Source organism: Lathyrus oleraceus, chromosome 6 (assembly GCF_024323335.1).
Source record: "Lathyrus oleraceus cultivar Zhongwan6 chromosome 6, CAAS_Psat_ZW6_1.0, whole genome shotgun sequence".
Lineage (NCBI taxonomy): Eukaryota > Viridiplantae > Streptophyta > Magnoliopsida > Fabales > Fabaceae > Lathyrus > Lathyrus oleraceus.
In genome coordinates, this window is record NC_066584.1 from 20,827,180 (window position 1) to 20,899,268 (window position 72,089).

Sequence of the window (72,089 nt, forward strand, 5' to 3'; positions counted from 1 at the left end):
GCACAGATGGCGCTGTCCTGGCCTCACTTGAGTTAGACTTTTGGCCCCGTCCTTGCCTCCAGGATCAATTGTTGTGGTGGTTGCCATTTAAATGCTCGTTCGCTTGTGATAACAACCATTCAATCAACTGTACTCTGTATGTATTATCTACCAGATGGGTGGTGTTCAAACTTATGATATCAAAATCCACTGTAAATGGAAGAGCATAAACTTTTAACAGCAACAATAAGAGTATAATGTCAGGTTGATAACCTGGCAGTTATGACGTGGTAGTTCTTGTCAGATGTGTAATTGTTGTGGCCCAATAATGAGAGACGATTGGTCGATTTTCTTTAACTCTGACAGCTAATAATTATTGGCTGCCTGGTGGGCACTAGAGATGCAAGAAATAGGACGAGTCTGTCCTCTTTATTAGTAAGGAGGGTAGATTAAAATGAGGTACCAGATCCACATATTTCGCAAAGATTAGAAACGTGAATGGATAGGTTTATCTCCTCTTCCGAATCGTGTCTGCTTAGATGTATTGTTTTCCTTACCATTATGAACCTTGATAAAGTCCAAAACTAAACTGGTCAATTCATCTTGATGAGAAGTATATTCATGATCAGCCCCTTCTATCAGGCGTAGTTCATGATTCGATATGAACTTAGCAAACTCTAACGCATCTTCTACGGGTACAGTTTCATCCATGGACCCATGAATTGTCAACACCCTGTTTTAATACTGATCAAGTAATTAGTAACAGTAAAGCATGAAGAAGCGTTTGATATAAAATTTTATGAGGAAGAGAAAGATTGGTATGTTATTAGATGTAATCACAAACCTTACCTGCAACTTTCGGGGATTGATAGGCAGGCAAGATGGGTTATAGTATTTAGACGGTCCATTAAACTTTCTTCAGTTACACGATACACAATCTTCCCTACCACAAGAAAAGCAACATATTGTTGAGAGGTGTAACATTCAACAACAATAGAGATTAACAGAAACGTGAGAGTATACAATTCTCCCTTTTTAAATTTTAAACATAAAGTCAAAATGTTCATGGCAGCAACAGAATAAAGAAGCGAGAAAAAGTCTATCAAGACATGCTGACTTGACCCACAAATGATAGATGAATAGATGATAGACCAATATTTACATTTCATATCTCACCTCTTTTATTTTTAACATCGATAAATCCATCTTTTTTGATCCTTTGTATAAAATTTTCTCCCAAGCGACTCTCCATGCCTCTTGCAAGGTTAAACCGCCCAGATATATTGACAACAGTATGAATATCCTTATATTTTGAGGCATATAACAGAACCACATTACCCCCTGCAGAAACCATTCCATTGAGTGTGAATAACACAAAAAAATGAGGATTGTGAGAGACTTGTATAGGGAAAACTCTAACACAATCACAGAGAACTTCAGTTCAGTCCAGTACAAAATTCAGTTTCAAATAATAAGTGCATAACAGTTGTCTGACCTTTACTATGACCAACAATTGCAGTAATTACATATTTCTCCTCACGGAAGTGTTCGACTATAGCTCGCAGATCTTCAACTTCTCTGTAGTAGTTACCATACTGAAATGAACCTTCACTTTCCCTAGAAGACGGTATAACGAGTTATTAGCAGAAAAAAAAAATAGTTCAATATTAAATTATTTTTGTTCAATTTTAGAACAATAGGTATACCCTTATACTCCAAGTTAGAATTGTTTATATATTCAACTTTGCAAAAGAATGTTCATTTTGTTCTAAACGTGGCTTCGTCTGTTTCATTCCTAGTTTATTAACATAGAATGAAACCATGAATGGAACAATATACTATTTGCAATCTATGCCACTAAAGGAGGTTTTTTGACACAAACTGAATTTGGAAAGAATATGGCATTCAGGTTCTGCTGGGAATAAAGCAAGTAGCCTAGTCAAGAGGGTTTCCCTAACAGATAATTATTGAGGGATTAGAATGCTTCACTTCATTGAAGTTTGCTTCTGTTTATTGTTGTTTTAGTTTGCTAGAGATGTACCTTCAATTAACTTCCTAAGCTTTTAGGAGACTTAGTCTATGACAAAGTTTTCTTTTTAAGAAGGATCTCTTAGGTAACGTTGCCACGCAGACAAAATGGGAGAGAAAAAACTGTTGTTCTCTTAAACAATTTTAACTTTTTGTCCGGCTTTCTTCTACCATTATGTTTGGTTCGGTTCTAACTTATCTACCAAACATTATCTTATCCTCTATAATCATATTATCTTATCCTCCAAACTCATTGTAAGCTAACTTCTGATCTATGTTTTGTTGAATAAACATTTCCAATATTCATATAATATGCATATAAACGCATACACAAAAACATTGCAATCTTAGATACTGATTATTCTTGGAGTTCATGCCACCGCGAAAATCTAAAAAATAAACAACCGATAATGAAAAGAGATATCTTTTTAAACAAATTAAACTACTCAAGAAGAAATGTTCATATTTCTTCCCTGGATAAATTAGTAATTCATTCATTAACACTCTTTTTTCCTTTGCAGAGGAGCTTACCCGTTTCCGGCGAAGTCAAAGCGAAAAGCACTGATTCCATTTTTTTCCAGAGCACCAGCAAGGTTCACCATGGGGATCCTTTCCTAGAGATTATTCAACTGACTCAGACACTGATCAATTATGACTATGTTTGGATAAACACTTTAATTTAACTCTTATAACATGTGATAACACCATATAAGTGCTTATGCATAAGTTATTTTGATATAAAAAATGAAATTAAGTATTCTGGAGAGCTTATGAAAATAATCTGAAAAGAGTTATACTAAGCTAAATCTATAGAGAAGATCGATGTTAAAACATAATGATTTAGATAACAGTGAAATCACGAATTTACATAAAACGATTCTGCAATGCAATAATGGAGATTTGTGAAATTAGGTTAAGATAAAAAAAAAAAGGGAAGAGCGTGATGAGAACCTTGGATGATTGAAAACCATGGCAAACGATAACAAGTGCAGCGGAAGGCGCATCGTGTAATACTCCGACGAGATTTTCACCGTGGTGGTTTGTTATGGTGATTCTCCTTTGTGCACCAAAATCACCCATATCAGTTGCAAATCAAGCAAAAGAATTATGGTACTATTCCAACTCAATTGAGAATTTTCATTAAAAAAATTGCTATATATTATTCACCTAGCTATAAGATTTTTTTTTTTTTTTTATGGTTTAAGAAGTACTATTGTTAATCATATTTTCATTTTTTTTCTTCAAATTATTTGGTTAAACAATAAAACATATTTGGTATTGGATGTGCCACTTAGTTTAATTGATTAAATAGGCGTGATTCTCTTAAATATTTTGTATTTTATTTTATTTTTAAATTTTTTTTAAATGGTTTTTTTTAAAATTTGCATTTACACTTTTGATCCATCCCGCTAAAACAATCGCTTAAACCATCCCTAATTCAGTCGTTAAGTTGTAAAAATCGTCGTTAAGTTATAGGAGGAATTAAAAGTGTGAATGAAAAATTTTAGGAGAACAATTCTTTAAAAGAAATCTGTTAAGGGACTAAAAATGAAATATGAGATAGTTAAGAGATCCACAAACATATTTAACCATAATTAGAATTATCTTCACTTAAAAAAATTCATTCATTTTTCTGCACTCGTAGTGTGTGTAAGTGTTCAATCTGTTTTGAGATATATGACACTCCATATTCAAGTGTTTTTTTTCTCAATATATTTGGTTGACTATATTCTCATGTGTGCAACTTTTCTAGTGCGTAGTTCCATAATTTTTGTCCTCTTCGGTCAATGATGTTATTAATGTGATCATAAATCTCAATTATCCAATCTATTTAATAAATGTTTAGTTAGCTCATGTTTGGTTATGTTTACATTTGTTTGACTTGCTATTGATTGAGGTACATTTGACTAACCTAAAATTCGATTATTTGTCCATTTTGGCTTACACTTTTATTATTTTTATGTGTAAGCAAATGTCTTAAGTGGTGCATTATCGGTTAAATTTGATGCACGAGATGATGTGGCATAACTCGTAGTTATTGTGCATGATTAATGATCTTCATTGCACCATAAAACTGAAAGCTAGTCATTATAAACCCTATTTTGGCCTATGAAGAGTCAATTGCCTCATTGACTCTTGATTTAATCATCTAACAGTAATTTCAACCATTATGATTGATTTAACGACCTTTTGCATGATTATTCTTTCTTATCAGATTTCACATTCCACTATCATATTTCTCCTAGCTTCGTATTTTTTTCCTTTCTGATTGTATTCTCTAAACCAGTTCCCCTTTTTTTATTGCTTTCCGACTTTTCCAAGAAAATTATGGCCTCTTTATCTCAAAACTAAAACTTTCCTAGAGTTATTTTCCTTGTGTAGGACAATGTTACTCATTATCCATTTACTGATGATGTGGTATTCAAAGCTTTCTTCCTTGAATGTACTGACTCCATGTTTCCTTTTACTTGTGATTGGGTAAAGCTGAAGGGAAGTCGAGTGAGTTCAGAACATATCATCATCCTTTAGCTAGTTATCTGACTTGGCTTCACAGGGTTGAAGATGCCAAATGATATATTTGGATGAGATATGATATCTATGAGATGATTATGATTTCACGAGAATACATGAGAATTGACATGTAGCATATTTTTGACCTCAATGCGTATTGATCTAGAATTTATATTTCCATAATTTTCCCATTGTGTGTGATGACCCCATTATCCTTGATGTGTCGACCATACTTGGCTTACCCGTGGTTGAGGATCTTGCAACCCATGATAATCATATCCCTTCTTTGTGGTTTCAATTCTCGAGGGATAGTTCCAATTATGTTTCCTTCGTGGAACACATCAATGGAAACAAACAAATTATGGCAAACTAGAGCACAATATATTGAAGTTGTTTTGATTTAGAACATTTTTATTTGCATTAATTTTGTAGCAATCCTTCAAGAATTACAATTATATGTTGCCTTATTGCATTCTAACTAGAACATAGCTTGGTGTTATTTTCTTTTTTCCTCTTTATATATTATTTCTTACTCCCTTTAATATTATCTTGAGTGAGCTAAAGGGGAAATAAGAAGTGAAAATCTATGATTCCTCCGACTTTGGTTCTAATTATACTTCCCAAAGCTTTTGGGATAAAAAATTTGACCCTAACTTGATTCTTAATATGGAATAAGCACTTTGGGAGTATTAATTAGTATATGAGATGGTGATGACTCCACCTCTTGTTGTATGATTTATTTATCTTCATTTACACACTTTTCATGTTATTGGATCTCAATTCTATTAAAAGAAGTTTGACCTTTATTGGATGTTTGATGTAGGAAAGACAACAAAATGACCATTAACGAAAACTTATCAATGATTTTGGTAGTTAGAGACTTGCTTTGTGGTCTCCATCAAATGCAGAGACACCAAAACTTGAGCGGAGTACTATAATCCCTTTGAAACTAGTAAACTGGGTATCTTGCAACACATCCATCTCGGTTACGACTCAACAGTTTTGGGCGTTTAATGCAGTTGAAGTTGGAAGGGTTGGTAAGTTAGGTATATACCATTTTTAATTTTGTAAATTATTTTACCATATTATATCTTTTTCTTACCTTGTTTATTTTCCATTATGTGATGTAAGAAACTAATTGTGGTGGATTTAGATGACGATGTTGAAAATAGCTTTTTGCTTCTAGAAAATGAACCTGATCAAGTGGAATTCATGTCAACGAACCATCTGACCTCATTACGCCTAAAGCAACTAAGAAAATGTCATCAGAGTCGACAATTGCATCAATAAAAAAGAAGAAAATATCTAAGGTACCCTTTGTCATCAAACCTTACATTAATTGATTCTTAAAAAGATTTCTTTGTTATATATTATGTATGCCTTAGAGTGTTATGAATATCCTAACAATATACATTTTTTTTTAATTTTGAATTAAACTTGTTAATTTGTTCCTTAATATTCAAATTATAACAAATACAACCAAATCCATGAAAATATACGTTTCGATCTTGACCAAGGCTCAACCACTTGGCTCTTATAGCATATAAAAACCCACATCAATTAAACTAAATAGGTTGTTAGGTGAAGGTTCACCTAATGGTCTTAAAAGAAAGTTAGGAACGTCAACACACAAGGAATGATGCAATGAACTTGAGGTCCATATAATAACCACGTCCTAGCATCTTATTAAATTAATGTCAACCAAACATCTAAGGACTATTGGATCAAGAAGACATCTGGAAGCACAAATGTCAAAATGTATATGACATGAAATAACAAGGAAGGTTCTAGTTCTTTGTGGTCCTTATATGGACCACCCTATAAGCACACCTGATTAGTAATGATAAGACCCTAAAGATTGTTATATCATACTTTTAGGGATTATGTAACATCTGTCCTTCGAGACACGTGTAGAAAATAAAAGGTTTTATCCTCCTAAAAAAACTTAAGAACATCCTATAAAAGGCATTCATTGAATTAATATGAATTACACACAATTCTAACAAAAAAGTCTCGCACTTATGGTCGTCACTAACTTGAACATCAGAGTGTTTGCATGTACATCCCTCACTATCGTACTGAAATTTATGATCATACCAAAGTTTGTTGTTAGATCTATATTCATTTCCAACACATGAATTAGAAAGTTTCTTCAGTGATAATTTGGTTTTGTCTATGAAAATCTTCCTCCAATGTTTCAACATTTTCACTTATGGTGAACAAAAGAAAGCGAGAAACCACAACCATAATACATTGTTACATTGTTAATGAAATTGTTAGAGTGAATTAATAGCCTAGTGTTGAGAAAATTAGTACAAATGATTTTCACACCAAGACTTTGATGTAAGGAACAAAGAAGAATGACAATAAGACAGATGACTTCAAGCAATAAAAATAATAACAGTCAAGAACATAGGGAGTTTCCAAAGTTGTTACAAGAAACTACATTATACTTCAAAAGTTGTTACAAGAGACGGTTGGAAAAAAAAATTCTACGCATGCGGAAGCATACCCACAAAAAGAAAAAGAGAAAAAAAAATCAAACAAAAAACTCATAAAACTATATTTCAACTTCAAATCTTTAAAAAAAATTACAAACTCTCATTAAATTGTAATTTTTAAGGAGAAATTTGCAAACCCCCCAAACTGCAATTTTTGAACGGAAAAATTACAAACTCTTTCTCAATTATAATTTTTGAATGGAAAAATTGTAAACCCTCTCTTAATTACAATTTTTTGACGAAAAAATTGCAAACCCTCTCAACAAACTATTTTTGAACGGAAAAATAGAAAACCTTCTCTAGACACACAACTACCCAAATCTCCAATACACCCAAAAGACTATATTTTGTTGTTGTTATAGAAAAGTAAAATTAATTATCTTTATTTATATTAATACTTCAATTTATTCTCTTCCTACTATCCGATGTGAGACTTGGATGAATATACTATTTGACACAATAAAGACTACAATATGAGTTACAAGAAAATAGCCTTTGGAGTTCCTAAACAAAACTCTATTTCTACTCAAGTGTTCCCCAATCTCTCAAATCCTCAATATAAGAATCACATAAACCCAATGTGTTTGAAGTGTTTTCCAAATCCCTTTGATAACCCCAAAAGGATGTCTAACCCCAAAATATAAACTTAAGATTTTCTACCTTCTGCAACTTGTTTTACAAAAAATAGAGAAAACCATATTTATAACTCCTAAAACCTTAATGAGCCCAATATATTATCCATTAACAAACAAATTCAAAAACAAGCCCGAAAATATGTTAGTACCGAAATATGTTTTTCTTCCTCTTTTGTCACTTAAAGTTTTAAGTCATATTGATACGCCGCAAGTATATAACAATACCAAAGTAGTAAAAATATTTATCATCCTCAGAGACCAATGATAAATTACTGTTCTCTATCGTATCTATGTTTATCTAAGGTTATGTGAAAACTAGTTAGTTTGTGCAAAACGATAAAATATTTGATTCTCTTAATGATAAAAATAAGAATCCAAGACTATGATTCTCGTCCACCAACTTGACTCATACAAGCAGCGATATCGATTACAACGAGAATTTATCTTTTGTAGAAAATACCTAAACTAGTGGTAATGCTCACTTTCGTTGGTGCACTATCGGACTCTTAACTTGCAATCCATCTACTTTCGCAGCATGACTTGTAAACTTAAATACCATTTATAAAAAAAAAGTAATTCCTCAAATAATTCAGAAATGCTTTCACGATCTCAAGATTAAGTGGTCGGATTTCTAAGTCGGATTTCGTTTATGCCCTTTCGGCACATAAATAATATCTGTGTTCCAACTTTCGTAGCAAACATCTTTCTTTTTAAAACAAAAATTTCAAATCAAAACATTATTCTTGTTACAATTAATACTCAGACAACTTGCAGGATGTCTGTCAGTACAACAGTCCTCACGTCTCAAACTCTAAGCTAAATTACCCAGACATGATTAATGATAAAATGATATAAAAATACAAAGCATACAATGTAAAACCACTGAAAAGAAAACCTGGAATATAATGAATATTGATAATAATAAGAGTTCTCTTGGGGAGACTTTGTTCCAATACAACAATAAATGAAGAAGGCAATAATGAAATAAAGCACATCAGAAAGTAAAGGAAAGCTTGATAACTTACTTAAAACCATGGAAAATTATGAGTAAAATCTAGTATAATAATGCTTTGATCCCCCTTTCCTCAGTTACAATACATTTATATGCATCTTTTTGGCACTAAAATGGTAGTTGAATGCAGTGAAGGTCGTGCAAAACCACTAGAAACCGCCAGGAAAATCAGCTGAAACGTGGGGGTTTGGGAGCCATGATGGGCATCATGGATAATAACGGGCCACCCGTCATGGCTTATGGCATGCTGGTTTTTTGTTTTCTCTTTTTTCCCATGAAGTCCTGGTTCTTGTCTATGACGAGCGTCTTTGGTTGTCATGACGAACGTCATCTCCATGACAGGCCAACCGTCATTCATTTGTATGTTTGCTACTCTTGTGCCTTTTCTTCTCTTTTCCCAATAGTCTGTGCCAAATGTCTTAAATCTGAAACATAGAGAAATTACCCATATTTTGTAATAAAATACAAAGGAAACATATGAAACACATGGAAATAAATCTATTTAAAATAGTAAAAAACACTTATGATCAAACTCCCTCACACTTGAACAATTTCTTGTCTTTAAGAAATATTACTTGCGTTGAAAGAATTTAAGCAAAGCCGACGATTTTCAAAGAAAAGTTCATGACAACAAGATATAGATACTCATACGGGAGTACATGATCAATTCAACCTAAAGTCAATTCGTCCAATACTAGTTAAATCCAAATATTTTGTAGAAACACATTGAAGTCTCCCTCCACGATATTGATTCTAATACAAACTTGAATATAAACCTCTAATCTTGATTTTTTCTCTTTTCAAAAACACGAACAATCACTTTAAGGCATTTCATACCACAAAAGGAAACAAAGCATAGATTGGTCATAACTGGAATATTTTTATTTAAAAAATGATGACGAGCTAACTTTTAGGAAAGGTGGTCTATTTAGGGTATACCTGACTTACTCTGATTAACTATCTTTTATTCGCACATTTGTTTTATTTTTCATATTCTTTTTCTGGGCATTAGGGATCAACCACCGTTGGGCGGATAATCCTGTGAAGGTTACCCAACTTAGTAATTACAATTTCCTTTTAATGCCTTACTGTTATGTTTTTATTTTTCTTCTCAGCCAGACAATACACATTATGCGAAACAAAATTTTATGTCAGACCATTCATGCTAATTAATAAAAAAAACAAGTACAATTGTAGAGCTTACAAGTCAATTCAAGTTTAATTAGTATCTTATCGAGAGACTATAGACGTTAGGACAAAATAAATTTACTGAATTTTCCTAGCGCCCTTAACCTTAAATCTCTTCTCAAATGCAGTTAACTCTTCGAAAACAAAATGTTTGGGAAAAAATTTATAGTGATAGAACTTGGAAAAATACTAAAAACACACAAAATTAAATTAATAACTAATAAACTAAAAAGCATAAAATGAGTTACTAAAGAAAACTTACTAAAATATCAATCATAGATGTCAAAATTAGGTGGGTGCATGTGGCCTTGTCGGATATGATATGAAAACATTCTTCGGACCATCAAATGAGTTAGCGCATGTCTCGTTTTCCGTTCATCTTCCCGATCATTACGAGTTTGTTGAGCTTATCTCAAATCTTCCACTTCGACTTGTAATGCATTTAACTCATACTCGAGAATACTCTGATAGAGGTTTGCATTACCTTCAAAATTTTCAATTTGTACACGGGGAGGGGTGGAGGTGGATGTGGACTAGAAGGAGGGACTTGCTATCTCTAGTTCATGTTAGTGTTAGTTTCATCCTCAGAATCAACATGGACATCAATATCCACTCTATACAACGAATTACCTTCATCTTGAACATTGGTGATTGTCCAGTTTGGCAAAACCACGTTTCAAATAACCTTGTTTTTAATCATTAGAACAAATGAGTCCAGGCCTATTTTCGTAACCAAACTCTGCATAAAATATGAAGCAATTTTGTTTCCTACGATAGGAACTAACCGTCTAATCACTTCGTTATTTCCTAGGGCTTCGGTTAGGAAGGTAATCAAATCGCACACCACAATATCACCTTTCTTCGCATTAGCGACCTTGTCCATGTGTGCGAGCATGAAACTCACAATGTGAACTCTTTTAGGCTTGAAGATAATAAATTAGGTAAATTTCTTTTAAGTTAGTATTACCGGCACTATTGCCCCTACCAAACACAGTGTGTGCGAGAACTTTTTGAACATACCTAATAACGAGATTATGGATGCAGGAAGACTTTTTCCCCTCCATGTTAGCGGCTCTATTTCCTGTTAAGTGCCTTCAAAGCCCGCAGAAATAAAAGGCAACATGGCCATTCATAGGGTCATTAGACCCTAGCTATGACATGGAGGTGAAACAATTCCCTTATCCCTGTTAAGCTAAACTCATAATCTTGATTAAATAATCAGAAAGTGACTACACCAAAATGGCCTCTCAATATTCTACCATACTCTAATTTAACTGAGCTCAGAAACTCAAGAGTAATTCTTTCAAATGTGGGATATTTGAGAGACAAAAATGCCTCAAACCAAGTTGGTCAAACATCCAATTAACATCAGCCAGTAAACCTAAAGTTTCTAAGCAAGTTTCATCGATATACTAACTCAATACACATGGGGTGTTCTACTGCAGCAACATTCTTTCTCGGCCTATCTCCTATTCATGATGAATATCCTCTAAGGATTTTCATAGAGGATTTCTTTCGGATGACGATGAGCAAAAAGAAAAAAAAAAGGGTTTAAATGATGTTTTTGTTGTGGGTACATTTTTTGTTATAAAGAGGATGGAGGTATGCGTGTTTTTTATTATTATGGAGGTGTTAAATTATGAAGGTTTGGATATGCAGTGTATGGTTTTAGTATTGAAGAATAAGAAAGAGAATGGAGTGGTGGTTGAAAGTAATGAGAGAGAAAAGAGAAGAAGAAGAAGAAAAAAATCAAATTTTGATGGTTTTGAAAGGGATCTTCGGTGGTTGTGATTGGTAGAAGAGAGATGATGGGAAGTTTGTGCAGTTTTTAAGACGTGGGAAGATGTGCATATACGCTGTTGAAAACCACCATCTTGATGACAAGCTACTCATCAGCGCTTCAAGAGTATCATTTTGAAAGGTTTTGGAATTGCAAACAGTGACGGGCGTCATGTATTATGACGGTTCCAGCCGTCATAATATCTATCATTTTCACTGTCTAATTTTCTTCATTTTTACCTCAAGGAAATGATGGTTGTCATCTCTATGAGTGCTTGACCGTCACCCCCACTGTATTTTGCAAAACATTGTATGTTTTAGGGGATATTGAATTACTTTTAGACAAATTTTGTTTAAGTCCAAGCAATGCTTGAACCTTTATCTTGGCAATGATTTGGTGAAAATATTTGTTGGATTCTCTTATGAGGGCACTTTTTGAACTTGAATCTCCTTTGAATCTATCATGCCCCTTATAAAGTGTAAATGAATGTCAATATGTTTTGTCCTCTCATGATAAATTTGATGATTGGCCATGTAAATGGCATTTTGACTATGACGATTTATATTCACACATTCTTGAGTAATCATTAACTTCCTTGACCCCTTAAAAAAGGGCAATGTATTCTTCTTGAGTAGTAGATAACATGACCACTGATATTTGTGTTTTCCTCTATCTTATAGCTATCCAAACAACATAAGTACAAAACTTGATATGGATTTTATAATGTCCATATTACCTGCATAGTTTGAATCTACAAAACCCTCAAAAGCATTTTCCTTTTAAGTTGACCTTGTGTATTTTAAACCACCCTTTAGATAATCATTCAAATACCTCTACACCCACTTAAAAGCTTCCCAATAAATATGACCAAGATTTTCCAAAAAATAACTTACTATGTTGATTACATATGCTATGTATGGTCTATTACAAACCATACCATACATAATGCTTTCAACTCTACTTCCATAGGTAGTACATTCTGCTATCTTATTCACTTACTCAGTTTGAGTACATTATTCAACCGAAAGCTTTGTGTTATGATCCATAGGAGTGTTGACAATTTTAGCATCTTGCGTTATAAAAAGATCCACCACTTTCTTGAAGTAACTAGATTGAGATAAGAAAAATCCAATCTTCTTATGGATTCTCATGATATCCATACCCACAATTCTTTTAGCCTCACTAAGATCTTTTATCTCAAATTCACCATTCAAGATCTCCTTGAGCTTATCAATCTCGTTTATGCTAGAACTTACAATAAAAATATCATCAACATATAGAAGGAGGTAGATAATGACTTTATCATTCATGTTCAATATGTATACGTAATTGTCATAATTACTTCTTACAAAACCATGTTTAAGAATAAATTCATCAAACTGATGATAACACTACCCTGGGATTTGTTTCAACCCATACAAAGATTTCTTCAACCAATATACCTTAACTTCATTTTCTACAAAACCTTAAGGTTGTTCCATATAGATTGTTTCTTCAAGGTCTCCGTGTAAGAAAGTTGTTTTGACGTTCATCTACTCCAACTCAAGATTATATTCATTTATAATTACCATGAGTATACTTGTAGAACAATCTTTTACTACACGTGAACACATTTCATTGTAATGAATCCCTTCCACCTAAGTAAAACATTTCTCTACAAACCTTTCCTCAAACCTTGGTTTTTCAATTCTTGGAATACCTTCCTTCTTCTTGAAGATCCACTTGCATCTAACCACCTTTTTTCTTAGGTAGTCTTACAAGCTCCCAAGTATGTTTCTTCATCACTAAATTCATCTCATCATTTACCACCATCAATCATCTTTGACTATCTTTAAATTTTACTGCTTCTCTAAAGGTCTTTGGTTCTGTGTTTTGTCACCCTTCAGCCACATTCAAAGCATAATAAATAAGATCAACATAACTGTATATTTGAGGTGGTACAATCTCCCTGTTAAATTTATCATGAGCCAACTGATAATTATGAGACACTGTATGTTTCCCTTCAATATTACTTGAAATGGGAGTCTCAACTACCTCCTTATCTCTAGTCTAACTAGTAGAAACTTCCACCTTATACCAAGTATTTTCCACCATAGTTTCTAATTCTTTAACCTATAGGTCTTTGCACTTCATTCCCAAACAGGTCTTATTAAAAGTAACATCCCTACTTATGATAAATTTTGATCCTTTGGGATACTTTGTAACCCTTAACCTCTTTAGGATGACCAATGAAGACACACATCATAACCCTAACATCAAGTTTGTCTTTGTTGATATGAGCAAACACAAAAACACCAAACAAATTTAAATTTGAGCTGTCTATCGATTTACCACTCAAAAATTCCATATGTGTCTTGAAGTTTATTCTTGTGGATGAATATTTATCAATCAAATAAGTTGTTGTAGCAACAACTTCACCAAAAAAAAAATTTGGTAACCCAAATCCCAACAACATGCACCTCACTCTCTCCAAAATGGTTATATTCATGCGTTATAATAAGCCATTTTGTTGAGAACGATTTTATGCCTCTTGATACCATGTTTCCTGCAAAACTCATTAAACTTATCTAAAACAAACTCCAGGCCATTTTTCAATTCTTAATACATTCAATTTAGTTTCCAACTGATTCACTATAAGAGTATACAATTCTTTAAACTTTTCAAATGTGTCACTTTTACTTTTTAGAATGTAGACTCATACTCTTCTATAGAGATCATCAATAATATAATCCATCCCATGAGTTGCCACCCTACTGGCCCCTATAGATATGAGTGAACATACTCAAAAGTCTACTAGAATTAAGCCTGCTACTCTCTAACTTCATCCTATGCTATTTTACTAGAATACAATTATAAAAAATTCTAGTTTATTTAAATTTTCACTCTCTATCAAACCTTATTTAGCAAGTTCAACTAAACCTCTTTCACTGACATATGCCTTAATCTCAAATGCCACAATTTATATTTATCAAGAAGGTCTTGACTAGATACTGATGCATGACCAATAATAGTGGAACAATCCAAATTAAAAAATCTACTCATTTTGGACCCTTTAGCCATTATTAATGCCTCATGCGAAATTTTCAACGCCACACCTTCAATTCTAGTGTAATATCCTATATCATCAAACATGCTTATTTATAACAAATTTCGCTTATGTTTAGGAACATACCTCCCATTGCATAGAATAAACTCACGGTCATCAAACACTTTCAGTTTGTCTGTACCAATACCATGAACTTTGCAAGCCTTATTGTTTCAAAATTGAATGACTCCATCTTCTTTCAGCTATAAAGTATCAAAGTATTCTTTCCTTGTACACATGTGATAAGAGAAAACTGCATCCATAACCCAACTCTTCTTTATTTCCAAACTTGGCACCACTATTGAGCCATATTTTTCATAACCATATTTGTGTGAGGTAATTACAATTTGAACAGGATCACCCTTGTTTCCTCTTTTGGGACAATCCTTTTTGAACTGATTGGTTTTGTGGCAAGTGAAACATTTAAACTTTGACTTATCAAAAACATTGAACTTGGATTTTGACCTATATTTTTTTCTTTCTGGTTTCCTCTAATCCCATTCATTCTTCTTGAGACACTTAAGCCTTCACCAGTATCGTTAACCTTCAAATCTTTCAAATTTGATAACTCATTTGATCTTAGGGTCGCATGAACTTTATCAAAAGTAATAGTTCTTTCCTTTCCATAAATAAGGGCATCCTTAAAGTGATAAAAGGATATGGGTAACGAGCTTAATAAGAGTAGAGCCTTGTACTCATCTTAAAATTTCACATCTATATTTTTCAAATCATCAATGATCTTGTGAAATTATGTTGGCTGATCTACAATAGAATTATTCATCACCATACAGAAAGAATAAAGTTTTTGTTTCAGACGCAATTCGTGAGCCAATGAATTTGTCATATATAATGATTCAAGTTTGACCCACATTCTAGTCACATTCTTCTCCCTCGCAATTCCTCTTGATACTTTATCTATGTGCCACAAGATAATGCCACTTCTGGCCTTATCCATCATCTTAGTCTTCTTAGCTTGTGTAAAATTAACCCATTCGCCACACAGTGGGCGCCACTTGTTAAGAAAACTAGTACAAATGAATTTCATACACCAAAACTTCGATGCGTGGAACAAAGAACAATAACAACAAAAAAATGGCCTCAAGCAATAAAAATAATAATAGGCAAAACATAGGGAAATTACTTACCCAGTTTGATCAAATTGATCTACACATGGACAAGCAATAAAAAGTTTTAAAGATTATCTAGCTTGCTTAAGCTATATGGAGGTGTAGAATGGACACATGTTAGACGCGGTTTCACAACATGAGGTACGCCATTTGTGCCTTGTGCAACATGTCAATATTGTTAGGTTTTGGAAGATTTTCTAGTCAAATATTTGATTAAATTTTATTGCTATTGGTTTAGAAATATGATTAGGTGATTTGTTTTTTACAGTTGAGCGAAGATTGATTCATATTTAATTGAAGATTTACATTTGAATTTAAATTGAAAGAAATTATATCTTGTTGGAGAGATTTATGAAGCAAATTATGTCCAATAAATTCTAAATTGATTCTAGACAAAATCAAATCTCAAATCCATGAAGAAAAACCTAAAATTATTATGCTATATAAGGAGCTCGAAACCTACATTGGAAGTCAATCAATACATTGAAGATTTTAGAGTACTAGAGTTTATTTTGAGTCCTTGTTATTACTGCATGTACACCACTATGTTTTAGCAACTTGGCATAATTAGTTTGTCTAAAATTGAGTGCTAGTAGTCAACATTGATTATTGAATTGGAATCTCCAATCACAGGTTGTGTGATTGAGAAGAAAGTGAGTAGGTTCTCACGTTTAGGGTGAACCCTAAATAGAAAGTCATTAGGTAGTGTTAGGAAGAGGAATTGAACGACATATGGTTTGTTGTTGCTTGTAAGATTAATTATACTAAACTACTAATAGTGAATTTCCTTTTTGGATTGTGCACTCAACCCCCTAGACATAGGTGTGGATTCACCGAACTAGTAAATAATTATCATATTATTTACTACTTTTCTGCTATATCATCTAGTACTTACTATTGTGGTGTTTCTGGTTTAAGTTGTCGAACCTGTTGTTTAGGACATCGTGTTTGACATATGTCCCTTGAGGAATATAATTTCATAAAGTTGTTACAAGAAATTACAATATGACTTACAAGAAAATATACTTTGAAGGTCCCAAACAAAATCCTATTTCTACCCAAGTATTTTCAAATCTCTTCAACTCTCAATATAAGAATTCCACATATCTGAGGTGTTTAAAGCATTTCCCAAATCCCTTTGATAAGCCCAAATGGCTGCCAAACCCCAAGAATATAAACTTTATAAGATTTTATACCTTTTGCTTCTCACTAGGATGTATACCTTATGCATCTTCTGCAACTTATTTTACACCAAATAAGAAAGAAATATATTTATAACTATAAAAAAACCTTAAAGGCCCAAATATATGACACATTAACAAATAGATCCACAAACAAGCCCGAAAATATGTCAGTACCGAAATTTGTTTTTTTAAACTTTTCTCACTTGAAGCTTTAAGGCATATTACAATACATATGCAGGAAACTACATCAACATCATCATCATTATCCCATGGAATACATGTACATCCTTATCCATATGTATATCCTCTAAGAATTGAAGGTCCTATGTTACATCTTATAGTTTCACAACAAAACAAATGTGATCCACTATCACATGGCAAACCTTCACAAGACGAAGAAATCCCTACAACCCCTACAATAAACTATGAAACAAACATTTGCAAGCATATTATCATCGTTCATAAGCACTCCCTTTCAATGGAGAAGCACAATGAGCGCCTGAGATAGGTCTAGATGACCGAGTTTGGCCCTTAGAGACTAATAAGCTTAATTGGCAAGTGTACCAACATTGTTATCAAGTAATAATATTTATAAAATTTTATTTCCACAAGATTATGTTAATTCCTACTAGACAATGCTAAGTTTGCTTATGTTAAATAAAATGTAACAAAAGATAACTATTGGGGGTACACAAAGCGCATGGTTGAAAATAGAGAACAATGTGTATTAAAATGTTTAGGAAAATATGATAAATAAAGGCAATTAGGTAAGACTAACATTTGATTACAAAATTAAAAGATTAAAAAAAAAATCAATAAAAACTAAAAATATATTAACTTTGTTAAGTGTTAGAAACAAAATAGAAAATCAAAACTTTAATTTAGTCTAAGTTGTGTTCATTTTATTTATATATTAAATAATGAGTAAAATTTAAAAGTGACTTTACTGGGGATCGAACCCAGAATCTCTGGTTCCGTAGACCAGCGCCTTAATCATTGGGCCACAAAGTCCATTGGTGCCTTGTGCAACAGGTCAGTATTGTTAGGTTTTGGAAGATTTTCTAGTCAAATATTTAATTAAATTTTATTGCTATTGGTTTATGAAATATGATTAAGTGATTTTTTTTTACAGTTGGGCGAAGATTGATTCATATTTAATTGAAGATTTACATTTGAATTTAAATTGAAACAAATCATATCTTGTTGGAGAGATTTATGAAGCAAATTATGTCCAATAAATTCTACATTGATTCTAGACAAAATCAAATCTCAAATCCATGAAGAAAAACCTAAAATTATTATGCTATATAAGGAGCTCGAAACCTACATTGGAAGTCAATCAATACATTGAAGATTTTAGAGTACTAGAGTTTATTTTGAGTCCTGGTTATTGCTGCATGTACACCACTATGTTTTAGCAACTTGGCATAATTAGTTTGTCTAAAATTGAGTGCTACTAGTCAACATTGATTATTGAGTTGGAATCTCCAATCACAGGTTGTGTGATTGAGAAGAAAGTGAGTAGGTTCTCACGTTTAGGGTGAGGCCTAAATAGAAAGTCATTAGGTAGTGTTAGGAAGAGGAATTGAACGACATATGGTTTGTTGTTGCTTGTAAGATTAATTATACTAAACTCACTACGCCAAAAATGACTTTTAACAGCGCATCTTAGACAGCGCTTTTAAAAGAAAGCGCTGTCTAAGGTTAAAATTAAAATAAAACACGGAAAATGTTCCAAAAAAATAATGAAAGCGCTGTCTAAGGGGGGGTCTTAGACAGCGCTTTCTAAAAGCGCTGTCTAAGACCCCCCCTTAGACAGCGCTTTTAGAAAGCGCTTTTAAATATAGACCTTAGTCAGCGCTTTTGATAAAGCGCTGTCTAAAGTCTTTAAATTATAAAAAAAATTAAAACCAAAAGCGCTGTCCTCTTTCCCTCTTCATTTTTCCTCTACTCATTCTGCTCCCAATTTACACTTCACTGACACACACACAAACACCAATTTCCTCCAATCCAATCAACCCTAAAAACCCCATTTTTCTCAACCAATTCACACCATTGTTGAATCCTTCAAAAAAAACCGCAACAATGTCATCATCAACCAAGCCACCGCACTACGCCACAAGCGGTTTGGTGATAGGTTACGCTCTCTGTTCAAGCTTGTTAGCGATAATCAACAAATACGCCATCACTCAATTCAACTACCCTGGTCTCTTAACCGCTTTACAGTACCTCACTTCAGCTCTCGGCGTTTACCTTTTCGGAAAATTAGGGTTTCTTCATCACGATCCTTTCACCATTCCGATCGCCAAGAAATTCTTCCCTGCCGCACTCGTTTTCTTCCTCGCTATCTTCACCAACACGAATCTACTCCGTCACGCTAACGTTGATACCTTCATTGTTTTCAGATCTCTTACCCCTCTTCTTGTTGCTCTCGCTGATACCGCTTTTCGAGGTCAACCTTCGCCTTCTAACCTTACTTTTTTCTCGCTTGTTGTTATTCTTGCTGGTGCCGTTGGTTATGTTGCTACCGATTCGGGTTTTACTCTTACCGCTTATTCATGGGCTTTTGCTTATTTGGTTACGATTACTACTGAGATGGTTTATATCAAGCATATGGTTATGAGTCTTGGGTTGAATACTTGGGGTTTTGTTCTTTATAACAATGTCTTGTCTTTAATGATTGCTCCTTTCTTTTGGTTTCTAACTGGAGAGAATTTTGAGGTTTCGAATGCGATTAATTCGAGTACCGGGAGTTTGTTTGAGATGAATGCGTTTCTTGCGGTTTCTTTGTCTTGTGTGTTTGGTTTGCTTATCAGTTTCTTTGGATTTGCTGCGAGAAAAGCGGTTTCGGCTACTGCTTTTACGGTTACTGGGGTTGTGAATAAGTTTCTCACGGTGGCTATTAATGTGACGATTTGGGATAAGCATGCTAGTCCTGCTGGTCTGGTTTGTTTGCTTTTTACTATAATTGGGGGAGTTCTTTATCAGCAATCGGTTACTGGGAATTGTTCAATGCTATCAGTATGAAAAAACCCTGTTATTCAAATGATGTGATTCAAACTGTTTGCTGAATTTTATGCAGGAATGTTAAATCTGATCTCTGTACTGAACATGAACATAACATGTGATGTTTTTCATTTTCATAGAAATAGTATCAAAATTCTGCATGTGCTTGATATTATGCTTATAAGTATAAGTAAATGATTACTTCAAGCATTACACACTTGGTTAATGTGATGCAGGAGGATTTTGAGGAGCATGCTGCGAAAGTCAAGACTCTAAAAGAGAGTCCATCAAATGAAAACTTGCTTATCCTTTATGGATTGTACAAGCAAGCCACTCTTGGACCTGTTACCACCGGTGAGTTTTCTTTTATTTAAGAAGTCATTTTCAAATCGATATTTCCACTTTTGAATCCTCACTGTCACCTTCCTGCAATAACGAGTGGAGGGTTAGGGCCGACACAAGCTTAAGGCCGAACAAACCGTTATAAGTTGAAAACAACTTATGGACATGTCATAAGCTATTTCTATAAGATCTTCTAAACAGTTTCGCTAATGTTTATCGCGGTTGCCATGTCATACACTTATCTGATTGGGATTGTGAATTTTCTTCTCATTGCTTAACCCTGATCATGCACTTCGTAATTTAATTAGTTTATTGATTCTTATAGTAGTTTAAAAATTTCCATTAACTATATATGTTATACCATATCACAGTTAGCATTCTCTATTCTCTTTTTTCTTCTATCATAGGATGGTGAAGCTTGTTATCCAAATTTGAAATTTGAAGACTCAATATTTGATTTATTGATTCTATTGAAGTGAGCATGGACGAGACATCAAGAGACTTTTAAAGAGACCCAAGTAGTCGAAGACTTCTATGAGTATATTGCTTTGGTCAGCATTGTAGCCTGATTTTGATGGTATGTTCTGTACTGTAACACTATCTCCATTTGTTCAGGGTTTATCTTCTGGTTGACCACTTTGGAACTGGCTTGACATTGCAGGATTTGTGGCATGGTCTTATTTGCTCATGGCTAGCTGCAAGATCCTGGCTGGTATAATAAGTATCTGTTGGCAGCTTTGCAAGGTAATTCCATAATGCCTTGGCTTATCCATGTGATTGTTGGATTGTCCATAGTGGTTGAGCATGTTGACTAGTTTCATGTTGTGAATGGTTCCAATGTTTACTGACTGGTAGCAGGATTTTGCTTGATGTGCAACTTTGGTTTGCTAGGTCCCATTATGTGCAGGTATGGAGGACAATGCTTCATGGGACTAGGACATGTTGGTCTTAACTCAGTGATTTTTCAGAATGTGTATCCCTAGCTTCATGTAGTTCAGTAAGATCATAGCAGGTCAGTATGCCTTGCAAGGATCTTTCATGATTCTGAATTTTTGTTAAACTCTTGTATTCCACAACCATGATCATGTGTAGTGCAGCTTGTGTATCATATGCTTTGGCTTACAGTACAATATGGTTCTGACTTTGGTTATGCTGCCGAATTTCTTGACCATTTTCTTGCATTTCATATCTTGCTTTGTTTCATTAGGCATTCACTCACATGTTGACTTTACCTTGACATTGTTTCTCACCATTTGTAGGTCATGGCTCCATGGAGAATGATGGTTTAACCAGGGGTGCAATACCGGGGGGAGATTGGTGGGTTGAAATAAGAAGTTTGCTTTTGATTGTCTTATTAGTTAATTGTTATATTTCTTCCTTAATACGTGTTCTTGGATATGTATCCTTCCTAAACCTGGTTCACTTGTTATTGCGAGTTTATGGTTACTATTTTATTTCTTCACTTTTTAGGCCTTGGAGCTGTCTGGAACACTGCAAAAGTTGAGCCAGGGTCAATTGTTGCAATTTTCGGCCTTGGAACTGTTGGTCTTGCTGTAAGTTTCTAAAGTTACAATATCAGATGTTCATGTTTTTCCCTGTTTGTGTGCTACTGTTATGATTCATAATTTGTACTTGACAGGTTGCAGAGGGTGCAAAAAGTGCTGGTGCATCACGGGTTATTGGCATAGATATTGATAGCAACAAGTATGATACAGGTATATATCAAGCTTGGTTTTTCAAAGAATAAGTGCTACAAATCGTTTCTATTCTCCTTTCTCTCAATTTCTTCTTCCACATCATAATTCTTTAGTCTCTGTTTTACTTCAATGTTTACCTCTCTCTTAAACCCTACTTCTCCATAGAAAATTATGAATCCAAAACCCTATTTTTTTACTGTTATTTGATAGATATATAACTTGTGAGATATATTATTGTCAATTGCCAATGATGAGTGAACATGGTTGTAGCTCTATGAATTTTATTGTTTTAGATAAACTGTATTATTTTTTATGGAAATTGATTCTTGATATGAATAATTGTAGAGGATATATTTTTAAATTGGAGGAGGTTTGAGATGATTTGCAGAGAAAATTATGGTTATTTCATTATTTTGAATATTGCAATTGGTTGAACCATGAATACACTGTCTAATGTTCGGTAATTTTGAGTATTTTGATCCTGGTTTAGTCTCTTTTGAGAATTGAACCATGACCATTGAATGATCTACTATAGCTTTTATGTTTTGATATGTGAGCTAAAAGACACGCTAACTAGAATATTGGGTAACTAATGGATGTCATTTTGTTAATTCTGATGATGGTTATCCACGTGTTGGCATAATTTCAGATAACTTGAGTGGTAGTATTGATGAACCTTTGGAGGATGGGGATGCGCTCTTCATTTGACCTGTTTGTACGGCCATTTTGGATGCGCACAGGTTTGTTATTTTGCTCCTTCAATTTTTTTCTCTTTTATTGTTTTGAAACACGTGAATTATTGATCTTGTATAATGAACGGCAGCTTCTACTAGAAAGAGGAGCTGATTTGGAGGCTAAAGATGAGGATGGAGCAATTCCTTTACACGATGCGTGTGCAGGAGGTGGAATTAACTTGAAATCATGTTTTATACGTTGAAATCTCTTTGTATTTTTGGTTGAGATTTGTGATGTTGTTCTACTTTGAATGGCAATATCAGGGTTTTTGGAGATAGTCCAACTTCTACTTAACAGAGCTAATGACGCCGAGCATATAAAAAGGATGTTAGAATCAGTCGATTCTGAGGGTGATACTGTGAGTTTTTTTACCCTTCTTAAAATTTAAGTTTCTATTCATGAGGCTTAAGTCAATCCTACTAATAGTATAATCTACTATAAATATCTGTGTTTCTTTAGGATGGGGTGGGGGAGTCGAATGTCTAGAGATACCGGCTCAATCCCAATTCCTAGTCCTATTTCATCTTTGTTTACTTAATTTCTTCTGATTTGTTTGCCATATTTTGTCACCATTTTTGCAGCCTCTTCATCATGCTGCAAGAGGTGAGCATGCTGATGTAATTAGGTTGTTGCTTTCTAATGGTGCATCAGCCACAAAGGAAAACTTATATGGAAAGGTATATTTGTTGTTTTTAAATAACTATCCATTCCTTGCTCTTAAAGGAGTTTAATAACAATTAATTCCTTGCTTGTAATTTTTGGCAGACCCCTGCAGAGTTACCTGAACACGGCACAGATGCTAGGAGGCTGCTTGAAGCTGCTACTACTGCCATGGCAACCTAATAATAGGCATTAACATGGTGATTAGTACAAATATTTAGTTTAATTTTGATAAAGCTCAATGTTTGTTCATAAATTTGTGTAATTAATGTGTACATTTGTAGTATATGTTATGACTTGTAAATGTGTACATAAATTTGTATATATTTTGATACATTTAAGGCAAAATTGGTTTGAATTGGTATATATATATATTTGTTAGCCAAAAATTGGTAGAAAAAAGGCCAAAATGGCATATATAAAATGTGATAGTCTGTCAAAATCTGGTTGAAAACAGGTAGAAATTCTGGTTTATAAACCTGGAAAAAATGTGGTTTAAAACAAAAGCTTCAAAAATTTTCGTATACCTTAGACAGCGCTTTTGTAAAAAGCGCTATCTAAGGGGGGGATTAGAAAGCGCTTTAGGCAAAAGCGCTGTCTAAGGTATACCTAAAAAAATTAAAATAGGAGGGTCTTAGAAAGCGCTTTTGGCCAAAGCGCTGTCTAAGGGGGTGGGGTTTAGACAGCGCTTTTCAAAAGCGCTGTCTAAGGTATACCTAAAAAATTTAAAATAAGAGGGTCTTATAAAGCGCTTTTGGCCAAAGCGCTGTCTAAGGGGGGGGGGGGGGGGGCTTAGACAGCGCTTTTAAGATTTAAAAAAGCGCTGTCTAAACCTTTAGCAGCGGAGGTTTAGACAGCGCTTTAAAGCGCTGTCTAAGGCTAAAAAAAGCGCTGTCTAAGGTCTTGTTTGTTGTAGTGACTACTAATAGTGAATTTCCTTTTTGGATTGTGCACTCAACCCCTTAGACGTAGGTGTGGATTCACCGAACTAGTAAATAATTATCATATTATTTACTACTTTTCTGCTATATCATCTAGTACTTACTATTATGGTGTTTCTGGTTTAACTTGTCGAACCAGTTGTTTAGGACATCGTGTTTGACATATGTCCCTTGAGGAATATAATTTCATAAAGTTGTTACAAGAAATTACAATATGAGTTACAAGAAAATATTCTTTGGAGGTCCCAAACAAAATCCTATTTCTACCCAAGTATTTTCAAATCTCTTCAACTCTCAATATAAGAATTCCACATATCTGAGGTGTTTAAAGTGTTTCCCAAATCCCTTTGATAAGCCCAAATGGCTGCCAAACCCCAAGAATATAAACTTTTTAAGATTTTATACCTTTTGCTTCTCACTAGGATGTATACCTTATGCATCTTCTGCAACTTATTTTACAACAAATAAGAAAGAAATATATTTATAACTATAAAAAAACCTTAAAGGCCCAAATATGTGACACATTAACAAACAGATCCACAAACAAGCCCGAAAATATGTCAGTACCGAAATCTGTTTTTTTTAACTTTTCTCACTTGAAGCTTTAAGGCATATTACAATACATATGCAGGAAACTACATCAACATCATTAGCATTATCGCATGAAATACATGTACATCCTTATCCATATGTATATCCTCTAAGAATTGAAGGTCATATGTTACATCTTATAGTTTCACAACAAAATAAATGTGATCCACTATCACATGGCAAACCTTCACAAGACGAAGGAGTGCCTACAACCCCTACAATAAACTATGAAACAAACATTTGCAAGCATATTATCATCGTTTTTAAGCAATCCCTTTCAATGGAAAAGCACAATGAGCGCCTGAGATAGGTCTAGATGACCGAGTTTGACCCTTAGAGACTAATAAGCTTAATTGGCAAGTGTACCAACATTGTTATCAAGTAATAATATTTATAAAATTTTGTTTCCACAAGATTGTGTTAATTCCTACTAGACAATGATAAGTTAGCTTATGTTAAATAAAATGTAACAAAAGATAACTATTGGGGGTACACAAAGCGCATGGTTGAAAATAGAGAACAATGTGTATTAATATGCTTAGGAAAATATGATAAATAAAGGCAATTAGGTAAGACTAACATTTGATTACAAAATTAAAAGATTAAAAAAAATTGAATTTTCAATAAAAACTAAAAATATATTAACTTTGTTAAGTTTTAGAAACAAAATAGAAAATCAAAACTTTAGTTTAGCCTAAGTTGTGTTCATTTTATTTATATATTAAATAATGAGTAAAATCTAAAAGCGACTTTGCTGGGGATCAAACCCAGAATCTCTGGTTCCGTAGACCAGTGCCTTATCCATTGGGCCACAAAGTCCATTGGTGCGTTGTGCAACAGGTCAATATTGTTAGGTTTTGGAAGATTTTCTAGTCAAATATTTGATTAAATTTTATTGCTATTGGTCTAGAAATATGATTAAGTGATTTTTTTACAGTTGGGCGAAGATTGATTCGTATTTAATTGAAGATTTACATTTGAATTTAAATTGAAACAAATCATATCTTGTTGGAGAGATTTATGAAGCAAATTATGTCCAATAAATTGTACATTGATTCTAGACAAAATCAAATCTCAAATCCATGAAGAAAAACCTAAAATTATTATGCTATATAAGGAGCTAGAAACCTACATTGGAAGTCAATCAATACATTGAAGATTTTAGAGTACTAGAGTTTATTTTGAGCCCTTGTTATTGATGCATGTACACCACTATGTTTTAGCAACTTGACATAATTAGTTTGTCTAAAATTGAGTGCTAGTAGTCAACATTGATTATTGAGTTGGAATCTCCAATCACAGGTTGTGTGATTGAGAAGAAAGTGAGTAGGTTCTCACGTTTAGGGTGAACCCTAAATAGAAAGTCATTAGGTAGTGTTAGGAAGAGGAATTGAACGACATATGGTTTGTTGTTGCTTGTAAGATTAATTATACTAAACTGCTAATAGTGAATTTCCTTTTTGGATTGTGCACTCAACCCCTTAGACGTAGGTGTGGATTCACCGAACTAGTAAATAATTATCATATTATTTAGTACTTTTCTACTATATCATCTAGTACTTACTATTATGGTGTTTCTGGTTTAACTTGTCGAACCAGTTGTTTAGGACATCGTGTTTGACATATGTCCCTTGAGGAATATAATTTCATAAAGTTGTTACAAGAAATTACAATATGAGTTACAAGAAAATATTCTTTGGAGGTCCCAAACAAAATCCTATTTCTACCCAAGTATTTTCAAATCTCTTCAACTCTCAATATAAGAATTCCACATATCTGAGGTGTTTAAAGTGTTTCCCAAATCCCTTTGATAAGCCCAAATGGCTGCCAAACCCCAAGAATATAAACTTTTTAAGATTTTATACCTTTTGCTTCTCACTAGGATGTATACCTTATGCATCTTCTGCAACTTATTTTACAACAAATAAGAAATAAATATATTTATAACTATAAAAAAAACCTTAAAGGCCCAAATATATGACACATTAACAAACAGATCCACAAACAAGTCCGAAAATATGTCAGTACCGAAATCTGTTTTTTTTAACTTTTCTCACTTGAAGCTTTAAGGCATATTACAATACATTTGCAGGAAACTACATCAACATCATCATCATTATCCCATGGAACACATGTACATCCTTATCCATATGTATATCCTCTAAGAATTGAAGTTCCTATGTTACATCTTATAGATTCACAACAAAATAAATGTGATCCACTATCACATGGCAAACCTTCACAAGACGAAGGAGTCCCTACAACCCCTACAATAAACTATGAAACAAACATTTGCAAGCATATTATCATCGTTCATAAGCAATCCCTTTCAATGGAAAAGCACAATGAGCGCCTGATATAGGTCTAGATGACCGAGTTTGCCCTTAGAGACTAATAAGCTTAATTGGCAAGTTTACCAACATTGTTATCAAGTAATAATATTTATTAAATTTTGTTTCCACAAGATTGTGTTAATTCCTACTAGACAATGATAAGTTAGCTTATCTTAAATAAAATGTAACAAAAGATAACTATTGGGGGTACACAAAGCGCATGGTTGAAAATAGAGAACAATGTGTTTTAATATGCTTAGGAAAATATGATAAATAAAGGCAATTAGGTAAGACTAACATTTGATTACAAAATTAAAAGATTAAAAAAAAATTGAATTTTCAATAAAAACTAAAAATATATTAACTTTGTTAAGTGTTAGAAACAAAATAGAAAATCAAAACTTTAATTTAGCCTAAGTTGTGTTCATTTTATTTATATATTAAATAATGAGTAAAATTTAAAAGCGACTTTGCTGGGGATCGAACCCAGAATCTCTGGTTCCGTAGACCAGCGCCTTATCCATTGGGCCACAAAGTCCATTGTTGCCTTGTGCCATAGGTCAATATTGTTACGTTTTGGAAGATTTTCTAGTCAAATATTTGATTAAATTTTATTGCTATTGGTTTAGAAATATGATTAAGTGATTTTTTTTTACAGTTGGGCGAAGATTGATTCATATTTAATTGAAGATTTACATTTGAATTTAAATTGAAACAAATCATGTCTTGTTGGAGAGATTTATGAAGCAAATTATGTCCAATAAATTCTACATTGATTCTAGACAAAATCAAATCTCAAATCCATGAAGAAAAACCTAAAATTATTATGCTATATAAGGAGCTAGAAACCTACATTGGAAGTCAATCAGTACATTGAAGATTTTAGAGTACTAGAGTTTATTTTGAGCCCTTGTTATTGCTGCATGTACACCACTGTGTTTTAGCAACTTGACATAATTAGTTTGTCTAAAATTGAGTGCTAGTAGTCAACATTCATTATTGAGTTGGAATCTCCAATCACAGGTTGTGTGATTGAGAAGAAAGTGAGTAGGTTCTCACGTTTAGGGTGAACCCTAAATAGAAAGTCATTAGGTAGTGTTAGGAAGAGGAATTGAACGACATATGGTTTGTTGTTGCTTGTAAGATTAATTATACTAAACTGCTAATAGTGAATTTCCTTTTTGGATTGTGCACTCAACCCCTTAGACGTAGGTGTGGATTCACCGAACTAGTAAATAATTATCATATTATTTAGTACTTTTCTGCTATATCATCTAGTACTTACTATTGTGGTGTTTCTGGTTTAACTTGTCGAACCAGTTGTTTAGGACATCGTGTTTGACATATGTCCCTTGAGGAATATAATTTCATAAAGTTGTTACAAGAAATTACAATATGAGTTACAAGAAAATATTCTTTGGAGGTCCCAAACAAAATCCTATTTCTACCCAAGTATTTTCAAATCTCTTCAACTCTCAATATAAGAATTCCACATATCTGAGGTGTTTAAAGTGTTTCCCAAATCCCTTTGATAAGCCCAAATGGCTGCCAAACCCCAAGAATATAAACTTTTTAAGATTTTATACCTTTTGCTTCTCACTAGGATGTATACCTTATGCATCTTCTGCAACTTATTTTACAACAAATAAGAAATAAATATATTTATAACTATAAAAAAAACCTTAAAGGCCCAAATATATGACACATTAACAAACAGATCCACAAACAAGTCCGAAAATATGTCAGTACCGAAATCTGTTTTTTTTAACTTTTCTCACTTGAAGCTTTAAGGCATATTACAATACATTTGCAGGAAACTACATCAACATCATCATCATTATCCCATGGAACACATGTACATCCTTATCCATATGTATATCCTCTAAGAATTGAAGTTCCTATGTTACATCTTATAGATTCACAACAAAATAAATGTGATCCACTATCACATGGCAAACCTTCACAAGACGAAGGAGTCCCTACAACCCCTACAATAAACTATGAAACAAACATTTGCAAGCATATTATCATCGTTCATAAGCAATCCCTTTCAATGGAAAAGCACAATGAGCGCCTGATATAGGTCTAGATGACCGAGTTTGCCCTTAGAGACTAATAAGCTTAATTGGCAAGTTTACCAACATTGTTATCAAGTAATAATATTTATTAAATTTTGTTTCCACAAGATTGTGTTAATTCCTACTAGACAATGATAAGTTAGCTTATCTTAAATAAAATGTAACAAAAGATAACTATTGGGGGTACACAAAGCGCATGGTTGAAAATAGAGAACAATGTGTTTTAATATGCTTAGGAAAATATGATAAATAAAGGCAATTAGGTAAGACTAACATTTGATTACAAAATTAAAAGATTAAAAAAAATTGAATTTTCAATAAAAACTAAAAATATATTAACTTTGTTAAGTGTTAGAAACAAAATAGAAAATCAAAACTTTAATTTAGCCTAAGTTGTGTTCATTTTATTTATATATTAAATAATGAGTAAAATTTAAAAGCGACTTTGCTGGGGATCGAACCCAGAATCTCTGGTTCCGTAGACCAGCGCCTTATCCATTGGGCCACAAAGTCCATTGTTGCCTTGTGCCATAGGTCAATATTGTTACGTTTTGGAAGATTTTCTAGTCAAATATTTGATTAAATTTTATTGCTATTGGTTTAGAAATATGATTAAGTGATTTTTTTTTACAGTTGGGCGAAGATTGATTCATATTTAATTGAAGATTTACATTTGAATTTAAATTGAAACAAATCATGTCTTGTTGGAGAGATTTATGAAGCAAATTATGTCCAATAAATTCTACATTGATTCTAGACAAAATCAAATCTCAAATCCATGAAGAAAAACCTAAAATTATTATGCTATATAAGGAGCTAGAAACCTACATTGGAAGTCAATCAGTACATTGAAGATTTTAGAGTACTAGAGTTTATTTTGAGCCCTTGTTATTGCTGCATGTACACCACTGTGTTTTAGCAACTTGACATAATTAGTTTGTCTAAAATTGAGTGCTAGTAGTCAACATTCATTATTGAGTTGGAATCTCCAATCACAGGTTGTGTGATTGAGAAGAAAGTGAGTAGGTTCTCACGTTTAGGGTGAACCCTAAATAGAAAGTCATTAGGTAGTGTTAGGAAGAGGAATTGAACGACATATGGTTTGTTGTTGCTTGTAAGATTAATTATAATAAACTACTAATAGTGAATTTCCTTTTTGGATTGTGCACTCAACCCCTTAGACGTAGGTGTGGATTCACCGAACTAGTAAATAATTATCATATTATTTACTACTTTTCTGCTATATCATCTAGTACTTACTATTGTGGTGTTTCTGGTTTAACTTGTCGAACCAGTTGTTTAGGACATCGTGTTTGACATATGTCCCTTGAGGAATATAATTTCATAAAGTTGTTACAAGAAATTACAATATGAGTTACAAGAAAATATTCTTTGGAGGTCCCAAACAAAATCCTATTTCTACCCAAGTATTTTCAAATCTCTTCAACTCTCAATATAAGAATTCCACATATCTGAGGTGTTTAAAGTGTTTCCCAAATCCCTTTGATAAGCCCAAATGGCTGCCAAACCCCAAGAATATAAACTTTTTAAGATTTTATACCTTTTGCTTCTCACTAGGATGTATACCTTATGCATCTTCTGCAACTTATTTTACAACAAATAAGAAATAAATATATTTATAACTATAAAAAAAACGTTAAAGGCCCAAATATATGACACATTAACAAACAGATCCACAAACAAGTCCGAAAATATGTCAGTACCGAAATCTGTTTTTTTTAACTTTTCTCACTTGAAGCTTTAAGGCATATTACAATACATTTGCAGGAAACTACATCAACATCATCATCATTATCCCATGGAATACATGTACATCCTTATCCATATGTATATCCTCTAAGAATTGAAGTTCCTATGTTACATCTTATAGATTCACAACAAAATAAATGTGATCCACTATCACATGGCAAACCTTCACAAGACGAAGGAGTCCCTACAACCCCTACAATAAACTATGAAACAAACATTTGCAAGCATATTATCATCGTTCATAAGCAATCCCTTTCAATGGAAAAGCACAATGAGCGCCTGATATAGGTCTAGATGACCGAGTTTGCCCTTAGAGACTAATAAGCTTAATTGGCAAGTTTACCAACATTGTTATCAAGTAATAATATTTATTAAATTTTGTTTCCACAAGATTGTGTTAATTCCTACTAGACAATGATAAGTTAGCTTATCTTAAATAAAATGTAACAAAAGATAACTATTGGGGGTACACAAAGCGCATGGTTGAAAATAGAGAACAATGTGTATTAATATGCTTAGGAAAATATGATAAATAAAGGCAATTAGGTAAGACTAACATTTGATTACAAAATTAAAAGATTAAAAAAAAATTGAATTTTCAATAAAAACTAAAAATATATTAACTTTGTTAAGTGTTAGAAACAAAATAGAAAATCAAAACTTTAATTTAGCCTAAGTTGTGTTCATTTTATTTATATATTAAATAATGAGTAAAATTTAAAAGCGACTTTGCTGGGGATCGAACCCAGAATCTCTGGTTCCGTAGACCAGCGCCTTATCCATTGGGCCACAAAGTCCATTGTTGCCTTGTGCAATAGGTCAATATTGTTACGTTTTGGAAGATTTTCTAGTCAAATATTTGATTAAATTTTATTGCTATTGGTTTAGAAATATGATTAAGTGATTTTTTTTTACAGTTGGGCGAAGATTGATTCATATTTAATTGAAGATTTACATTTGAATTTAAATTGAAACAAATCATGTCTTGTTGGAGAGATTTATGAAGCAAATTATGTCCAATAAATTCTACATTGATTCTAGACAAAATCAAATCTCAAATCCATGAAGAAAAACCTAAAATTATTATGCTATATAAGGAGCTAGAAACCTACATTGGAAGTCAATCAGTACATTGAAGATTTTAGAGTACTAGAGTTTATTTTGAGCCCTTGTTATTGCTGCATGTACACCACTGTGTTTTAGCAACTTGACATAATTAGTTTGTCTAAAATTGAGTGCTAGTAGTCAACATTCATTATTGAGTTGGAATCTCCAATCACAGGTTGTGTGATTGAGAAGAAAGTGAGTAGGTTCTCACGTTTAGGGTGAACCCTAAATAGAAAGTCATTAGGTAGTGTTAGGAAGAGGAATTGAACGACATATGGTTTGTTGTTGCTTGTAAGATTAATTATAATAAACTACTAATAGTGAATTTCCTTTTTGGATTGTGCACTCAACCCCTTAGACGTAGGTGTGGATTCACCGAACTAGTAAATAATTATCATATTATTTACTACTTTTCTGCTATATCATCTAGTACTTACTATTGTGGTGTTTCTGGTTTAACTTGTCGAACCAGTTGTTTAGGACATCGTGTTTGACATATGTCCCTTGAGGAATATAATTTCATAAAGTTGTTACAAGAAATTACAATATGAGTTACAAGAAAATATTCTTTGGAGGTCCCAAACAAAATCCTATTTCTACCCAAGTATTTTCAAATCTCTTCAACTCTCAATATAAGAATTCCACATATCTGAGGTGTTTAAAGTGTTTCCCAAATCCCTTTGATAAGCCCAAATGGCTGCCAAACCCCAAGAATATAAACTTTTTAAGATTTTATACCTTTTGCTTCTCACTAGGATGTATACCTTATGCATCTTCTGCAACTTATTTTACAACAAATAAGAAATAAATATATTTATAACTATAAAAAAAACCTTAAAGGCCCAAATATATGACACATTAACAAACAGATCCACAAACAAGTCCGAAAATATGTCAGTACCGAAATCTGTTTTTTTTAACTTTTCTCACTTGAAGCTTTAAGGCATATTACAATACATTTGCAGGAAACTACATCAACATCATCATCATTATCCCATGGAATACATGTACATCCTTATCCATATGTATATCCTCTAAGAATTGAAGTTCCTATGTTACATCTTATAGATTCACAACAAAATAAATGTGATCCACTATCACATGGCAAACCTTCACAAGACGAAGGAGTCCCTACAACCCCTACAATAAACTATGAAACAAACATTTGCAAGCATATTATCATCGTTCATAAGCAATCCCTTTCAATGGAAAAGCACAATGAGCGCCTGATATAGGTCTAGATGACCGAGTTTGCCCTTAGAGACTAATAAGCTTAATTGGCAAGTTTACCAACATTGTTATCAAGTAATAATATTTATTAAATTTTGTTTCCACAAGATTGTGTTAATTCCTACTAGACAATGATAAGTTAGCTTATCTTAAATAAAATGTAACAAAAGATAACTATTGGGGGTACACAAAGCGCATGGTTGAAAATAGAGAACAATGTGTATTAATATGCTTAGGAAAATATGATAAATAAAGGCAATTAGGTAAGACTAACATTTGATTACAAAATTAAAAGATTAAAAAAAAATTGAATTTTCAATAAAAACTAAAAATATATTAACTTTGTTAAGTGTTAGAAACAAAATAGAAAATCAAAACTTTAATTTAGCCTAAGTTGTGTTCATTTTATTTATATATTAAATAATGAGTAAAATTTAAAAGCGACTTTGCTGGGGATCGAACCCAGAATCTTTGGTTCCGTAGATCAGCGCCTTATCCATTGGGCCACAAAGTCCATTGTTGCCTTGTTCAATAGGTCAATATTGTTACGTTTTGGAAGATTTTCTAGTCAAATATTTGATTAAATTTTATTGCTATTGGTTTAGAAATATGATTAAGTGATTTTTTTTTACAGTTGGGCGAAGATTGATTCATATTTAATTGAAGATTTACATTTGAATTTAAATTGAAACAAATCATGTCTTGTTGGAGAGATTTATGAAGCAAATTATGTCCAATAAATTCTACATTGATTCTAGACAAAATCAAATCTCAAATCCATGAAGAAAAACCTAAAATTATTATGCTATATAAGGAGCTCGAAACCTTCATTGGAAGTCAAACAATACATTGAAGATTTTAGAGTACTAGAGTTTATTTTGAGCCCTTGTTAATGCTGCATGTACACCACTGTGTTTTACCAACTTGGCATAATTAGTTTGTCTAAAATTGAGTGCTACTAGTCAACATTGATTATTGAGTTGGAATCTCCAATCACAGGTTGTGTGATTGAGAAGAAAGTGAGTAGGTTCTCACGTTTAGGGTGAACCCTAAATAGAAAGTCATTAGGTAGTGTTAGGAAGAGGAATTGAACGACATATGGTTTGTTGTTGCTTGTAAGATTAATTATACTAAACTACTAATAGTGAATTTCCTTTTATGATTGTGCACTCAACCCCTTAGACGTAGGTGTGGATTCACCGAACTAGTAAATAATTATCATATTATTTACTACTTTTCTGCTATATCATCTAGTACTTACTATTGTGGTGTTTCTGGTTTAACTTGTCGAACCAGTTGTTTAGGACATCGTGTTTGACATATGTCCCTTGAGGAATATAATTTCATAAAGTTGTTACAAGAAATTACAATATGAGTTACAAGAAAATATTCTTTGAAGGTCCCAAACAAAATCCTATTTCTACCCAAGTATTTTCAAATCTCAATATGAGAATTCCACATATCTGAGGTGTTTAAAGTGTTTCCCAAATCCCTTTGATAAGCCCAAATGGCTGCCAAACCCCAAGAATATAAACTTTATAAGATTTTATACCTTTTGCTTCTCACTAGGATGTATACCTTATGCATCTTCTGCAACTTATTTTACAACAAATAAGAAAGAAATATATTTATAACTATAAAAAAACCTTAATGGCCCAAATATATGACACATTAACAAACAGATCCACAAACAAGTCCGAAAATATGTCAGTACCGAAATCTGTTTTTTTTAACTTTTGTCACTTGAAGCTTTAAGGCATATTACAATACATATGCAGGAAACAACATCAACATCATCATCATTATCCCATGGAATACATGTACATCCTTATCCATATGTATATCCTCTAAGAATTGAAGGTCCTATGTTACATCTTATAGTTTCACAACAAAATAAATGTGATCCACTATCACATGGCAAACCTTCACAAGACGAAGGAGTCCCTACAACCCCTACAATAAACTATGAAACAAACATTTGCAAGCATATTATCATCGTTCATAAGCAATCCCTTTCAATGGAAAAGCACAATGAGCGCCTGAGATAGGTCTAGATGACTGAGTTTGCCCTTAGAGACTAATAAGCTTAATTGGCAAGTTTACCAACATTGTTATCAAGTAATAATATTTATTAAATTTTGTTTCCACAAGATTGTGTTAATTCCTACTAGACAATGATAAGTTAGCTTATGTTAAATAAAATGTAACAAAAGATAACTATTGGGGGTACACAAAGCGCATGGTTGAAAATAGAGAACAATGTGTATTAATATGCTTAGGAAAATATGATAAATAAAGGAAATTAGGTAAGACTAACATTTGATTACAAAATTAAAAGATTAAAAAAAAATTGAATTTTCAATAAAAACTAAAAATATATTAACTTTGTTAAGTGTTAGAAACAAAATAGAAAATCAAAACTTTAATTTAGCCTAAGTTGTGTTCATTTTATTTATATATTAAATAATGAGTAAAATTTAAAAGTGACTTTGCTGGGGGTCGAACCCAGAATCTCTGGTTCCGTAGACCAGCGCCTTATCCATTGGGCCACAAAGTCCATTGGTGGCTTGTGCAATAGGTCAGTATTGTTAGGTTTTGGAAGATTTTCTAGTCAAATATTTGATTAAATTTTATTGCTATTGGTTTAGAAATATGATTAAGTGATTTTTTTTTACAGTTGGGCGAAGATTGATTCATATTTAATTGAAGATTTACATTTGAATTTAAATTGTAACAACTCATATCTTGTTGGAGAGATTTATGAAGCAAATTATGTCCAATAAATTCTACATTGATTCTAGACAAAATCAAATCTCAAATCCATGAAGAAAAACCTAAAATTATTATGCTATATAAGGAGCTAGAAACCTACATTGGAAGTCAATCAGTACATTGAAGATTTTAGAGTACTAGAGTTTATTTTGAGCCCTTGTTATTGCTGCATGTACACCACTGTGTTTTAGCAACTTGACATAATTAGTTTGTCTAAAATTGAGTGCTAGTAGTCAACATTCATTATTGAGTTGGAATCTCCAATCACAGGTTGTGTGATTGAGAAGAAAGTGAGTAGGTTCTCACGTTTAGGGTGAACCCTAAATAGAAAGTCATTAGGTAGTGTTAGGAAGAGGAATTGAACGACATATGGTTTGTTGTTGCTTGTAAGATTAATTATAATAAACTACTAATAGTGAATTTCCTTTTTGGATTGTGCACTCAACCCCTTAGACGTAGGTGTGGATTCACCGAACTAGTAAATAATTATCATATTATTTACTACTTTTCTGCTATATCATCTAGTACTTACTATTGTGGTGTTTCTGGTTTAACTTGTCGAACCAGTTGTTTAGGACATCGTGTTTGACATATGTCCCTTGAGGAATATAATTTCATAAAGTTGTTACAAGAAATTACAATATGAGTTACAAGAAAATATTCTTTGGAGGTCCCAAACAAAATCCTATTTCTACCCAAGTATTTTCAAATCTCTTCAACTCTCAATATAAGAATTCCACATATCTGAGGTGTTTAAAGTGTTTCCCAAATCCCTTTGATAAGCCCAAATGGCTGTCAAACCCCAAGAATATAAACTTTTTAAGATTTTATACCTTTTGCTTCTCACTAGGATGTATACCTTATGCATCTTCTGCAACTTATTTTACAACAAATAAGAAATAAATATATTTATAACTATAAAAAAAACCTTAAAGGCCCAAATATATGACACATTAACAAACAGATCCACAAACAAGTCCGAAAATATGTCAGTACCGAAATCTGTTTTTTTTAACTTTTCTCACTTGAAGCTTTAAGGCATATTACAATACATTTGCAGGAAACTACATCAACATCATCATCATTATCCCATGGAATACATGTACATCCTTATCCATATGTATATCCTCTAAGAATTGAAGTTCCTATGTTACATCTTATAGATTCACAACAAAATAAATGTGATCCACTATCACATGGCAAACCTTCACAAGACGAAGGAGTCCCTACAACCCCTACAATAAACTATGAAACAAACATTTGCAAGCATATTATCATCGTTCATAAGCAATCCCTTTCAATGGAAAAGCACAATGAGCGCCTGATATAGGTCTAGATGACCGAGTTTGCCCTTAGAGACTAATAAGCTTAATTGGCAAGTTTACCAACATTGTTATCAAGTAATAATATTTATTAAATTTTGTTTCCACAAGATTGTGTTAATTCCTACTAGACAATGATAAGTTAGCTTATCTTAAATAAAATGTAACAAAAGATAACTATTGGGGGTACACAAAGCGCATGGTTGAAAATAGAGAACAATGTGTATTAATATGCTTAGGAAAATATGATAAATAAAGGCAATTAGGTAAGACTAACATTTGATTACAAAATTAAAAGATTAAAAAAAAATTGAATTTTCAATAAAAACTAAAAATATATTAACTTTGTTAAGTGTTAGAAACAAAATAGAAAATCAAAACTTTAATTTAGCCTAAGTTGTGTTCATTTTATTTATATATTAAATAATGAGTAAAATTTAAAAGCGACTTTGCTGGGGATCGAACCCAGAATCTCTGGTTCCGTAGACCAGCGCCTTATCCATTGGGCCACAAAGTCCATTGTTGCCTTGTGCAATAGGTCAATATTGTTACGTTTTGGAAGATTTTCTAGTCAAATATTTGATTAAATTTTATTGCTATTGGTTTAGAAATATGATTAAGTGATTTTTTTTTACAGTTGGGCGAAGATTGATTCATATTTAATTGAAGATTTACATTTGAATTTAAATTGAAACAAATCATGTCTTGTTGGAGAGATTTATGAAGCAAATTATGTCCAATAAATTCTACATTGATTCTAGACAAAATCAAATCTCAAATCCATGAAGAAAAACCTAAAATTATTATGCTATATAAGGAGCTAGAAACCTACATTGGAAGTCAATCAGTACATTGAAGATTTTAGAGTACTAGAGTTTATTTTGAGCCCTTGTTATTGCTGCATGTACACCACTGTGTTTTAGCAACTTGACATAATTAGTTTGTCTAAAATTGAGTGCTAGTAGTCAACATTCATTATTGAGTTGGAATCTCCAATCACAGGTTGTGTGATTGAGAAGAAAGTGAGTAGGTTCTCACGTTTAGGGTGAACCCTAAATAGAAAGTCATTAGGTAGTGTTAGGAAGAGGAATTGAACGACATATGGTTTGTTGTTGCTTGTAAGATTAATTATAATAAACTACTAATAGTGAATTTCCTTTTTGGATTGTGCACTCAACCCCTTAGACGTAGGTGTGGATTCACCGAACTAGTAAATAATTATCATATTATTTACTACTTTTCTGCTATATCATCTAGTACTTACTATTGTGGTGTTTCTGGTTTAACTTGTCGAACCAGTTGTTTAGGACATCGTGTTTGACATATGTCCCTTGAGGAATATAATTTCATAAAGTTGTTACAAGAAATTACAATATGAGTTACAAGAAAATATTCTTTGGAGGTCCCAAACAAAATCCTATTTCTACCCAAGTATTTTCAAATCTCTTCAACTCTCAATATAAGAATTCCACATATCTGAGGTGTTTAAAGTGTTTCCCAAATCCCTTTGATAAGCCCAAATGGCTGTCAAACCCCAAGAATATAAACTTTTTAAGATTTTATACCTTTTGCTTCTCACTAGGATGTATACCTTATGCATCTTCTGCAACTTATTTTACAACAAATAAGAAATAAATATATTTATAACTATAAAAAAAACCTTAAAGGCCCAAATATATGACACATTAACAAACAGATCCACAAACAAGTCCGAAAATATGTCAGTACCGAAATCTGTTTTTTTTAACTTTTCTCACTTGAAGCTTTAAGGCATATTACAATACATTTGCAGGAAACTACATCAACATCATCATCATTATCCCATGGAATACATGTACATCCTTATCCATATGTATATCCTCTAAGAATTGAAGTTCCTATGTTACATCTTATAGATTCACAACAAAATAAATGTGATCCACTATCACATGGCAAACCTTCACAAGACGAAGGAGTCCCTACAACCCCTACAATAAACTATGAAACAAACATTTGCAAGCATATTATCATCGTTCATAAGCAATCCCTTTCAATGGAAAAGCACAATGAGCGCCTGATATAGGTCTAGATGACCGAGTTTGCCCTTAGAGACTAATAAGCTTAATTGGCAAGTTTACCAACATTGTTATCAAGTAATAATATTTATTAAATTTTGTTTCCACAAGATTGTGTTAATTCCTACTAGACAATGATAAGTTAGCTTATCTTAAATAAAATGTAACAAAAGATAACTATTGGGGGTACACAAAGCGCATGGTTGAAAATAGAGAACAATGTGTATTAATATGCTTAGGAAAATATGATAAATAAAGGCAATTAGGTAAGACTAACATTTGATTACAAAATTAAAAGATTAAAAAAAAATTGAATTTTCAATAAAAACTAAAAATATATTAACTTTGTTAAGTGTTAGAAACAAAATAGAAAATCAAAACTTTAATTTAGCCTAAGTTGTGTTCATTTTATTTATATATTAAATAATGAGTAAAATTTAAAAGCGACTTTGCTGGGGATCGAACCCAGAATCTCTGGTTCCGTAGACCAACGCCTTATCCATTGGGCCACAAAGTCCATTGTTGCCTTGTGCAATAGGTCAATATTGTTACGTTTTGGAAGATTTTCTAGTCAAATATTTGATTAAATTTTATTGCTATTGGTTTAGAAATATGATTAAGTGATTTTTTTTTACAGTTGGGCGAAGATTGATTCATATTTAATTGAAGATTTACATTTGAATTTAAATTGAAACAAATCATGTCTTGTTGGAGAGATTTATGAAGCAAATTATGTCCAATAAATTCTACATTGATTCTAGACAAAATCAAATCTCAAATCCATGAAGAAAAACCTAAAATTATTATGCTATATAAGGAGCTAGAAACCTACATTGGAAGTCAATCAGTACATTGAAGATTTTAGAGTACTAGAGTTTATTTTGAGCCCTTGTTATTGCTGCATGTACACCACTGTGTTTTAGCAACTTGACATAATTAGTTTGTCTAAAATTGAGTGCTAGTAGTCAACATTCATTATTGAGTTGGAATCTCCAATCACAGGTTGTGTGATTGAGAAGAAAGTGAGTAGGTTCTCACGTTTAGGGTGAACCCTAAATAGAAAGTCATTAGGTAGTGTTAGGAAGAGGAATTGAACGACATATGGTTTGTTGTTGCTTGTAAGATTAATTATAATAAACTACTAATAGTGAATTTCCTTTTTGGATTGTGCACTCAACCCCTTAGACGTAGGTGTGGATTCACCGAACTAGTAAATAATTATCATATTATTTACTACTTTTCTGCTATATCATCTAGTACTTACTATTGTGGTGTTTCTGGTTTAACTTGTCGAACCAGTTGTTTAGGACATCGTGTTTGACATATGTCCCTTGAGGAATATAATTTCATAAAGTTGTTACAAGAAATTACAATATGAGTTACAAGAAAATATTCTTTGGAGGTCCCAAACAAAATCCTATTTCTACCCAAGTATTTTCAAATCTCTTCAACTCTCAATATAAGAATTCCACATATCTGAGGTGTTTAAAGTGTTTCCCAAATCCCTTTGATAAGCCCAAATGGCTGTCAAACCCCAAGAATATAAACTTTTTAAGATTTTATACCTTTTGCTTCTCACTAGGATGTATACCTTATGCATCTTCTGCAACTTATTTTACAACAAATAAGAAATAAATATATTTATAACTATAAAAAAAACCTTAAAGGCCCAAATATATGACACATTAACAAACAGATCCACAAACAAGTCCGAAAATATGTCAGTACCGAAATCTGTTTTTTTTAACTTTTCTCACTTGAAGCTTTAAGGCATATTACAATACATTTGCAGGAAACTACATCAACATCATCATCATTATCCCATGGAATACATGTACATCCTTATCCATATGTATATCCTCTAAGAATTGAAGTTCCTATGTTACATCTTATAGATTCACAACAAAATAAATGTGATCCACTATCACATGGCAAACCTTCACAAGACGAAGGAGTCCCTACAACCCCTACAATAAACTATGAAACAAACATTTGCAAGCATATTATCATCGTTCATAAGCAATCCCTTTCAATGGAAAAGCACAATGAGCGCCTGATATAGGTCTAGATGACCGAGTTTGCCCTTAGAGACTAATAAGCTTAATTGGCAAGTTTACCAACATTGTTATCAAGTAATAATATTTATTAAATTTTGTTTCCACAAGATTGTGTTAATTCCTACTAGACAATGATAAGTTAGCTTATCTTAAATAAAATGTAACAAAAGATAACTATTGGGGGTACACAAAGCGCATGGTTGAAAATAGAGAACAATGTGTATTAATATGCTTAGGAAAATATGATAAATAAAGGCAATTAGGTAAGACTAACATTTGATTACAAAATTAAAAGATTAAAAAAAAATTGAATTTTCAATAAAAACTAAAAATATATTAACTTTGTTAAGTGTTAGAAACAAAATAGAAAATCAAAACTTTAATTTAGCCTAAGTTGTGTTCATTTTATTTATATATTAAATAATGAGTAAAATTTAAAAGCGACTTTGCTGGGGATCAAACCCAGAATCTCTGGTTCCGTAGACCAGCGCCTTATCCATTGGGCCACAAAGTCCATTGTTGCCTTGTGCAATAGGTCAATATTGTTACGTTTTGGAAGATTTTCTAGTCAAATATTTGATTAAATTTTATTGCTATTGGTTTAGAAATATGATTAAGTGATTTTTTTTTACAGTTGGGCGAAGATTGATTCATATTTAATTGAAGATTTACATTTGAATTTAAATTGAAACAAATCATGTCTTGTTGGAGAGATTTATGAAGCAAATTATGTCCAATAAATTCTACATTGATTCTAGACAAAATCAAATCTCAAATCCATGAAGAAAAACCTAAAATTATTATGCTATATAAGGAGCTAGAAACCTACATTGGAAGTCAATCAGTACATTGAAGATTTTAGAGTACTAGAGTTTATTTTGAGCCCTTGTTATTGCTGCATGTACACCACTGTGTTTTAGCAACTTGACATAATTAGTTTGTCTAAAATTGAGTGCTAGTAGTCAACATTCATTATTGAGTTGGAATCTCCAATCACAGGTTGTGTGATTGAGAAGAAAGTGAGTAGGTTCTCACGTTTAGGGTGAACCCTAAATAGAAAGTCATTAGGTAGTGTTAGGAAGAGGAATTGAACGACATATGGTTTGTTGTTGCTTGTAAGATTAATTATAATAAACTACTAATAGTGAATTTCCTTTTTGGATTGTGCACTCAACCCCTTAGACGTAGGTGTGGATTCACCGAACTAGTAAATAATTATCATATTATTTACTACTTTTCTGCTATATCATCTAGTACTTACTATTGTGGTGTTTCTGGTTTAACTTGTCGAACCAGTTGTTTAGGACATCGTGTTTGACATATGTCCCTTGAGGAATATAATTTCATAAAGTTGTTACAAGAAATTACAATATGAGTTACAAGAAAATATTCTTTGGAGGTCCCAAACAAAATCCTATTTCTACCCAAGTATTTTCAAATCTCTTCAACTCTCAATATAAGAATTCCACATATCTGAGGTGTTTAAAGTGTTTCCCAAATCCCTTTGATAAGCCCAAATGGCTGCCAAACCCCAAGAATATAAACTTTTTAAGATTTTATACCTTTTGCTTCTCACTAGGATGTATACCTTATGCATCTTCTGCAACTTATTTTACAACAAATAAGAAATAAATATATTTATAACTATAAAAAAAACCTTAAAGGCCCAAATATATGACACATTAACAAACAGATCCACAAACAAGTCCGAAAATATGTCAGTACCGAAATCTGTTTTTTTTAACTTTTCTCACTTGAAGCTTTAAGGCATATTACAATACATTTGCAGGAAACTACATCAACATCATCATCATTATCCCATGGAATACATGTACATCCTTATCCATATGTATATCCTCTAAGAATTGAAGTTCCTATGTTACATCTTATAGATTCACAACAAAATAAATGTGATCCACTATCACATGGCAAACCTTCACAAGACGAAGGAGTCCCTACAACCCCTACAATAAACTATGAAACAAACATTTGCAAGCATATTATCATCGTTCATAAGCAATCCCTTTCAATGGAAAAGCACAATGAGCGCCTGATATAGGTCTAGATGACCGAGTTTGCCCTTAGAGACTAATAAGCTTAATTGGCAAGTTTACCAACATTGTTATCAAGTAATAATATTTATTAAATTTTGTTTCCACAAGATTGTGTTAATTCCTACTAGACAATGATAAGTTAGCTTATGTTAAATAAAATGTAACAAAAGATAACTATTGGGGGTACACAAAGCGCATGGTTGAAAATAGAGAACAATGTGTATTAATATGCTTAGGAAAATATGATAAATAAAGGAAATTAGGTAAGACTAACATTTGATTACAAAATTAAAAGATTAAAAAAAAATTGAATTTTCAATAAAAACTAAAAATATATTAACTTTGTTAAGTGTTAGAAACAAAATAGAAAATCAAAACTTTAATTTAGCCTAAGTTGTGTTCATTTTATTTATATATTAAATAATGAGTAAAATTTAAAAGCGACTTTGCTGGGGGTCGAACCCAGAATCTCTGGTTTCGTAGACCAGCGCCTTATCCATTGGGCCACAAAGTCCATTGGTGCCTTATGCAATAGGTCAATATTGTTAGGTTTTGGAAGATTTTCTAGTCAAATATTTGATTAAATTTTATTGCTATTGGTTTAGAAATATGATTAAGTGATTTTTTTTTACAGTTGGGCGAAGATTGATTCATATTTAATTGAAGATTTACATTTGAATTTAAATTGAAACAAATCATGTCTTGTTGGAAAGATTTATGAAGCAAATTATGTCCAATAAATTCTACATTGATTCTAGACAAAATCAAATCTCAAATCCATGAAGAAAAACCTAAAATTATTATGCTATATAAGGAGCTCGAAACCTACATTGGAAGTCAAACAATACATTAAAGATTTTAGAGTACTAGAGTTTATTTTGAGCCCTTGTTAATGCTGCATGTACACCACTGTGTTTTAGCAACTTGGCATAATTAGTTTGTCTAAAATTGAGTGCTAGTAGTCAACATTGATTATTGAGTTGGAATCTCCAATCACAGGTTGTGTGATTGAGAAGAAAGTGAGTAGGTTCTCACGTTTAGGGTGAACCCTAAATAGAAAGGCATTAGGTAGTGTTAGGAAGAGGAATTGAACGACATATGGTTTGTTGTTGCTTGTAAGATTAATTATACTAAACTACTAATAGTGAATTTCCTTTTATGATTGTGCACTCAACCCCTTAGACGTAGGTGTGGATTCACCGAACTAGTAAATAATTATCATATTATTTACTACTTTTCTGTTATATCATCTAGTACTTACTATTGTGGTGTTTCTGGTTTAACTTGTCGAACCAGTTGTTTAGGACATCGTGTTTGACATATGTCCCTTGAGGAATATAATTTCATAAAGTTGTTACAAGAAATTACAATATGAGTTACAAGAAAATATTCTTTGAAGGTCCCAAACAAAATCCTATTTCTACCCAAGTATTTTCAAATCTCTTCAAATCTCAATATGAGAATTCCACATATCTGAGGTGTTTAAAGTGTTTCCCAAATCCCTTTGATAAGCCCAAATGGCTGCCAAACCCCAAGAATATAAACTTTATAAGATTTTATACCTTTTGCTTCTCACTAGGATGCATCTTCTGCAACTTATTTTACAACAAATAAGAAAGAAATATATTTATAACTATAAAAAAACCTTAATGGCCCAAATATATGACACATTAACAAACAGATCCACAAACAAGCCCGAAAATATGTCAGTACCGAAATCTGTTTTTTTAAATTTTTCTCACTTGAAGCTTTAAGGCATATTACAATACATATGCAGGAAACTACATCAACATCATCATCATTATCCCATGGAATACATGTACATCCTTATCCATATGTATATCCTCTAAGAATTGAAGGTCCTATGTTACATCTTATAGTTTCACAACAAAATAAATGTGATCCACTATCACATGGCAAACCTTCACAAGACGAAGGAGTCCCTACAACCCCTACAATAAACTATGAAACAAACATTTGCAAGCATATTATCATCGTTCATAAGCAATCCCTTTCAATGGAAAAGCACAATGAGCGCCTGAGATAGGTCTAGATGACTGAGTTTGACCCTTAGAGACTAATAAGCTTAATTGGCAAGTGTACCAACATTGTTATCAAGTAATAATATTTATAAAATTTTGTTTCCACAAGATTGTGTTAATTCCTACTAGACAATGATAAGTTAGCTTATGTTAAATAAAATGTAACAAAAGATAGCTATTGGGGGTACATAAAGCGCATGGTTGAAAATAGAGAACAATGTGTATTAATATGCTTAGGAAAATATGATAAATAAAGGCAATTAGGTAAGACTAACATTTGATTACAAAATTAAAAGATTAAAAAAAAATTGAATTTTCAATAAAAACTAAAAATATATTAACTTTGTTAAATGTTAGAAACAAAATAGAAAATCAAAACTTTAATTTAGCCTAAGTTGTGTTCATTTTATTTATATATTAAATAATGAGTAAAATTTAAAAGCGACTTTGCTGGGCATCGAACCCAGAATCTCTGGTTTCGTAGACCAGGGCCTTATCCATTGGGCCACAAAGTCCATTGGTGCCTTGTGCAATAGGTCAATATTATTAGGTTTTGGAAGATTTTCTAGTCAAATATTTGATTAAATTTTATTGCTATTGGTTTAGAAATATGATTAAGTGATTTTTTTTTACAGTTGGGCGAAGATTGATTCATATTTAATTGAAGATTTACATTTGAATTTAAATTGAAACAAATCATGTCTTGTTGGAGAGATTTATGAAGCAAATTATGTCCAATAAATTCTACATTGATTCTAGACAAAATCAAATCTCAAATCCATGAAGAAAAACCTAAAATTATTATGCTATATAAGGATCTTGAAACCTATATTGGAAGTCAAACAATACATTGAAGATTTTAGAGTACTAGAGTTTATTTTGAGCCCTTGTTATTGCTGCATGTACACCACTGTATTTTAGCAACTTGGCATAATTAGTTTGTCTAAAATTGAGTGCTACTAGTCAACATTGATTATTGAGTTGGAATCTCCAATCACAGGTTGTGTGATTGAGAAGAAAGTGAGTAGGTTCTCACGTTTAGGGTGAACCCTAAATAGAAAGTCATTAGGTAGTGTTAGGAAGAGGAATTGAACGACATATGGTTTGTTGTTGCTTGTAAGATTAATTATACTAAACTACTAATAGTGAATTTCCTTTTATGATTGTGCACTCAACCCCTTAGACGTAGGTGTGGATTCACCGAACTAGTAAATAATTATCATATTATTTACTACTTTTCTGCTATATCATCTAGTACTTACTATTGTGGTGTTTCTGGTTTAACTTGTCGAATCAGTTGTTTAGGACATCGTGTTTGACATATGTCCCTTGAGGAATATAATTTCATAAAGTTGTTACAAGAAATTACAATATGAGTTACAAGAAAATATTCTTTGAAGGTCCCAAACAAAATCCTATTTCTACCCAAGTATTTTCAAATCTCTTCAAATCTCAATATGAGAATTCCACATATCTGAGGTGTTTAAAGTGTTTCCCAAATCCCTTTGATAAGCCCAAATGGCTGCCAAACCCCAAGAATATAAACTTTATAAGATTTTATACCTTTTGCTTCTCACTAGGATGCATCTTCTGCAACTTATTTTACAACAAATAAGAAAGAAATATATTTATAACTATAAAAAAACCTTAATGGCCCAAATATATGACACATTAACAAACAGATCCACAAACAAGCCCGAAAATATGTCAGTACCGAAATCTGTTTTTTTAAATTTTTCTCACTTGAAGCTTTAAGGCATATTACAATACATATGCAGGAAACTACATCAAGATCATCATCATTATCCCATGGAATACATGTACATCCTTATCCATATGTATATCCTCTAAGAATTGAAGGTCCTATGTTACATCTTATAGTTTCACAACAAAATAAATGTGATCCACTATCACATGGCAAACCTTCACAAGACGAAGGAGTCCCTACAACCCCTACAATAAACTATGAAACAAACATTTGCAAGCATATTATCATCGTTCATAAGCAATCCCTTTCAATGGAAAAGCACAATGAGCGCCTGAGATAGGTCTAGATGACTGAGTTTGACCCTTAGAGACTAATAAGCTTAATTGGCAAGTGTACCAACATTGTTATCAAGTAATAATATTTATTAAATTTTGTTTCCACAAGATTGTGTTAATTCCTACTAGACAATGATAAGTTAGCTTATGTTAAATAAAATGTAACAAAAGATAGCTATTGGGGGTACATAAAGCGCATGGTTGAAAATAGAGAACAATGTGTATTAATATGCTTAGGAAAATATGATAAATAAAGGCAATTAGGTAAGACTAACATTTGATTACAAAATTAAAAGATTAAAAAAAAATTGAATTTACAATAAAAACTAAAAATATATTAACTTTTGTTAAGTGTTAGAAATAAAATAGAAAATCAAAACTTTAACTTTAATTTAGCCTAAGTTGTGTTCATTTTATTTATATATTAAATAATGAGTAAAATTTAAAAGACACTTTGCTGGGGATCGAATCTAAAATCTCTGTTTCCGTAGACCAGCGCCTTATCCATTAGGCCATAAAGTCTATATGTTTATTTTAATTTTAACTTACCTTTCTAAACGTATAAAAGTTACCATATGAAGAGAATTTGACTCTCTAAAATTTATCAAGAAATTGATTAGCTTGACATTTTAAAATATGTACAACATCATGTACTTCCAACTAATAAGAAAGAAATATATTTATAACTATAAAAAAACCTTAAAGGCCCAAATATATATGACACATTAACAAACATATCCACAAACAAGCCCGAAAATATGTCAGTACCGAAATCTGTTTTTTTAAACTTTTCTCACTTGAAGCTTTAAGGCATATTACAATACGTATGCAGGAAACTACATCAACATCATCATCATTATCCCATGGAATACATGTACATCCTTATCCATATGTATATCCTCTAAGAATTGAAGGTCCTATGTTACATCTTATAGTTTCAATACAAAACAAATGTGATCCACTATCACATGGCAAACCTTCACAAGACGAAGGAGTCCCTACAACCCCTACAATAAACCATGAAACACACATTTGCAAGCATATTATCATCGTTCGTAAGCACTCCCTTTCAATGGAGAAGCACAATGAGCGCCTGAGATAGGTCTAGATGACTGAGTTTGACCCTTAGAGACTAATAAGCTTAATTGGCAAGTTTACCAACATTGTTATCAAGTAATAATATTTATAAAATTTTGTTTCCACAAGATTGTGTTAATTCCTACTAGACAATGATAAGTTAGCTTGTGTTAAATAAAATGTAACAAAAGATAACTATTGGGGGTACACAAAGCGCATGGTTGAAAATAGAGAACAATGTGTATTAAAATACTTAGGAAAATATGATAAATAAAGGCAATTAGGTAAGACTAACATTTGATTACAAAATTAAAAGATTAAGAACCCAAAATCTCTGTTTCCGTAGACTAGCGCCTTATCCATTGGGCCACAAAGTCTATATGTTTATTTTAATTTTAACTTACCTTTCGAAACGTATAAAAGTTACCATATGAAGAGAATTTGACTCTCTAAAATTTATCAAGAAATTGATTAGCTTGACATTTTAAAATATGTACAACATCATGTACTTCCAAATTCTTCATTGATGCATCAGATTTTTTTTGGCTAGCCATTAACATCTACGTAAATGGTTTAGAGTATCTTCTAGTTTTGACATCTTACCTTGTTGAGGTTGACTCTGATTATAGTTTGATATGGATGTTGTTTGTTTGATGGACTTGCGTCTTGCCTCTATCCTTTGCCAAAATTTAGGTTATTGCCTCTTTGGTTGTTGTTGTTCCCTCCTTGATATTGTCCTAGAGTTTTTCGATTATTCAAACAATTCACCTCTTCATCATAGGAGTGATGTAACCAGTGGGATGGTCCCCAATACATAACTCACAATATGAAACCTACTTGTGTTTTCTAGGTGCTTCTAGAATTTCTTTAAATTATTGTGGAAGCTTGGGTAACTGATTTCTCAATCCTTCCACAATCTGGGTAAACAATTTATTCTTAGCTAATATTTCATCATTTGCACCTAACTTAATAATTCCAAATTTTCTCTAAACATGACATATGTTATATTGACCCTAATGATCATAGTGTGTCATATTTTCGAATATAGCTATGGCTTCTTCATCACTCTTTGACATCAGCAAACCACATGCATTTACTTATAATAAAAGCTTTGGTTGCTAAAGAAGTCCATTATAGAAGATATGGATGTGGATCAAGTTGTCAAAAATGTGGTTTGGGTATCTTCTCAGCATCAACTTGTACCTTTCTCACGCTTCACACAAAAATTCAGTAGATCCATGGGAAAACATAGCAATGACTATTTTAGCTTCCATAAACTTATTATGAGAGAATAACATGTTAAGGAAATTTTCTTCCAACGTGTTCCAGTTAATCATGATTTATGGAGATTGATCACGATACCAATCTTTTTCTTCCCTTATCAGTGAGTGGAGACACAACCTCATAAAGATAACTTATTCTTCTTATTTAAGTGCTTCAAGCGTTGCAGATATCTCATAGAAATTCATGAGATGACTGTACAAATTTTCATGGTCTAGTCCTAAAAAGGGTGAACATAAATATTTTGAAGCAATCTAATATTCGTCTGCCTGGCATTTCTTGGAGGTGCGCTAATTTGAGTTAGCCTTCTTGGACTATTATGACATGATATTAAACCAACATTATTATTATTATTATTATTATTATTATTATTATTATTATTATTATTATTATTATTATTATTATTATTTCCAATGTTATTGTTGTTGTTGTTATCACCATTGTTGTTGTATTGTAGATATTTCATGGCGCTTTTAGGTATGGAATATGTTGAATAAACAAACGTTCATTCTTGTTACTTAATCTACTTACCTAGATTTTTTTTGTCTTATCGTTGTTTCTACGAGAAGTTCTTTCAATCTTAGTATCAAATGACATTTGATCCTCTAGATTTTTTCCTCGCATAAATAAAGTTCATCAATCTAACCAATCAAATTAGCAACAAAATAGATTAAACAAATAAGGTTATATACAACTATGAACAAATGTGTAAAATGCTTAAAATGATAAAGATTATTGTTATGCTTGTAACATCTAAACTTCGGTCCTTTGAAATAACGTCATTTTGATGAAGTATCAAAATTAAATATTTTTATAGCGTATCCACAAAAATGGGTGCAATAAACATCTGTCTAGCAATATTTATAATTTTAAGGGAAAAAGGGGTTTTGTAAATTGATTTTGAGATAAACTATGAGAACTTTTTAAGGCTATAACATAAATATGAAATAAACAATGAGGTGAATATGTTAAGGTTAGACATATTTTTGTTGTTGTTTCCAATTCACTCTAATGACTAGTTATACATATTTTAGCTATCATTTCATATTATCACATGTCGCTCTAGGAATATTATTCATGTATGAAGCAATATCGTAAAATCAATTATATTGCTTAAAATTAACAAGCTCTCATCCAATTAACCAATAAGATAGCATTAAGTATCAACAATATATGTGGATGTTAAACCTAAATTTATTCGTATGATTTAATTTTTAATAGATGAATATCATGGCTCTATATTCAAAGAGTATTTCTCAATAGGAATTTAAATCCAAATATCAATTTATGATTGATTAAACTATAACATGCAATGATAACATGAATAAAAACAAACTCGAATGAATAACTAAGACATATATAACACCATGATCAAATGTAATGCATCAAAATAGGGTTTAATACATTTAACTCCAACATGAAAGAGCCTAGCTACACATTCTCATGGTAATTATACAAATGAAACATGAGAGATGAAACAACATCATCAAGATCCTCTTAAAGTTTTGTCAATATCCACCTTGTACGACTTCAAGTATCCCTTTCTATGGAAACCTACTGCTCTTATTTTCTTTGTAAAAAAAGCTTCAGGGGTAATAAAAATAATAAGGTTCTCTCAATGAATTCCAAATATTTTATTCATAAAAAAAATCATTATGCATTTAATCTGTCAATCAAAGGATTGACCAATTATCATACTGGATTTGTTTGGCCTTAAGTAATGTGTTGAGATACTTTCAATTCTATAATCGAAGGATTGGTCTTAGAGAATTTACAATGTTTTTCAAGGGTTGTTTCTTTCTTAAATCCGTTAATCGAAGGATTTCTCAATTAGAGGATTGGTCTTGATTCCTTGGCCTTCCTTGCTTCCTTGCATTGTTCCCTATTCTTTTGGCTTACTTTCAATCCTTCATTTCTAGTACACTAAAAAAATGATATTTTAGGATTAATCTCAACTATTCAAAACAACAATGTTCATAAGTTAGGAGTTTTATGGTTGCTCCTTATTCAAGTAAGTGAATAAGTGTTTGAAATTGAAAATTATTTTCAATTAGAATATGCCCTTTTCAAACATTGTGATGGAAAATAACTGAGTTATTCTTCTAGAAAATAACCTTTACTGATGGTTTCTTGATGAACAAACTCATAAAGGATAACAACTTGATATTCAACTAGAGGATAAAATTGTTGACTTTAAGCTTGGAGCAGAGCAGAGGAAACTGGTGGTGGCTTGAGTACATATGATCCAACGATATCCTTGAAATCATGTACCAATACCAGAGTAATATCTTTATGACGCGTGTCAAGAGGATGCTTCAACATATGCAATACCAAAATGCTAATGATTACTTAGTCATATGATATCTTCAAAATCATCTGAGATCGAATAATCATTTAAAAAACTTCCTTACTCTTTTCATGAGAACAATTACAATGAATCTATTTAAAATATTTCTACAAATTTAACAAAAACTAGATGATAAAACTGTTATCTTATATTGTGTGTTATCATGAAAATAAAATTAAAGAACATTAGTCTTCAAACGATTCTTGATTGAGCAACCTCTTTATTTTTATAACAATCATATTTTGATAAACAAATCTACCTTTTTAAGAAATGATACAAAATCATAGAGGATCAGGTCACGAGCACCCCTAAGACTATGCCAATAATTAAAATAAAATATTATGTAAAAATAATATTTTTCATATCACATTTCACAATTTACTAGAAAAATTGTCTCCTATTTATAACTCTTCTCCATATTAAATAAAGTGTCAAAGTGAAATTATAACAAAGATTTTTTAAATATTGATAAACGATAAACCATAACATAACCATATAATCATATAACAAGAGAATTTAAAAAACATAAAAATATACATAATAATAATAATAATAATAATAATAATAATAATAATAATAATAATAATAATAATAATAATAATAATAATAATTTTAAGCAAACTAGAAAAAAGAACAAACAAAAATAAAATATGCATATTCTAGTTAAGAAAGTTTTCAAGGACAAAATAAAGAGATTTTTTTATATCAATCACATCTAAAATAAGGTATTTTGATTTTGTTCAGTGACAAAATATTTGTTTACCGTTAATGAAAAAGTTTGATTTTTTTAGCATAAATGAATTATTAGATTCAGATTGAAGAGAATGAGAGTCTATAATCCTTGAAGTATTGTCGTTATCGGTTGAAGGGAAGATGCAAATAATTTAGTGTTCATATTACCTTCCATGGACATACGAAGGATTTAACTACCTTACATACAATTATATTTGCCATTGACTCACTTTAGATGGACCGAAGAACATTGTTCTATACTAAATTGTTTGTTTGTCAATATCAACTAACACATTATTTAATTTTAGATATAAACAAATTTAAAAGAGATTTTGTTCTTGATTCTTAAATAAAACTATAGAAGAAAATATATTTTTCAAAATTGGTATTATATTTAAAATGCATAATAGCATGGAACATATCCACTTATCTTGCATTAGTATGTTGTTTGAGATTAATAGTCTTATTTTTTTTTTGGATATTCATTGATGATGATGATTTGTTATAGTAGTTAAAATGTTCTTTGAACACTTAATTACTCATTTAACATTTTTTATCACTTTTACTATCATCACTTTATCAATATATCACATTTATCACAATATCCTGTTTATTTTTATTTTTTTAAAATTATTTGAGTGTATAATGAATGTTTGTAAAAAAATAAAATTAAACAATATAAAATGAGAGATCAAATTACATCTATAAATTATATTTGTAATAGTTACATTATTTTTAACTCTTAATTTCATTTTATGTCTCTCAGAGACATGTTTCAAATTTCAACAACTACCGTTTATGATTTTTTTTAAATGGCGCCATTCTTTTTATTTTATTTTTTATTTAAAATATAAGACATTTATTCTATTGATTAAGTCCCTTATGCACACACCTTTCGACTCTCAACGCTAGTAATTTTATATTTTATGTCTTTTAAAATAACGCCTTATATTTTTAAATTTTTTATCAAAAAAATATATTGATTATTCTCTCGGTTGATTTTTCCAACTGAGGGGAAATATCCATTCATAATTTTGAAATGACACCCTTAATTTATTTTTATTTTAATTAAAAAAAACAGTTATTCCCCAATTGTGCTATACAACCGAGAGGAAAACTTTCCCATATTCCCTTGGTTGAGAAATCCAACCGAGAGAAAATTTCCAGAATCTTATTTTTCCAGAACAAAACTAACTCCCATTCACTTTTGCATGTACACATAAACTAGTTGAGCCCTAGAGAACGAATTAGCTTCTTCATCTTCTTTAATTAATGAACAAAAAACCATCTTCCTAAAAACAAACGAAGCTCCATTCCTTCATCTTCTCTACTAAACAAAACTAGAGAACATAATTTCTTCACTAAACCAAACTCGAAAATATCATTCCTTCCACAAACAAGATTTTGTACTCCATCATGTCTTCTCTAACTCGAATGAATAAAGAAAAGGAGGAAGGAAACTTGAACGAAACTCAAAGAAGGAAAATTTAACGAAACTCAAATAAGTAAACTCGAAACTCAAACCAAACTCATTTTTTTACTTCCTTATCACGTTTGCGATACGTAAATTATTTATCCATGCATGTAACAATAATGTTGTTGTTGTTGATATATTTAAGGTTTACCGTTATTATTGTTGATGATATTGAATGTTTACTGTTGTTGTTGTTGTTGTTGAAATTGAAGGTTTAACGGTTTAATGCAATTGTTGTTGTTGTTGTTGAGATTGAAAGCATAACAATCTTATTGATCTTCTTGTTGTTTTTGTTGTTCTGTTAAGTAAAAGGTTTAAAGTTATTGTTGTTGTTATTGTTAAGATTGAAAGTTTATTATTGTTGTTAAGATTGAAGGTTTAATTTTGTTGTTGTTATTATGTTAAGTTATTAAAGTCTTGACATCTCTCTTAAAGGCGTGGAGATAACTTAGTTGAATCTTGGTTGTTAATATGTGTAGTTTATAAATGTAACTTAGCAATGTGTGTCTAATTAAACATAGATGTTGATTTATTATAACGTAACTTAGCAATGTTTTGTATGTCAATGACTTCATTATTTTTTGTTTAAACATATATATGGACAATTCATTTAACACCCTTCCTACAAATGAGGGTTCTCGTATTTTGCATAAAAGTAGAAGAAATACTCAAGGTGCCATAATGTTGGCATCATTGACAAAAGTATGCAACACATGTATTAAGATGTGCATTGAGTTTGATATGACCACTAAGAGGTGATATGGTGATAACGCTATGCCATTTATATTGAGAAACAAGTTTGAGTTATGTAAGTCCCACATTGCTTTGAAAATTGGAGGTTGAACACTTTATAAGTGAGATGACATATACACACATTTCCCTAAGGTTTTTGGTGAATTTGTGGTGTCTCTCTCACTTGTTTGGGTAAGTCTTTGACCTTTATGTGAGTATTTGACCCAATATGAATGCTTCCTCCTCATGGTGACCCATCAATTTAAGGATTTTATGGCACTACTTGTTCGAAACAAAATGATTATTTGGATATATGGTTGGGAAAAGGTAGATGCGAAATTGAAAATAAGTATATGTACCGATGTTAAGATATAATTTTAACTTACATGATTTTATCTTACAAGTATATATGACAATATATTTTTTGTTAAATACTAATTCTAACTTTTTGATCTAAATGTAAAATGTTTTTGAGATTGTAGACTGTGATATGCTAAAGAAGAGATGGATTTTATATGACAGTGAGAATTGGAGGGGATATAAGACACAACTGACAATATATTACATTACAAAGACCAAGCCTAACCTTTTTGTGATGTATAATTGTATAAGTTTATTGAGTATCGTTCTTCTCCTGAGTTCCAAGTTAGTAATAATCTTATGCTGTGAAGTATAATCTTGTGTCGTGGTGATAATTTTTAGATACAATCCTGAAAATTAAAATAGCAACTATGTTTATAATAGGCTAATAGCAAAAAAAAGAAAGGAAAATAGGGATAAAAATCTATATCCACATAGATTGTCTCGTGGAGGATATGAAAAGCTAGATGAGACAATGATAAATAAAAAAGACAATATAGACAACAACAGTTGGAAGATGGTTGACTAATCCTTGATTGCAGACCATCACCATCATCACACCATGAGATATGGAAGAAAGCACGAAAAATACTAAGAGGAGAGTGTCGCAACGTGAAAAAAAAACCTAGAGTGCTCGCATGCTCGAGATGATAACAGAGTTTCCACCGAACTTTATTTATTCCAAAAGGAAATGGGAAATATCGATAAAACCCTTAAAAGAAAAAGCAAATTGTCGTTGCAGCCAAATTCAGGTTCGGAAGTCAATTATGAAGGGGGAAGGTATTATCACCCCTCACATCTGTTGTACTCAATAAGAATCATTTAGTTAGATTTGCGATTAGAACTTTAGTCTATGTTATTTGATTTATTCGGATTATCAAAAATTGAAAAGGAAAAAGAAAGGGTAGCAAAAAGGTTTTTTATTAGGGTACTTGACAAGATTGTGGGTCTTGCTCCAGCGTATCCTCAAGTTCGATAAGGAATAGCTCTGTAGTTCTTCGTAGAGAACTACGTGTGGATTGGTTGATTTTATTGGGAAAAGATTTAGATCGCATTCTAGCGGTTAAACGTTGCTTGTATGCTTGCAATTGGAGGCTTAAGCGTTTGTTTGTATCGTGGTAGAACAGACTAAATAATGTTCTTTTGTGAAAAGGTTTTCAATCGCGTGGGGTAGAGAAAAAATAGTTTGATTAGTTGAAATTTGTTTTTGAGTAGATGATGAATGCTCGGATGGTCAAGCTATATGACTCGTATCCAAACACTTAAGGAAAAGAGTGGTATACACCAAGTTGTTCATTTTTCATCCAATTAGTTGTGAAAAGGATTAGATATGATTAGGGTTTTTTAGATGGAAGATGAATAGCCAAATGGTCGAGCTATACGGCCCGTATCAAGTATTCGGGGAAGAAAGAGGTATACATTGAATTATTCCTTTTTCGTACGATATATTATGAAAATGAGATCGCTCAAGATATGATAATGAGATGGCTTTTGGTATGAATCAAAGTTAAGAGTTTTAAACGAATGACGAATGTCAAATGGTTGAGCTATACGACTATTATCCAAGCACTTGAGGAAAAGAGTCGTATACAGTGGCGGAGCCAGATAAAAAATTTTGGGATGACCGCTAACATAAAATAAAGATTATAAATAAAATGTAAATAGTATTTTAAATAAAACATTAAAGTTAAAATAAATACAAAGTTAATTACTAAAAATTTAAATTACATGACTTAAAACTACCTTAAAGTAATGCTTTACGCATTCCGAGTGACTTGAAATCGTCAATAATTGACTCCGAACTAATACTTGCACTAATCTCCCTTTCAATATATATTGTCATGCTATCTCCAAGAAACCCATAATCCATCTTGTTTCTCAACTTAGTCTTAATAATTTTCATTACTGAAAAAGACCTCTCAGTTGTGGCCGTAGAAACGGGAAGAGTCATGATAAGACGAAGTAGTCTATCAATCAAGAAGTACGTTTCAGTCTGCCCAGATGCAACCAAACATGAACATAGTTCTTGAATAGTTGATAAATTATTCAAGTTTGATGCTTGACGAGCAACAAATAGAAAATGTTGGAGTTGAAATTGCAAATTATTCTTCTCTTGATCACTAAAATCCATAGGATAATATTTTTCAACTAAAGAACAAATAGTATCAATGCTAAAACCTTTATATCCATCCTTAGGAGATAAAGAACAAGAAAGAGTTAACAAATCCATTGCCTGCTCACTGAATCTGTTATTCAACTCTTGTAAATGTTTGTCAATGGTAGTGAAAAAGATTTCAACTTTAAAGTAATGTTGAATTGTGACTTGATTCTCTTCAAGACGGGAGCGTCCAAATCTTGTTGTTGAATGAACATCATTAAGATCAGGAATCTCAATACCATGCTTTTCACAAAAAGATACCACTTTAGTAAACAATATATCCCAACCATTTTCTCTCAAACCTTGAATAAGATGTTTTGTTGAACGAATCAAGTTCATAGCATTAACTACATCTTGATTTTTTTTGTAAGGCTTGACAAAGCATATCTGTTATTCCCATGATTTCTTTCATCAAGTGCAAAATAAATATAAAATCAAATGCCTTCAAGTAATTGTAACAACTATCTGCATCCCCACGTGTAGCATAACTCCCTCTATCTTTTGCAATTTTTTTTTAAACTAAACAAGTTGCTTCATACATGTTTATCAAGCTAGAAATTGAATCGTAATGTGATCCCCAACGAGTATCTCCATCTCGTTTCAATGTACCAACTTGATTTGCACCTTTACTAGTTACAATCTCATCAATCTATAACAAATAAGCAATTTCTTCTAATTGGGCAGCTTGTAACTCATCATGACGCTTTGTAGAAGAACAAACAACATTCACAACAAAGATCAGCTTCTCAAAAAATTTATGAACATGTTTGACTTCTCTTGATGATGTAACTAATGCAAGTTGCAATCGATGAGCAAAACAATGAACATGGTATACATAAGGACAATCCTTCATAAAGAGGGCTTGTAAACCATTCCATTCTCCTCTCATATTGCTAGCACCATCATACCCTTGGCCACGAATGTTAGAAACATCAAGGTTATGTCGAGAAAGTATATCACATATTGCTTCCTTAAGAGTTAAAGATGTGGTGTCTTTAACATGTGCCACATCAAAAAATCTCTCTTGTATTAAACCAACTTTATCAACAAATCTTAATACAAGAGCCATTTGTTCCTTTTTTGACTCGTCACGAGCTTCATCAACAACGATACAAAATTTGGAATCACCAATTTCCTCACGAATACTCTTTTTCACCCTACTAGAAAGAATTTGCAAGAGCTCTTTTTGAATTTGATGTGAAGTATACTTGCAATTTTGTGGAGCATTTTCCAACACAACTTTTGCAACTTCATCATTGTAGGATGCTAAAAGTTTCAATAACTCAAGAAAGTTACCTTGATTTCTTGATTTGCTACTTTCTTCGTGACCCCTAAAAGCACAAGCTTGTAGTGTTAACCAACGAACATTGTCAATTGAAGTCTTGAGTCGTAACCGATTATTCATTCTTTGACTTGAACTTTGCACTTGAATAACATTTCTAATATGACCATCTTGATTCAACAAGTCTTAACAAGCTTTCATTGCATTGTTGTGTGGTGAGCAAGGATCCTTCCCTATGTGTTTAAGAAAGGAACAATATTTTCCATTCCTAACTTTCTTCCAATTTCTAAAACCCATAGAAATAAAGACAAGTGATCCAGGACGTCCACTTAGTTTTTTGCTAAAAAGGTAACATGGTAAGCAATATGTGGCATCTTCAGATGGTGAATATTCTAACCATGATGGAAATATGCTAAACCAAGTATGTTGAAACCTTCTCGGATGATCCTCGTTACCGGACAAAGGATAGTTTTCTAAATGAATTTGATATGGACCCCATTTTAGATAAGCTTTTCGTATTGCATCCACTTGATTTGGTGGATATTGCCAAATCGGAGGACGCTTTCCAGGATCGCGTTCCAAAGAATTTTCAAAACCATGATGCTCTTCAATTGTTGGATTCTCAAGAACTATTTCAGATTCGGATGTCGGGATTATAATTTCTTCATCTCTCTCTTCTCTTTCAATTTCACATGCTTTCCTTTTGAAAAAAGAATCAATTTTCCTATTATTCATCTTTACTCTTCCTATAATATCATATCAGATCCAAAAATCAATTTAGAGAACATAAAAATTAAAAGAGAAAAAAATTAATAAACTTAATTAATCAACTTTAATCCGTTTTCAAATACCGGTAACTTCACTATTAGAAATTAGCAGCAACAATGATTAAATAAACCTTATTACAGTGTATAACTATATTTGTAAATTACAGTGTTATGAATTGACTTAATAAACCTCATATAGATTATTTTAACACATCAAGAAAGAAGAACCCTAAAAATCTCAAAAACACAAATCAAGCAATCACTTTAATTTGTTACTTTTTATAAAAGAAGAATGAATAAAGTTTTTTACCTGTTAGATGCTGATCACTTTAATCTATTCCGATTCCGGTGTCGGTAGCAAACCCATATGAGAAAGAGAGGAAAGGTAGGAGCTTTTTACCTTATCTGTATTTTAACCTAACTTTGAATGAAAAATAAAAAATAAAAAATAATTTTAATTTAAAATAAGGATGTTTTATAATTTAATATATATGAATTAAAAAAAAAGTTGAGGGGTGGCCGTGGCCTTCCCACATCCCCCCTCAGTTCCGCCACTGGTGGTATACACCAAACTGTTTCTTTTTCATGTTATTTGTGAAAAGATGTTTAAAAATTATTAGATATTTTATTTTGATTTATAAAAACTCCCTTGATATGAATCCAAGTTTGATTTGCGTTAAATCATAAGTGATCGAAAAATGATGAGTTTTGAAAATGCAACTTGACTTTGGATCAAGTTTTTTTTTTAATGCTATTTTAAAATAGCTGATTTTATTTTATTAAATAAAATAATAAAATAACTAACAATAAAAAAGGGAAATGGAGTATAAGTGAGCAAATGGGAGTGATCGAAATAACAAAAACAAGGGCATAACCCAAAGGCCTAATACCGACAAAAAAACAAAAACAAAACGAAAAAAAGAAGAAGCAGTAAAAGCAAAATTGAGAGGCCCAAAATGCCATGCTGAGTCCGAAATGGGCTTGAGGGAGTCAATCTTATTTCTCTTTTTAAATTCAATTTCAATTTAACTCATGGATGAATGTCGTGTGTGTTTGATGATGATGGCCTGAATTGGATGTGTATGCTATATATTGAAGCAATACCAAACTCGTGTGTCACAAATACAATGCTTGCCTATTCTTCTTTTTTATTCAATTTTTCGTTTGTTGTTCTTTTATGTGTATGTTATTGTGAATGTATGGATGTAGATGATGTTGGTCGTGTATGAGTCACATGCTTTTCTCATTCCCTTATTTTCATTTTTTTAATTCATTTCAGTTTGTATGAATGTATGTTGGTATGATGATGAATAAATGTTGATGAGATGTGCTACTTGAATGAAAAACTCGTGTCTCCATTTAATTTTTTCAATTTGATGTTATACAAGTTATTGATGGAATGGTATGGTATGAAGGTGACATGAGGGCAAGGTTGGGATGGTGCAAGGCCAAGCTCGTGTGTGTGGCTCAAGACACACATGGATTTTCTTTTTCTTATTTCATGTATTTAATGTAATATACTAACGGGGATGGAAGGCTATGTAATATGTAAAAATGTAATTTCTTTAAACATGTTCCAACAATTTATTTTAATTTGGATTTAAATATGTATGGCATAATGTTTTATATTTTAAAAGCACATGGAACAATTTTAGAACAAGCTTTTTCATTCACAAAGAATGATGTATGCAAAATTACACAGTGAATGCAAATGGTTATAAAAATATGAAAATATGTATGAATAACAATGGTATGGGGAATTTATACGAAGACATGAAATAAACATAGAAACTATAATCATATGCAAAGTCTTGTTAAAAAGAAAAACACTAGCCCTAATGAACTCCAAATTCCCACCTAAAGGATAATGATATGCAAAGTCCAAACATGGAGGACAACGCCATGACCCCCTAACATGACTTATTATGGATGATGATGTAAAGGAATATGGATGTAAATAGGACAGTTTAAGATTGACTAAATTAACACAATGTAATGTAATGAGTAACCTTGATTAGATTGTCTCTAAGTTTCAACTTAATATAGTCATAAGAATGCAAAAGATGCAATACAAATAAGTTAAAAAGAATAGATAAATGATGGGACAAAATTAGGGTATGACAACTGCCCCTATTTAATTGCCTTAAATCCAGGAGTATAAATAACTATAGTTTTCATATCTTCAAAGTGGAAATACTTGCCCAGAAAAGAAAGAATCCAATAGAGGCCCTAAAAAGGCTTCAAAAACTCTACAATCTTTCAACTAGCTCTAGATCCTCCCAATCCTCTGACGCTTCATTGGCTGGTACTGGTGACGACTCAGTGAACCTCTTGATCCAGCAACTAAAGGAAAACATCTTTGAAGTTGATCTCCTTAGTTCTATTCGAACATTATTGGGCAAACACAACAAACATCGAGTTTAAGATTCTATGGTCCAATTCTTGTTCGACTTTGAAGTCTATTTCGACCAAGTTTTTCGGGATGTCGACCTTAAAAGAACCAACAACGCTCGATTTCAACAAACAAAAGAGGCTATGGTTGTATCATGTGTTTATACTTTTCGAGTATTTCTTATTTACTCTCTAGATTCAATTATCAGATGCTAATTCTTCAACTACAAAATGAGCCTTCCCAATTAGGAGACTATTTATCTAAAGTCCTATCCCTTCAATCCGTAGGTAAAGTAGCCTTCCATACATAGTCTCCGACTAAAAAGGTCTTTACCTTAACCTTCTTATTGTAAGCCTTAACTACTCTTTCTTTTTCCTTATTAAGACATCTAATGTTGTTAAGATTTCTTCATCTAAATCAACTATTTCCTCTAGCATCATATTTCAATAATGATCAGATGAAATTTCGCTTTGCCTTTAAATTCATATCGATTGCAAATATATTTTGATAGGGAAAAAATCCTCATGTCCATAAGTCAATAGAAATGGAGTTGTATTTCGCTCGCAAAGACAAAAATATATTGACAGGGAAAAAATCCTCATGTCCATAAATCCAATGCCCGACCTCTAAATGGCCATGACTTCACAATTACATGTAATTCACTCGTAGGGACATGCTAAACACCTGCATGTACTTGATACTCTTGACAACCCTTAGTGAACTCAATACAATCCTTTAGCATGGTAGGCCAATAAATGTCTTGTCGAAACAACAACCATCTCATCTTATTCCCCACTTGATGGGCACCATATGCTCCGTTGTAAACATTCGACACAACTAAATACGCCTCACTTTCACCAAGGCATTTGAGCAAAATACCATCAAACATCTTCTTGAACAATTTGTTCCCTATGATAACATAGCTCAAAGATTTGTACTTAACCTTTTGATCAATTTATCCTGTCGGATTCTCTAAGAATTCAACTATTGTTCTTCACTAGTCAGTATCATTCAAACTTTCGATGGCAAAGACTTCAAAATTTTCAAAATTTGTTGACCCCAACTTTGTCATTGTTAAATTTGAAGGAGAAAACCTTGTTGATTTTACTCTGCCTCGTAATTCAACCAAATCATCTAAACTCTCTTTTGACACTTTGTATCCTGAAGCAATTTGCGCCAAATCATTCTCCTTTTAATTTTCAAGTCGAGGAACATGTTGAATATCCACAAAATCAAAGCACATGATTAGTCGATTGGTTATAACAAAGTACATGATTAAGTTCTCCTTAATACATCTATACTCTTTCATTATCTGTTTAACAACCAATTTGGAGTCTCCTCTTATCTCGACCCTTTTTGCCCCCAAATATAACAAGATATCGAGACCAGCTATTAAAGCTTTGTATTCGGCCTCATTATTTGAGTAAGAACCGTCAATTCTATATTTGAACTTCGTCGAAAATTTATCAGGTGATATTATTAAAATTCCAATGCCAGATCCATATTTATGGATGGAGCCATCGAAGTATACATTCCAAGGTTCTGGCTCCAAATAATTTTAAGGTGCCTCTACTATCACATGATCGACGATAAAGTAGGTGACCATATGTCCCATCATTGCCTTTAAAGGCACATATGTCTGGGAATATTCTATCAGGGAAAAAGTCTATTTTCCAATTCGACTATGCAAATTTGGTTTAGATAACATGTGTTTAATAACGTCGAAATACGAAGGCACATACTCATCAACTGGTTTTATATAATGTTTTAATTTCATACATGAGAAATACAAGCAAATACAAATCTTTTCTATAAGACTATACCTAGTTCATGCATCGTTCAAGATTCGACTGAAGTAATAAATGGCCTTTTCAACACCATTATCATCCTCATGTGCTAACATGCTTCCTATAGTCGAGTCCGACACAGAAATAAACAACCTCGTGCATCTATTTCTAATAGGAGGGGATAAAATTGGAGGATTCATTAATTTCTCCTTTATTTCTTCGAACACCCTTTGATGCTCTGGCTTCCATTTAAACACTTCTTTCTTCAGGCAAAGTACGTAACACCATTATCTTCCTCATGTGCTAACATGCTTCCTATAGTCGAGTCCGACACAGAAATAAACAACCTCGTGCATCTATTTCTAACAGGAGGGGATAAAATTGAAGGGTTAATTAATTTCTCCTTTATTTCTTCGAACACTCTTTGATGCTCTGGCTTCCATTTAAACACTTCCTTCTTCAGGCAAACAGTTAACTCAACATATCCAACATCAACATAACATGTCATATAAGAAAAATGTTAAAACATAAAGAAAGACACATTGTTCCAATTCTCCAGTGTTACACATTAGAGCAGACGCCAACACTAAAATAAAATGGAAGACTTCATCTTCCACTCACATCTGAGCTCCTACTCCGAATTATCTACATGTTACCCACATGGAGGCAACATTCAAACAGAAGGGGTGAGATATCATAATTATATAAAGGAAAGCATGATAATAAGTAAGCATTAGATTATCACATGCATATCACCAATTCCACAACACAATTCCACATAATCCACAAAATGACTATTCACACATAATAACAACATAACAACCATCCAACATAACAACAACATAATTAACCATCCATACAATATCAAATGCAACCAATATATAATGCAATAAGACTCACAACTCGACTCAATGCATGTGGTACCAATATGTATACACTCAGGTTCACCACTTCGATCCTTACCTCCTAGGACCAATGCCACCAATTTGTTACCATCACCTCCGATAACATCTCATTAATTCCATCACCTCAGAAATTAGTTATCGGCCCAATCCACACAATGGGATTTAAGGCTCACCAACAACTGGCCATTTGTCTAAAAATATGAATGCATGCAACATATTATACATCAAACAACAACATCATGCACAACGACTAACCTCCATAGTCAATGTACATCGCCAATACTGGCCATCATGCATCCAACACATGTTATACAACTCAACAACATCAACATACAACATAATAAGCAACAACAATGAATTTAAGATTATGTCACACCACCACATAAATGTTTCAATACATATCAACACCATCACATAGAAAAAATAGCATTTTCAGGTACTAAAACCAATTTTAAATGATAGTACATGCTCTTAGCTTTCTGATGCTTTGAACAACACTTGAATCGGACACTCAGAACAAAAGTTATGAATTTTTAAAGTTTTTAAGAAATTGCTCCTAGTGTAACTGATTATCCCAAAACCAGTAACCGGTTACACCACAACCAGTGGCGTAACCCAGACTGTCACATACATACGGTAATCGGTTACCCAAAAACTAGTAACCGATTACACTCCTTATTTCATCCCATGTGTGGCTTCTGTTTCACATGGTAACCGGATACCCCAAAACCTGTAACCGGTTACACCCTCAAATTTTGCCCTAAAACATAGTTTTTTAGCAGTGTAATCGGTTTCTCCAATTCTGCTAACCGATTACACTGTTGCAGAATCACTTTTCTGCAACTTTTTAAAAATGAAAATCACCCATAATTCATCCCAAAACCCCATTTTTTCTCACAAACAGTTTATACCACATTTTAACCCGAAAGTCACTTTTCCAAAGTTAAAAACCCCAACTTATTTACCCCGAAAACATTTATAACCTCGTTCCAACTCTGACCCAAAACAACATCAATTCACACCACATTGACAACAACAATCCAATCAAATTTCATGGTGCTAACAACAATAATTCACATCACTACGCCAAAAACTGGAATAGACAGCGCCCCTTAGAGGGCGCTTTATTACAAAAGCGCACTCTAAAGTGAAGAGAAAAAATAAGGAGCATACTATTGGAATAGACAGCGCACTTTAGAGGGTGCTTTTGTAACAAAGCGCACTCTAAAGTGAAGCGAAAAAATAATGAGGAAATGGAGGGACACCAATAGAGGACGCTTTATTGAAAGCGCCCTCTAAGGGTAACCTTAGAGGGCGCTTTTGAAAAAGCGCTCTCTAAGTCCATGTACATTTCCAGTTTATAAGGCGCTTTTGGAAAGCCTTAGAGAGCGCTTTCAGAAGCGCCCTCTTAGGCCCCCTTTAGAGGGCGCTTTTGTAAAAAAGCGCCCTCTAAAGTGAAGTAAAAAAAAAATAATGAGGAAATGGAGGGACAACAATAGAGGGCGCTTTAGTGAAAGCGCCCTCTAAGGTTACCCTTAGAGGGCGCTTTTAAAAAAGCGCTCTCTAAGTCCATGTACATTTCCAGTTTAGAAGGCGCTTTTGGAAAGCCTTAGAGAGCGCTTTCAGAAGCGCCCTCTTAGGCCCCCTTTAGAGGGCGCTTTTTTTACAAAAGCGCCCTCTAAGGTCCCCTTTAGTAAACATTAAAATTATAACATATACTGCATGTCTCTTTATTTTCCCTTTCTACAAGCTATTTCGTTTACGTAACTGGGTTTTCTCTCTACTGCGTCCACCGTCTACTGCGATTACTCTCGTCCTCCGTTCGTTCTCCCTCCCTCACCGTCGTCGTCGCCGTCGCCTTTTTCTGCTGCTGCGTTCACGTTCACGTCCACCGTCACTGTTCACTTTCTTCTCCATCGTTACCGTCACCTTGAAGGTATTTCTCTTCTCCATCTTTACCGTTCACTTTCTTCATGTGTTTGATTAGGGCATTTTCTAAACTTAGTTTTACATTTTGTGCATTATGTTGATTAATGTTGTTTAGGGCAAACTGAGTTTTTTATTTCTGATTGAAAACTGATATCATTTGAAGTGTGTTTGAGCTTGTGCTTGGAAGTTTGATGATTATGGATGCAAGTTTGTTCATGTTCCAAACACCATAAGTTTGCATTGGTCTTTTGCATGCAGTAGGTGTGTGTGAGTTTGCATTGGTCTTTTGCATGCAATAGGTCTTTTGCATGAGAAATGGAAGGTATATGAATGTGTTGACGTATTGAATCATTGTCTTACTTGGGTCTTATTGAATCATTTCTATATTACAGATAAAATGGCTAACCAAGACGATACCCATGCCGCGAATGAATCACGTAATAATGTTGAAAAAGAAATCAAACGAGGATTGACTGTTATGAAGTCAATCATTCGTGCAAGAGACAAGGGTGTAAAATTTGAAGTGCATTGGAGTGCTGAAGACCAACTAATTGAGCCTAACGGTTCAATGTTGGCAAGTTACATTGGTTTCCTTGTTCGACAACATATTCCGATTACATGTGATAATTGGAGAAGTCCGGACTTGAAGGTTGGCAAGGAAAAAATATGGTCGGAGATACAGGTACTTACCATATATTGTTATATGTTTTTTTTGTTGACTATTTGTTAACCATATATTGTTATAATATGACTTTATAATAACACACTCCATTTGTATGTTTTTTAGAGATCCTTTCACATCGATGAAAGCCGGCAAAAATATTGTATTCAATTGGCCGGAAAAAGACTCCGAGGATTTCGATCCTTTTTGTGCAACAAATTTCTCAAGGATGAGGAAGGAAAATTTGTTGAAGGAGAACGGCCAATGAAGTATGCCGAGATTATTTCAGCCGATGAATGGGATAACTTTGTCGCCAAACGAAGAAACGAAAAATTCCATGTAATGTCTATTAATTATGGTATTATACAATTGTTAAGTTACTTGGTTCTAATATGCCTTAAACTTTTTTATCCAGGAAGTAAGCGACATAAATAGGAAAAGGGCATCAAAACCCGCGTATCCGTACAAAAAAGGGCGTACGGGTTATGCACGATTACAACAAAGAATTGTGAGTATATTCAAATGCTATGAGCTTATACATTGTCACAATATGTTATAATTGATGATCTTATAATCTAATTCAATGTGTAGCTAGCCGAGGAGAAAAGTGACGCAACATCTCTTCCGGAGCACGTATTATGGAAGGCTGCTCGGGTTGGGAAGGATGGGGCTGTCGTTGAAGCGGTCCAAAATGTTTATGACGAATGTGTAAGTATATGTAACATTATTTCTTTAATTATATCGAAAATTTTGTTAGACATATAATTCATTTTTAATCTCCTCTAATAATATTTCAGGAGACTTTATCCCAAACCGTACCTTCAACCGAGGTCCAGAATTGCAGGAGCGTACTTAGTCGAGTACTAAATGTTCCTGAGTATTCCGGTCGTGTGAGGGGTAAGGGTTTTGGTGTGACTCCGTCGTCATTTTATAAAAAAACAAAAACAAAAAATCCTACCAACAAAGAGGTGATGGAGACCTTGGCGGAGTTAAGGGCACAAGTACTCCAACTGCAAAACGAGAATGCAAGGTATAGAGAGGAAAGGTGTGTAACACCCTTCTAAAATACCCCAAATATTTAATTAAAATAATAAACGTATATCAGAGTAATTATGCAGTTAAGGGTGTCACACAATCATTCACACCATGTTCCAAAATAACTGTCATGCTCTTTATTTAATCAATTAAACATTTGCATAAATCGCAGCGGATATAATTCAAATTAATCAAAACATGTAACATACTACATGTAAACTGGTTCAACAATCTTTCACAACATAATTAAAAAGGTTCCCTCCCGATGTTACATCTATCAGAGCACGACCCACTAAGGAGACTACACTAGACTCCAAGCATTCGCTTCTACTCAACTCATTTCTCGTTACCTGAAAAATAGTTGTAAGGGTGAGTTCCTCAATCAATATAATAAGCATTATAGAATATAATGTCATGTTAAGTAATTTAACACATTAATCACCCTAATCGCAACATACAATCAGTAACAGCACATCAGCTCAACATCAACATAAAGCACAAGTATAATCTCAAATCACATTCCACAACAACTCAAACACACGTATAATATTGGAATACATCCATTCATATTATACGCCATACATACATTATGCAATGAGACTCCACACATGCGGTACCGACTATTCTTGAACATATAGTTCAAGCTCACCGATCCCTCCAGATACGGCTACTAAGCCCACTAGTCCCACTCATTTGAGACCTAGTGACTCACTCACTAATTCCTCACCATGGGAATTAGCTACAGCCCCGAAGGCTAGACTATGCACACTAATCATCTAGCATGCGAACATCAACAACAAATCCACAATGATTCACTCACTAATTCCTCACCATGGGAATTAGCTACAGCCCCAAAGGCTATGCTATGCACGCTAATCATCTAGCAATGCAGCATCAACAACAATTCACAACGGACATATGCTCACACTCTAAGCCATACAACAGTCCATTCACACATACATGCATAATACATACATTCACATCATTATGCATACCATCATACATCATCAACACATGTATCAACACATCATTATCATGTAAATCAATTAAACACAGTATTAGCACGCTCTACTAATACCTATACTGCTCAAAACAGCGGGGAATAATCCCTATCACATCATACGCCAACATAGGCCAACTCTCAATTATGTACACAACATTTAAAACACCAATTTTCCACTCTACAACAGTGTTAACCGGTTAACGCCCTGGGTTAACCGGTTAACGCAGGCAAAAACATATTTTCTGGCAAAACGTAACAGTGTTAACCGGTTAACGCCCTGGGTTAACCGGTTAACGCAGGCAAAACAGTATATTTTCACAATTCAAAACAGTGTTAACCGGTTAACACCCTGGGTTAACCGGTTAACGCAGACAAAACAACAGTTCCTGCGCTAACACAAGGCAGAATGCAGAATTCTCCGCATTTTCCGCCGTTGGAGGACTTCCGGACCTCCGATTCCGATCCCGTAAGAAGCTATACGTTCGGAATTTCACAACTAACCCAAACACAGATTCAATTACAGTTTTTAACACAGTTTATCCAACATCAATTTCAGCATTCACAATCCCAATTAGGGTCAAATAACGGCTTATCACTACCCATCACATATTATCCCATAATACCCATTAATCGACGATAAACCCCCCTTACCTGATTAATCCGGCAAATCTTTGAGCTCCAAGCTTTTCTCTCTTCAATCTTCAGCCCTTGCTCTGTCTCTTTGCCCTTTTCCTCTTTCACGGTCGTTCTCTGTTTTCACGTGAAACTTTCTTTTTACCAAATGGGATTCTTTTCCTTATTTCCAACATATATATATTTTCCAATAATAATAATAATAATAAAATTTCCAATTATTTAATTAAATTAATAAATAAATTATTAACTCAATTTAAATAATTATTTTATTATTATCGGGGTGTTACAACTCTCCCCCACTAAAAGAGTTTTCGTCCTCGAAAACATACCTCAAGCGAACAACTCTGGGTAAGACTCCTTCATCTTACTCTCCAGTTCCCAAGTCACATTGCCACCTGCTGGTCCTCCCCAAGCTACCTTCACCAAGGCAATCTCTTTACCCCGCAACTGCTTCAACTCTCGATCCTCAATCCTCATAGGTGATGTTTCAACAGTCAGGTTATCTCTCACCTGTACATCATCTACTTGGACTACATGCGACGGATCATGAATGTACCTCCTCAACTGAGACACATGAAAAACCTCATGCAAATTCGCAAGTGACGGCGGTAAAGCGACACGATAGGCTACCTCCCCTATCCTCTCCAAAATCTGATAAGGACCAATAAATCGAGGTGTCAACTTCTTCGACTTCAAAGCTCGACCAACACCAGTCATCGGAGTAACACGAAGAAACACATGATCTCCCTCTTGGAACTCAAGTGACTTCCTCCTCTTATCATGATAACTCTTCTGACGACTCTGAGCAATTCTCATCTTCTCCTGAATCATCTTAATCTTTTCTGTAGTTTGTTGAACAATTTCCGGTCCAACCACAACACTCTCACCGGACTCATACCAACATAAAGGTGTCCGACATCTCCTACCATACAAAGCTTCAAACGGTGCCATACCAATGCTCGAATGAAAACTATTGTTGTAGGTAAACTCAATCAAAGGCAAATAACAATCCCAAGCACCTCCCTTTTCCAAAACACAAGCCCTCAAAAGATCCTCCAGTGACTGAATCGTCCTCTCAGTCTGACCATCAGTCTGCGGATGATATGCAGAACTCAATCTCAGCTTAGTTCCCAAAGCCCTCTGCAAACCTTCCCAGAACTTCGATGTAAATCTAGGATCTCTGTCCGAAACAATACTAGACGGAATACCATGCAAACTTACAATCTTCTCAATATACAACTCGGTTAATCTCTCTAACGGATAATCCATTCTGATCGGAATGAAATGAGCCGACTTCGTCAATCTATCCACAATCACCCAAATAGCTTCAAAATTCTTATTTGTCCTCGGCAAACCAGAAACAAAATCCATACTGATACTATCCCACTTCCACTCTGGAATAGCCAATGGTTGCATTAGCCCAGACGGCTTCTGATGCTCAATCTTCGACTTCTGACAAGTCAAACAGGAATAAACAAAACTCGCAATTTCTCTTTTCATTCCCGGCCACCAAAATAACTTCTTCAAATCATGATACATCTTTGTAGCTCCAGGATGAATACTCAAGCCACTACGATGTCCTTCCTCAAGGATACTCTTCTTAAGTTCGGTAATATTCGGAATACACACCCGATTACCAAATTTCAAAACACCATTCTCATCAACTC

General features: G+C 32.8%; 2 protein-coding genes, 1 long non-coding RNA gene, 12 other non-coding genes and 1 pseudogene across 18 annotated transcripts; 3 read left to right on the forward strand and 13 right to left on the reverse strand.

Annotated features, from left to right (window-relative positions):
- Positions 1-118: 118 nt before the first annotated feature.
- On the reverse strand, positions 119-3,164 carry LOC127097865 (uncharacterized). Of its 4 annotated transcripts, none has more exons than XM_051036355.1 (6): positions 2,959-3,163; positions 2,539-2,621; positions 1,475-1,596; positions 1,156-1,320; positions 829-922; positions 119-712 (listed from the first exon to the last, which is right to left on the reverse strand). In XM_051036355.1, the coding sequence occupies exons 1-6, from the start codon at positions 3,085-3,087 to the stop codon at positions 466-468; spliced, it is 840 nt and encodes a 279-aa protein (XP_050892312.1). In that variant the 5' UTR covers positions 3,088-3,163; the 3' UTR covers positions 119-465. The 4 variants fall into 4 exon arrangements, 2 of the variants coding, with proteins under 2 accessions (XP_050892312.1, XP_050892313.1); XR_007793211.1 differs by having other exon boundaries at positions 499-712; positions 829-917; positions 2,959-3,164; XR_007793212.1 differs by having other exon boundaries at positions 507-723; positions 829-917; positions 2,959-3,164.
- Positions 3,165-17,968: 14,804 nt separating this feature from the next.
- TRNAR-ACG (transfer RNA arginine (anticodon ACG)) lies at positions 17,969-18,041 on the reverse strand. Its single transcript has one exon. It is a non-coding gene; the product is annotated as a tRNA-Arg (tRNA).
- Positions 18,042-19,075: 1,034 nt separating this feature from the next.
- LOC127097866 (GDP-fucose transporter 1) lies at positions 19,076-20,072 on the forward strand. Its single transcript, XM_051036357.1, has one exon. It carries the CDS (start codon positions 19,116-19,118, stop codon positions 20,055-20,057), a length of 942 nt encoding a protein of 313 aa, XP_050892314.1. The 5' UTR covers positions 19,076-19,115; the 3' UTR covers positions 20,058-20,072.
- Positions 20,073-22,528: 2,456 nt separating this feature from the next.
- LOC127093748 (uncharacterized) lies at positions 22,529-23,836 on the forward strand (annotated as a pseudogene).
- A 1,912-nt stretch (positions 23,837-25,748) lies between these two features.
- Positions 25,749-25,821, reverse strand: TRNAR-ACG (transfer RNA arginine (anticodon ACG)). Its single transcript has one exon. It is a non-coding gene; the product is annotated as a tRNA-Arg (tRNA).
- Positions 25,822-27,800: 1,979 nt separating this feature from the next.
- TRNAR-ACG (transfer RNA arginine (anticodon ACG)) lies at positions 27,801-27,873 on the reverse strand. The gene has a single exon. It is a non-coding gene; the product is annotated as a tRNA-Arg (tRNA).
- A 1,980-nt stretch (positions 27,874-29,853) lies between these two features.
- On the reverse strand, positions 29,854-29,926 carry TRNAR-ACG (transfer RNA arginine (anticodon ACG)). Its single transcript has one exon. It is a non-coding gene; the product is annotated as a tRNA-Arg (tRNA).
- A 1,981-nt stretch (positions 29,927-31,907) lies between these two features.
- Positions 31,908-31,980, reverse strand: TRNAR-ACG (transfer RNA arginine (anticodon ACG)). The gene has a single exon. It is a non-coding gene; the product is annotated as a tRNA-Arg (tRNA).
- A 1,981-nt stretch (positions 31,981-33,961) lies between these two features.
- TRNAR-ACG (transfer RNA arginine (anticodon ACG)) lies at positions 33,962-34,034 on the reverse strand. The gene has a single exon. It is a non-coding gene; the product is annotated as a tRNA-Arg (tRNA).
- A 1,970-nt stretch (positions 34,035-36,004) lies between these two features.
- TRNAR-ACG (transfer RNA arginine (anticodon ACG)) lies at positions 36,005-36,077 on the reverse strand. The gene has a single exon. It is a non-coding gene; the product is annotated as a tRNA-Arg (tRNA).
- Positions 36,078-38,058: 1,981 nt separating this feature from the next.
- Positions 38,059-38,131, reverse strand: TRNAR-ACG (transfer RNA arginine (anticodon ACG)). The gene has a single exon. It is a non-coding gene; the product is annotated as a tRNA-Arg (tRNA).
- Positions 38,132-40,112: 1,981 nt separating this feature from the next.
- On the reverse strand, positions 40,113-40,185 carry TRNAR-ACG (transfer RNA arginine (anticodon ACG)). Its single transcript has one exon. It is a non-coding gene; the product is annotated as a tRNA-Arg (tRNA).
- A 1,981-nt stretch (positions 40,186-42,166) lies between these two features.
- On the reverse strand, positions 42,167-42,239 carry TRNAR-ACG (transfer RNA arginine (anticodon ACG)). Its single transcript has one exon. It is a non-coding gene; the product is annotated as a tRNA-Arg (tRNA).
- A 1,981-nt stretch (positions 42,240-44,220) lies between these two features.
- Positions 44,221-44,293, reverse strand: TRNAR-ACG (transfer RNA arginine (anticodon ACG)). The gene has a single exon. It is a non-coding gene; the product is annotated as a tRNA-Arg (tRNA).
- Positions 44,294-46,263: 1,970 nt separating this feature from the next.
- TRNAR-ACG (transfer RNA arginine (anticodon ACG)) lies at positions 46,264-46,336 on the reverse strand. The gene has a single exon. It is a non-coding gene; the product is annotated as a tRNA-Arg (tRNA).
- Positions 46,337-66,837: 20,501 nt separating this feature from the next.
- LOC127097867 (uncharacterized) lies at positions 66,838-67,986 on the forward strand. The gene is made up of 3 exons (XR_007793213.1): positions 66,838-67,094; positions 67,480-67,769; positions 67,875-67,986. It is a non-coding gene; the product is annotated as an uncharacterized LOC127097867 (long non-coding RNA).
- Positions 67,987-72,089: the final 4,103 nt, after the last annotated feature.

Bases quoted from the DNA above. Each gene is read 5' to 3' on its own strand.
- LOC127097865 (XM_051036355.1), bottom strand. From the start codon at position 3,087: ATGGGTGATTTTGGTGCACAAAGGAGAATCACCATAACAAACCACCAC. The intron at 2,622-2,958 runs GTTCTCATCACG...AATAATCTCTAG, and splicing joins ATGGTTTTCAATCATCCAAG to GAAAGGATCCCCATGGTGAA. The intron at 1,321-1,474 runs GTCAGACAACTG...TGGTTTCTGCAG, and splicing joins AATTGTTGGTCATAGTAAAG to GGGGTAATGTGGTTCTGTTA.
- LOC127097866 (XM_051036357.1), top strand. From the start codon at position 19,116: ATGTCATCATCAACCAAGCCACCGCACTACGCCACAAGCGGTTTGGTG.